Raw genomic sequence first — 72,089 nt, 5'->3', positions numbered from 1 at the left:
GTGTCTGCTATGGGATACAGCCTTGTACAAATACTGGGCTTGAAAAATGGGGATTTTCTTTTCCATCCTTGCACCCAGACCAGTTCCTCGCTCCCATAAATCTTGTTGCTTGGCTCAGTCACATTTTGGTGACTAGCTAGAAAACAACACTAAAAGCAAGAGAGATTAACTGTCATCTTCAGTTCCTTTTCTCCTCTGCCACAGAGTTGTGACACCTTACAGATAGCACTAACTGGGATGTATCTAAGCAGGGCCAGGGCAGGAAAAAGTTCAAGAGAATTTGTCCTTGTTATTCAAACAATTCAAATATGTAAGTCTAATATAGTTGAGGAGTAATAATTCATTTATATAATAATGAGGACCTTGTTCAGAAGAAAATGAAGCACTTCATAAAAAAAATCTGGGGATATGACATCTATTTTCCCCTATCTTTTGCTGAAATCAATTACTTTTGATACGTAAGTTGTTAACTCCCATAAAACTAGAGTTTTTAAATACTTTTTGTAAATACTATTTAATTTACTACAAATACAAATATTTGTTATATATGTATAGTCTTTATATTTATGCAAAATAATGAAGGAAAAAAAAGACTGTGGTGTGTGTTTTCCTATTTGACAGCATCAGAGGTGACACAAAACATTTTTGCAACCTTTAATTTTTAACTTGAAATGTCATTGGAATACATAATTAAGATTTTTTCTGACTCATCTTCTGATTTTGGGGATCTTTTGAAAGCAGTCTATACTTTGAATCAGTGAAAACAGATTTGAAACCAGGGAGTACCGTGATCTGATGCCTAGGAATCTTTCAGAAAAGTATTTTTATGCAGCAACCTGTAAATCTATTTATTTTGTAAACACAGATAGGTAATACCTTGCTCTAATACCTTGAAATTTAGTCTGCTTTTTCCCCTCATATTCGCTATTAGTCCTACGTAATGTTAATTGTCAAAGTCACTCTCTTAACTTTGTCAAAATCAGTAGGATTTTCTTTTACCCTTCCGCTTTGTTGTTTTGGGGTTTTTTAATAGTCAAAAACAGCAAAGCAGAAGTACAATACATCTTTAAGCTATTACTATCAGAAAAAAATGCACACTGCTCACAGCAGCTGATTGTTTAAAAAAATACATGCGTATGCTACTTGATTTTCTGTTCACTAGAATGACTTTCTTTTTCCCTTTTTAACAAAAATACTTTTCTTTTGATCTTATTCAGAATGGCAGCAAGAGTCTTTTTTAGGAACACTTGAAACCTTCAATAGATGCTGATTTTTCCATAACATCTGCCATGTTCCTATTTTTCCATGCTGAACAGACATTTTTTAAAAGTAAATGCAGAGTAAACTAGTTTTTGCTAAACCTTAATTAGCATTTTTATAAAATAGTTCACCCATAGAATTTAATATGAGAACTCCCTATGGCATGACTGGTTTAGCCCAACAGTAGAAGTTGTATTATCATCTCATTTGTCTACTGGGTAAAGATTGTAGAGCTGATTTAACCTTTTATATGCTTCGAAGCTATATTTTAAACCAAGGCAAAGCTCTCATTATTTATAATCGGCTCTTTGAATTGTATCAGTACTTTTTGTAATACCAAGACAGTGAAAACTGTCATACGCTTATTACAAGAGGTACTCAATAGTGAATGCAGTGGAGGCTTTTTTAAGTCAAGGGGAAGTTTTACTGTGAGGTACACTGAATATGAACTAACATTCGTATTGAAAAAAAACTTCTCATAAATTATTTAGACACAATAAAATTTTATTGTCCTTCAAAAAGCGACACATTTCAAAGAATAATGTCTGTGTTATCGACAAAAGCACCCTGAGTCTTCGCAAAGAAAGATAAACTTTTTTTTTTCCTCAACTGAAGCTGCCACAATAATTGGAAATGTATTTCTTGATATTCACACATTCCCACATCCCTCTAAAAGTTATGAATGACCAAGCCTCGCCTATCATGGTACAAGACGTATTAGATACTGCTTCTCATCACCACCAGGAAAAGCTCATGAGTGTATCTCTGGTCTGACAGTATAATGAACTACTTTCTAATGGGAAATATGAAGTACAAGTGAACTCAATGGCGCTCAAATAAGATTCCACTGAAAAAACTCTGAAAATGCGGAGTAGCAGAGAAATTCCAAGCCACTCATTCTGAGGTAATATAGTGACGTGTTGGTCTCTCCCACAAACTATGTAAGATTTACTGGATTACACTGAAGATCAGAAGAATATTTCAAGTCTATACAAAATAATAATTTCCTTAATTAATCACTCTGTGATGTATTTTAATTGTTCTAGTGAGTCGTGATTACATGCTGAATTAAATAAAGAAACCAGAATAACTTAAACCCCGTGAAAAAAACCCAAACAAACCCAAACCCACCAATTTATGATATGAAAGATTCACTTACTTTCAATATGGTTGTTTTATTTCCAGTTAATCTCTTGATTAATTGCTGAAGGGGGCGGGAGGGATTATTTCTACAATTATGATGTAACCAATGTTAACCATTTTAACTGCCACATTTTAAAATAAAACAAACATAAGGAAAAAAGAAATCCATGTATTGTTGATGAATTCTCATCAGATTGCATTGTTTCTGACAGTGAATGAATATTAAACATATTCTAGCAGCTCTATTACTTTTTAAATTTTATTTAGCATGTTTTATATACCAGAATGTATCTTTTATAATGATGAAAAGTTATATTTAGTATTTTATCAGTTTCCATAATTTATTATTTCATTGATATTTACTTGTATAAAGTGTCTTAGACCTAATCCTTTTTGGTTTTTCCTTGGGGTTTTTTTTTGCAGTTTTTTTATATTGGTATTATATTCTTAAAAGGAGTGTAGAGGGATTCAGATTCTGAATCTTTTCTAAGAGGTAATATTTTTAAGGTTTCTTCGTCTTTGCATCTCTAAAGGAAATTATCTCCAAGTGAATTTTATTTCTGTGCTACAGAATAATTGCATTAATTTTCTTCCATCAGTTCCACTTTAGCCAAAAGTTGGTTTTTATCTTTAAATTATTAATGTTTCTAACAGTTAATTTTTTTTTCTTCCGGATTTTTTCTCAGTATACACTGTATGACTGTTGGCTATATGATTTTCTATCCAGTTAAGTGCTCACAGATCCTTATCTCTTCAGAACTTCCTCCAGATGACCTCTGCATTATTACAGGTGTTAACATTTCCAAGACAGCTAGTAGATGTGCTTCTGTCAGTGGACCCGTAGCATCCAATAGAGCCAATGTTACAACTCTGGGTTGCCTGACAAGGAGAGTTTTTTCACAGTTCATTGTTGCTGACTTTTGGGTGTGTGGATGTGTGTGTGTGTTTCTTTTGTGGTTGGCTACGTGTTTTGTTTTGGTTTTCCCACAAATACTCTCATCAGATCTCACATGGAAGTTCTGGGAAAAGACTGTTTCTCTTCCTGTCTCCCTGGAATCACTGGAGAGTCACTGGAGCATGGATTAGAGTTCTAGATAGTCTCAGGGTTCCCTACATTGTGAAATGCCTTACTCAACTGAAGGATGTTCTGAAATATCTCTTAACTGAGCTTGCTCTCTTTGCAGATCAGTTAGCACACTGCACAGGCACTTGTCTGTAGCAGTAGGATAGTGGGGGGAAAAAAGAAAAATCCATAGTATAAATTGTCTTTCATATTCTACCATACCAATCTTTTTCTCAAGCTTGTTGTATAACTGATATTAAACTGATGTAAGTACGAGCTTAGAAGAGGATTGAGCCTGTGCTCATTTATTTCTGCCTCTGCTGTTTCTGAAATCATCTGGAACTCTTATAAGCCACAGATTCAAACTAAACAAAAAATTAGGAAGGAAACTAGGAGCTTTCTTGGTAAGATAAACATTATACTATCATGACATGCTGGATCCAACATGTGTTTTTTCTTAAATAATTATTTTCTCAGGAATAGTATGGAGAAATTATGAAACATCATATATGTGAAGTGAGCTTTACTATAAACGAAAAAGCCTAGAAATTTTACAACACAATAATTTTTTGAATCAGAAATACTATTCTTTTGATATTGCAATGTATGTTGCCGTATATATTTTGTTTCTTAGTTGGACATTCTGACTTTATGAGCTGAATCACTTCATTACCACACAATGGTAAGAAGTCAACAAACATATTTTAATAGAAGCAACTTATCTGGAAAGGGGAATGCAAATTGGAAGCATGCAGAGGGGAAGGGATCTTAGCAAAATAATCATAGATGAGCTCTTTGAAAGAAATTCTTATACACTCTTATGAATTTTTGTGACTTATTGGCAAGGCAACCATGAAACAAGGCATGTGTGTATGTCTATTCCCAGCTGGTGCAAAAATGGTCAAGAGATTAAAATGAAACTTACTCAGGAAATAGAAGAATAAAGAACAAAAATAGCTACCAGTAAAAAGGTGAAGTCTGACATTGTCATTGTAATATCACAAAGAGGTGTGACGTCACAGAATCACATAATTGTAGGGGTTGGAAGGGACCTCAAGAGATTCTCAAGTCCAACTTCCCAGACAAAGAAGGTTCCCTAGAACAGTTGCACAGGTAAGCATCCAGATAGGTCTTGAATTGAATTTACAGAGAAGGAGACTCCACAACTCGCCTGGGCAGCCTGTTGTGAAAAAGTTCTTCCGCATATTGGTGCGGAACTTCCTATGCTCCAACTTGAGGCCATTGCCCCTTGTCCTGTCTCCAAAGACAACTGAAAAGAGGCTGGCCATTTCCCTCTGTCTCCCACACTTCAGATACTTATAAACATCAATAAGATCTCCTCTTTGTCTTCTTTTCTCTAGGCTGAACAGCCCCAGTTCATTCAGCATCCTTGTAGGGGAGATGCTCCAGGGCCTTAATCATCTTTGTAGCCCTCCTCTGGACTCTCTCCAGGAGATCCCTGTCTTTTTTATACCAGGTAGCCCAGAACTGAGCACAATTCTCCAGGTGGGGCCTCACCAGGGCAGAGTAGAGGGGGAAGATCACCTCCTTTGACCTGCTGGCCACGCTTGGCCACCAGGGCACACTGCTGGCTCATGGCCAACCTGTCATCAACCAGGACCCCCAGGTCCTTCTTTGCAGAGCTCCTCTCCATCAGGTCATCCCCCAGCCTGTACTGATTCCAGCGGTTATTCCTTCCCAGGTCCAAGACTCTACACTTGCTTTTGTTAAACCTCACCTGGTTTCTTACATTAGGGTGCTATTTCTCAGTATGGCTGACAAAGCTCATGTAGTTTGAAGATGTTGAGGGAAATGCAATTATAAAATAAAATACATCTTTCTTTTAGTGACTATTGTTAAAAACTGTGTCAGGTGACCAGAGACCTCTAAGAGCATTCTCCGTATTTAAAAACAAGATGATCTGTGCTCTTATAGAGGCATAAATTCTGGCCTTACAAATGCATCTGAATATATGGCTCATCTTTGTCATCATAAGGGTGCTCTGCTGACAAACATTCACTGTGTTATTCATAATGACTCACTCGTTCTTTTCTGCAAAGCTGCTTTCTAGCCAATTAGCAGCTTCCAGCTTAAATTTTCACATGGGATAATCCTACAGCAAAAGCGAGACTTTCTATCTGACTTTGCTGAACTTCTCAGCAGACCATTTCTGTAGCCTGTTGAGAACCCCCTAAATGACAGCCCTGCCCTCTGGCATACTGACTACTTGCTGAGTTGAGCAGAGCTAATGTCAGGTCAGGTTGCCTAGGGCCTTCTGACAGAAACTGGAATATGTCACATAGAGTAGGGGAAGGATTTTTGTTTGTTTTGTTTTATCTTCTAATGAGCTTAATACTTGAAAATACAGCTTGCAGGTCAGATAAGCCTTTGGAGGGTTCATCTCAAATCTTGTCTTATTTCACACTTTTTCCAGATTCATTTTATCTGAATAATTCTACTGTTTTTATTATGTATTTGCTAACCGGGACCAAAACATATTTCAACAGATACCCTCTGGGGAAGAATGAGGGAAGTCTGAGAATGAAATACCTCCCTAGCTTCCAAAATCAAAGATTATTCATAAAAAAAATTCCATCTGTTAGAATATGTTACCCAACAAAAGCTCCTTATAAACAGGGTGTTATGTAATTCACTTTGTTGCGGGGGAATGGACTGAAGAAAGTAAAAACCTGGGAAATCAAGTATATTTTAGCCATCTTGCAACTGGGAATCCAACTTGTTCTGTTGTGCTAGAACCATCTAGAACTTCCAAGCAAAAAACATAAGTACTTTGAGGCTGCTGATTTGATTTCCCTTTGATTCAGGTCACATTTTTAAAGGAGTCTGAAGGCATTTTTCCCTCTCATTATTAATATTTCATACCCTTTAACTGTCTTGGTTGCATTTAGGTAAAAAATGTGAATCAAAGATGAAACAAAATTTGTTTTTTATGTATGAACCACATGTTAATAGTTGTAATTGATTTATTCACTGTATTAGACTTATTCCTTCCTTCTCTTTCTCTAGTTTCTTTATTTTGTCATTTGTTTCATATCAGTGTCTCTTTTCCTCCCATTTCAATGTATTTTATTTTTTTTCTGTCCCATTTCTATGTATTTTATTTTTTTCTGTATTTTTCTTGTCCCCAAATGTAATTCTACTTGTTACATGAATTTCTCTCATACATAATCATAATCATAGCTTGTTTTTTTCACACTCAGACCATTTGATGTTTGAAAGCATATATAGACCTTTTAGAAGTTAGTATCAATCATTCATTGTCAAGTTAACAGAAAAATGTAGTTACTCTGAATTTCCATGGGCTCACTCATCATAGAGTGGTGATCCTGACAGTGTTCTGATCTTACATTATAAATTCCAGGGATTCTGTTTCTTTACTGTCCTTTCAGATCTTCTGGCAGTTCTACATCACATGCAGTGCAAGTTTTTTAAGGTTATTTGTTGCCAGTATAATAGAAAGAATACAGGGAAATAGCAGAAGACATTTTGCAAATGAAAATATAGAAGTCCAATTGCAGTTCCGATAGAGGTGGATAACAGAGCTGTGTGTGTTTGCACAACCACTGCTCTTAGTAATTCCTGGGGTGCTCCAGGATGTCACCAGCCAGTTATCTGCAGATGTAAGACACTGTTGAACTCGCTGCTCACAAAGCAAGTAAACGTGTTTTGTAATACCTTGGTTAGTGATAGCCTTGGCTGCAGTGACCAAAATATTTTTGAGTTTGGGATCCTGATAAGCAAACTTAAAGTTAGAACTAAGAGAACAGTTTTAGGTTTTAGAAGAGCAAACCTCAGCTTGCTCAGAGCTCTGCTGGGAAGAATCCTGTGGAAAGCTTTCATGGAGGATAAAGGAGCTTGTGAGAGAGTGGAGCTTTTCAAGAACACTCCTCTGGAAGCACAAAACCAGTTCATTCCCTTTAAAGGGGGAAGGGAAGTAAGGGGAACAGGAGACCCCCTTAGTTTGATTGTCACCTGCTGAGTCTGCTCAAAACCTAAAGAGAAGCATGACAGGGATGGAGAAACAGATGAATAACCACTGAGAACTAAAAGGGCATTTTCAGGGCATACAGAGATGCAGTTAGAGAAAGCAAAAGCTCAGCTCAAATTGAAATGGGCCAGAGATATTCAAAACTTCAAGAACAGGTTCTTCAGGTGCATAAACAACAAGCAGAAGCAGGATAATAAATTAGTCCACTGTAAAGCAGGAGAGGTGACTTAGTCACCATGAATACTGAAAAGGCAGAGGTTCTCAAAACTTTGTTGACCTGTGTCTTTACCAGCAGTGTTGGATGCCAGGCCTTGGGAACAAAAATCCACATCAATGCAAACACAAACCCACTATCAGTGAAGGAAGTGCTTGTATATCAATTATTACAGGAGCTTGACCCTGTCCTGACAATACCCACTTGAAGGTATTGAGAAAGTTAGCTGATGTTGTCGCGAAGCTGCTGTCCATAATCTTTGTTAAGTCACGGAGATTGGGGGATGTCTCAGAAGACTGGCAGAAGTCTAATGTCATCTTCCTATCTACAAGAAAGGCTTAAAGAAGAGATCAAGGAAATGATAGGACCATCATTACTTCAGACCCTGGGAAAGTTATGGAATGAATCTTCCTGTAGGCCACCACAAGTCAAATGAAGTACATGATTGAGAAAAGCCAGCAAGGATTCAGCACAGGTAAACTGTTCATGACAAAACTGATCACCATTTACAGAAAAGTAAGCTACTCAAGTTGGGTAGAGCAGCAGAGAGTGTCTACTTGGATTTCTCCAAGGATTTTGATATGGTTCCCCACAGAACAGTTCTTGTAGAGAAACAAATATGTAACAATCTAGACAAGTGGTCTGTGTGGTGGATAGGGAACTGACTGGCAGGTCACACCCACAGGGTGGTGGTAAATAGCTCTTTTTCAATCTGGCAACAAGTGGGGTCGAGCAGGGATCAATATTGGGCCCAATGACGTTTAATATCTACATATGTGATCTAGATGATAAGTATTATGCGTATAATACCAAACTAGGCAGGGAAGAAGACACTTTGTAAATGAGAGCCACTCTGCAGGAAAATTTGTATAGGCTGGAAGAGTGGGCTAACAAGAACTTTATGAAATCCAACATGGACAAGTGTAAGGTCTTGCACCTGGGAAAACACAATCCAGGAGTGCATCATTGGCTGTGATACACCTTGCTGAAGAGCAGCTCAGTGGAAAGGGACCTGGAGGTCATAGTGGACAACAAGCTGAATATGAATTTAATATGAATGAAGAAGAGTGTGCTGCAGTGGCAAAGAAAACCAACATAGTGCTGAGTTGCATCAACATGTGCATCACCAGTAGTGATAAAGAGGTCATTATCCCACTCTGTGCTTCCCAGACCACACCTGGAACACAGTGTTCAGTTTTGTCCATGGTATACAAAAACGTTGTGGACAGTCTGGAGAGGATCCAGAGAAGGACCACTAAGATGATCAAAGAACTGGGAAGCCTGTCACACGAGGAAAGGTTGAGAAAAATGGGTGCATTTCAGCATTGAGAAAAGAAGGTTTAGGGGAGACCTCATCATCTTGTTCCAGTTCTTAAGGAGTGGCTACAAAGAGGAAGGAGCCTCCCTTTTTACAAGGAGTCACATGAAAAAGAAAAGGACTAATAGGTGTAAATTAATCCTGTTGAGATTATGATTGGACACAAGAGGAAAATTTTTCAGGAGATCAGTCAGACATTAGAATAATCTCCCCAAGGAAGTGATGGATTCAGAAACATTGGACACTTCTACGATCTATCAGAAAAGGGTGCTGCCTTGTCTTGATGGTGCTTTTGCCGAGAAAGGTTGGATTCTATGATTCTTAATATCCTATGAGTTAATGGACTGGCTTGAGACAATGGATGGACTTGGAACTAAATCATTCTCTCGACCTTCCTACTGAGTACTTCACTCATTGTTACAGCAGCGCTCCAGTGTATAATGTTGAGCAGCTATAGAATATCCCCCCATGATGTAGCTCCTGCTGTGTCCAGCCCAATTTGTATGCAAAAAATTATTAACATCCACAATTGTCACAAATTGTCATCATTTTATATTTTACTTTACATTTTATTTCAGTCAATATTTCAGCTGTCAAAGGTCTATCTTATTCCCATCTTGCCCAAAGGAATGAAACGTTTGTGAGAGTTCTGCTTCATATTCATCATTCCATGTTGATATCTTGGATATCCATAAAACATCTGAAATAGTGTCAATGTTTCATTATCACTATAAACCAAATTGTGCAGAGCTTCACAGAGCTTAAAATGCTTGGACTCAGAGTTCTGATGTTACTCCACTCATGATTTCTATCTTTATAAATAAATAATTTGGTCCATTATGCTGGAAAATACAGTGATATTACATTCCTGTGGTTTCAGGGGTTTTTAGCAACATTAAAAACATTTGGTCTTCATAGTTTAATTACCCCTAAATCAGAAAGCATTTTGTAATGACAGGGTGTTTATATGAAAGCTACAATATTACAGGTAAAATTACTTTTATTATATAAGCTATCTTTTAATATTTAATATTGTATGTGTATTCAATATTTAATCTGAATCACCATGAAATAATGGTATACGTGTAAGTATTTTGTGTATTCAAAAAGACCGAAGTGTGCTGAAGACAGGTGCTGTTTGCTACTTATTGCAGTGTAAGGAATGCATTGTGCTTAATTCACTTTTCACACACTTGTAGGGTCATCTGAGGCACACGGGAGCATCCAAGATACAAACCAGAATCTGACATTTGATATACAAAATATGACAAAACCAGCAGCACCTATTGTTAAAGTAGAATGTTTAAGGGCATCCCAGATAACAACAGAACACAATCATTGAATCATTGAACATCCTGTGTTGGAAGGGATCCATAAGGATAACCAAGGCAATTTCTTCTCTGTGGTCACATAAACTGTATTCAGTGGTACTTTTTTTGTCTGCCTTCATATTATTACATCAGCCTTGAAGGGATGCTGATATTGCAACTAACACGGTGGTGCTTTTCTCTAGGTGGAGTGTTTGCCAAGAAGGGTTGGACCAGATGATTCTTGAGGTCCTTTCCAACATGGTATTCTATTAGTCTATGAAAATAAGTTTAGTAACATTATTCTGATTGATATTTTGTGTCTTTTTCCCAGACCTAGAACTAGGAAAATATATATTTACTTTTGTTTACAGCTCCGAAATACCTATATAATTTGGCCTTTAAGATCAGTTTTCGACAGGTATTTGTAATTATTTAAAAAAACAAACATCAGAACAAGATTATATAAAAAGGAAAATTAATATAATCATAAAATCATAGAATCATGGAATGGCATGGGGTGGAAGGGACCCCAGGGATGATAGAGTTCCAACCCCCCTGCCACAGGCAGGGACACCAACCTCCAGGCCTGGATCTACACAAGGCTGCCCAGGGCCCCATCCAACCTGGCCTTAAACACCTCCAGGGATGGGGGCATCCACCACCTCTCTGGGCAGCCTGTTCCAGCACCTCACTCCTCTCTCTGTAAAACACTTCCCCTAATACCTAATCTAAACCTTCCTTCCTTTAGTTTTAATCCATTCCCCCTTGTCCTGCCAGTGTCTACCCTTTTAAAAAGTTGATTCTCCTCCTGTTTGTATGTTCCCTTCAGGTGCTGGAAGGCTCTTCTCTAGGCTGAACAAGAACAGCTCCCCCAGCCTCTCTTCGTAGAGGAGATGCTCCAGCCCTCTAATCATCTTTGTGGCCCTCCTCTGAACTCTCTCCAACAGTTCTATATCTTTCTTTTATTGCGGGCCCCAGACCTGGACACAGCACTCCAGATGGGGCCTCAGGAGGGCAGAGTAGAGAGGGACAATCACCTCCCTGTCCCTGCTGGCCACCCCTCTTCTGTATGGAGCCCAGGATACCATTGGCCCTACGAGCTGCAAGAGCACAGTGCTGGCTCATGACAAGCTTCTCATCCGCCACAATTCCCAAGTCCTTCTCAGCAGGGCTACTCTCAAGAAGCTCTTCTCCCAGTCTGTATCTGTGTCTGGGATTCTTCCGTCCCAAGTGCAACACCTTACACTTGGCAGTGTTGAACCTCATTAGGTTCCCCCTGGCCCATCTTTCCAGCCTGTCAAGATCCCTCTGGATGGCTTCCTTCCCTTCTGGGGTGTCGACCGCACCACTCAGCTTGGTGTCATCCGCAAACTTGCTGAGGGTGCACTCAATTCCATCATCGATGTCATCGATAAAGATGTGAAAGAGCACCGGTCCCAAGACAGACCTCTGGGGGACACCACTTGTCACCAGCCTCCACCTGGACATAGACCCATTCACCACCACCCTTTGACTATGTTCTGTCAACCAATTTCTTATCTACTGGATAGTCCACCCATCAAATCCACTTCTCTCCAATTTAGAGATAAGGATGTGGTGGGGGACTGTGTCAAAGGCCTTGCACAAGTCCAGGTAGATGACATGGGTTGCCTTCCCTAAATATATATGTTTAATTTCCCTAAATAATATGTTTCATTTACCTTGATTTTTATCATCAATTATGCATAATAAACACAAGTAAATAAGAATTTTTTACTTGTGTAACTAAGCTGATCAGAAAAGGAAAATTCCTTCATAGAAGTTGAAAAAAAACCAATTTTTTTTTCATAAAGTTTCAGTCAAATTTTGCATCTATTTGTTGTTGCAGATCTCCCATCATCTCTCCACACCATTGTTCCAGATACATTTTAATTCAGTATTTATTTTCTAGAAAAGGTGTTTAATAATATTTACGAACATAATGTATACATGTCTTTACTTCCCAGACTGTATTACTCTTACAATATCAAGGATGTACTCTTCCCACAAGGTGTAAATTACTTTTCTACCTCATCTTTCACAGCAGACATTCTCTATGTGAAGGCATCATGAAGTTTTAACCTAGGATTAACCTCCCTGACAAAAGTCATGCAGTTTTTTCAGTGACAGAACATTTTTAATGATATTTCATTGGTCCCATGAGGAAATCTTGAACAAAACCAACCAAGTCTCTGTATCTCAGTAGAAGGAACATTTAGTACAGAAGAGCCATGGTTGCTCATTCCATCTCTTTGTCCAGTTCATCAATAGATGGCAGCAAATAGCTCTTTTACCTCCTATCTCCAGCCCAGAGGGTTACACACACTTTATTTATTTAGTGTACCTTTCTGTATGCCTTTCCTTCTAAAAGATCCATGTACATGACTGTATGTGACAATGCAGACTACAGAACATATATCATTTAAGTAGGTAGCTTCTTCACCAGCTCCTTGCTAGGGTAAATCTATAGGGTTTCATTGTGAACTGTAAACAGTTCCTGCCAAATCCAAGTTAGCAAGGAAGTGTAGGCATATCCTGTACACAGAAATTTGCTGAATTAGTAGAGTCACAGATAGAAATATCCCACAAGTAAGTTCACATTAATTATTGAACCACAGAAATCTGTCCCTAAAATCAAGGTTACGATATATCCTTTTGATAATGTTTTTCTTTTGTTCCTCAGTTTCAGGTTTTGGAAAAATATTTCTGTCCTCTTAGACATTTCTGATATTCTTTGCACACCTTGTCCTAGAGAAGACCCTTGGGCCTAGTCAGTCTGGATAGAAAGGATGTGCAGTTATCTCTGAAGGAAGAAATGCTTTGTGTCTTAAAAATGTAAAAAAAAAAAAAATAAAATAGTGAAAGTAGACTTCAGAATGCAAAAGTCAAACACCTCCCTGCTCCCCAGTATGATACAGGGGAAATAAAGAAAATTATAGTAGGGAAAGTTTTTCTCAAGCTCCAGTGAAAGTTTCTGACTTTAGAACTCATAAATAAAACTTGTAGAAAAGCAAAACTTTAAGGCTAACCATGTTATTTCAAAAGTTCATATTTAAATATTATTGTGCAAATTAAAATATAAAAATATGTATCCTTAAATGAAAGCAGATATCAGACTCAAACAATACAGTAGTCCCCAAGAACATACAAGACAATTAAGACAAATCAGTAGAATATATTCAGAAAACTTTGCTTGAAAAGGAGATTCTCAGCAAACAACCTGAGCTAACAACACTGCAGTAGGAGCACTTTTCGTCATGATGTGTTGCCATGATCGTGCTTTTGGAATAATAATAACAAAAAAAAAGCTGGTAAAAAGAGATTAATAGATAGCTAAAAATATTTTGATGCAATGTTTATTAGAAATGGGAAAAAAAAAGAGAACATATTAAAATGTCAGCCTTTTTGTCACAAAAATAATTAATTGCTTTCTACTGAGAACCATGGGCCAAACTTATCCTTTATAAAAGAGGATAGCTGAAAGAAATACTGAGTGAAATGTGAGAACTCATCTGGTTTGAGAACTTCATTTAATATCTTAATACGTTCCAGTAAAGTGAAAAACCTATGAATCATACTTTTTCCCCCCAGACAATTTTTTTTTTTAAATATGTTTTTTCTATTAGGAGTCTTAATTCAGCTGGGATAGTTCTGGGAAAAAAGAAGGTATGATTTAATCCCAAAGAAAGGTAGGTGTAATATAAGAAAGGAAGAGAGAGAAAAAAGAGATCAAATATACTGTAGTGCACCATTTAAAATAGTCTGCAAATGATAGATGTTGAAAGTGCATTTAAACAATTAACAATGTGAAGTGAATTTAATGCAGGTTTTGTAATTTATTAAGTCTGGCAGTGCTCAGTTACCTACTTAAGCCTTAAAGTGATTGAGATTTGGAAAGGAAAATGAGAGTTTGTCTTCTTTTACTGGAGATGTCCTTCATGTGTTATTTAAGTTTTAATTTATACATACTGCAATTTTTATAAAATTAATTTTCTACCCTAGTCATGGTTTTCTCTTTTGAGATTTAATGTCATATGTGAAATGAATTATAAAAGGTCACATTATACTGCTGCATCTTGAGCCAATATTTTGATGGAATTGAAAAACACTGTGTTCAAGGTTCAAGCCACTAGAGTTTCTGTCCTTGGTACATTACCTGTGACAGAATAAGGATGTTGCTAGCGTAACAAGCACTCTTATATGAAATCAGTGAGGTTAAATTGCCAGCGACCAGTTCAACAATTCCTGGTAAGTTCAATTTTCTGCTTTCTTAAATTGGCATGTTTTAACTATTTTTGTAGAAAATATTATTTAAAAAACATAATTGGGGTATTATTAAGCAAGCAAGTGTATTTAATTTTTGCAAAGTCAACATAGATTTTATATAAAGTACAAACCAACTTTGTGTTAATATTTCTGTGTAGTGCTATGCATCATGAAAATAGAACTTCATGACTGATCACAGAAAACATACAGATATGGCTTTCCTTTTTTTAGTTTTTCCCCTTGAGAAAGAACATAATTTCATTTTGGAGCTCAATTGTATAATTAGCATTGTATTGTAAAAATATTATAATATGTGGAAAGTTAGATATGAAGATCTAGTGTAAGGTATGTAACTTAGATCATTCAGTAGTTGTTAATTTCAGTTCTTTTATATTTGTAGGCAGGGAGATTGCATGTGTTTTCAACTGAAGGAGTTGTGTTGTTATGTTTTTTTTAAAAAAACATATATAGACTCTGCTATGTTTAAATTCTTTATGTGTTTCACGAAGGGAAATGGAAAAATTACTTAATGATAACTTTGTGCTTACCCATGTCTGGGCTTCATGCCTCAGTATGAGACAAAACAATTTGAAACTAATTTGTATTATTTCATCACAACATCAGAAACTGAGGCATGGAGGACTACAAAGAACTAGTTGAGCTCTCTTTCTCTAGGTACACCTGTCTAGAAGATACTTCTGTTACTGCTCAGCTGTACATTGAGAAGAGAGGGCTCTTTCTGGTTAACTAAACTAGTTTAATTTTGTTTTGAATCTACTGGTAGAGGTTCTGCCCCGCAGCACTGTGACCCCTGAGATGTCAGAGCTATGGCAAGGGCAGAGATGCTCTCTTTCATAGGACAAGGCTTACCTTGGCTGGTTGGAGGTAGTTTGAAGTCATTTGGAGCATTCAGAGCCATCCATTCCTTCACAGCCACATGACTTGCCAGTGACTCTCTTGTCTTCTAGTAAATTATTTCCTTTTCTTGAGACTTCTGGAAGTACTTGTGATGTGACAGCCTGTATGTGATGGTCCTCCGTATTAAAGAGAAGCTGAGGATCATGAGCTTCACACAGCTTGCACTGCCCCCAACAGATCAACACAAACACAAGAATGATGGCTTAACACCACTAACATAAACATAAGAAATACAGATTGCAGATCCTGTTCTTACTTGACATTTTCAGTATAAAAGTAGGACAAGAGAAAAGATAAATAGCAAGTAACAAAGGAACAAAGCAGGGAACTGAATATGAGATAGGGTGTGGGGGAAAAAAGGGAAGCAAGGAAGGGTCACAACTCAACAGAACATAGGCAGAAGCAGAACTGAAGCAAAAGCATCACATGAGGTCTGAGAAGACATGTTATAGTAAAAAACAGAAAATCCTCTTAAACAAAGCATTCTCAGCTAGACAAACTGTTCAGTCATTGAGACTCTATATTTGGTCTTTCAAGCAGCTATTTTAAATATTGTGATTGTATGGTCATACTGTAGGAATGACTTGAAATTCTCTGATTTAATATTCTGAAATGCATCCTTTAGTGCATGTATTTCTATTTCTTTTCTGAAACCTATTTCCCTCTTTAAATAATTTATTCTGTTCACAAGTGGTTTCATGCTTGCTTTTTGTGTTACTATGTGTCAGGATTATCTCTTCATCACAGATCACTGCCTGGGAAGCTAATAATAGAAAAAAATATAATTGTGCAGCATGGTGCTAGTTGAAGGTGGCCCACTTCCAAGAGCACCATAAGCTTTAGCAGATTTTGGCCAGACTGCACTAAATATTTGTGTGCCACTTTAGGAATCTCAGAACTCCTCAGTCAATGACCATGGACTGCTGCTTTCAGAAGTCTGGGGTTTTTTTTAAGTTTTTTATTTTGTAATATTGCTTTAAGCAGGAAGTCAAACTGATTGTGAGCAATGGTACAAAGTGTCCAAAAGCAGAGATGGCCAGCTGTTCCCTAGTGGATGGGGAGTTGAGTGCAGGTAAGGATCAGAATCACGTATGGTAAAGGTAACCACAGCCAGACACATTCTATATCATATCATCTTGAGCTCCCATCTTTTGCTTTTTACGTTCTTATATTCTAAACCCAGAGTTACTGGACATCTTTATGTTACTAGCATGACTCTTGTCATAGTGTCAGTAACCTCTGCTTCACTGAAGTGCATATAAGGAATGCACTACAGATCTGTTAAGAAAATAGGTTTAAAAGCTCCTGCAGTAGAATGTGACAAACTTCTTAATAATGTGAACAATAGCTAGTAGATTAAAACTTACACTACTGTGATTCTAATCACAGAATCACAAAACATTATGGGTTGGAAGAGACCTTGAAAGATCATCTAGTCTAACCCCCCTGCCAGTGCAAAATCACCTAGATTAGGTGACACAAGAACATGTCCAGGTGAGTTTTGAATGTCTCCATAGAAGGAGACTGCACAACCTCTCTGGGCAGCCTGTGACAGTGCTCCATCCCCCTCACCATGACAAAGTTTCTTCTTATGTGCACATGGAACCTTTTATTCTTCAGCTTGCACCCATTGCTCCTTCTCCTATCAGTGGACATCACTGAGAAAACCCTGGCTCTATCCTCCTGAAACTCAGCCTTTACACATTTATAGTCATTGATGAGATCACCCTCATCATGAGTCTCCTCCAGACTAAAGAGATCCATCTCTCTCTGCCTGTCTGCATGAGGAACATGTTCCACTCCTTTAATGATCTTAGTGGCCCTGCATTGGACTCTTTAAAGTAGATCCCTGTCCGTTTTGAACTGAGGGGTCCAGAACTGGACACAATATTGCAGGTGTGGTCTCACCAAGACAGAGGGGGAAGGAAACCTCTTTCAACCTACTAAACACACCCCTTCCAATACTCCCCAGGATGCCATTGGCCTTCTTAGCCACAAAGGCACATTGCTAGCTCCTGGTTATGCTACTGTGCACCAGGACACCCAGGTCTATTTTCCCTATGGTGCTCTCCTGGTACTTGGAGTGGTTCTTCTGCAGATGCAAGACTCTAGACAGATACCCCTCCCCGTTTTGAGGCATCAGCAAACTTGCTGACTGTACTCACTATTCCCTCATCCAGATCATCAATTGTCATGATCCACAACCTCGACAAGACCTAGTTTGGCAGAGATTAAACTCCTTTGAGTTCCAACCAAACCTCAGATCGTTTTGGGTGGCTGGGGGCAGCTGGGCTTAACCCCTGAGTGACAACCAATTGCTAGGTGTTTTGTTATGATAAGTCCTTTGCAATTCTCAGAGAAAAGAATTAAGACTCGAAACGGAGTCAAGGTTAAATTTACTTTATTTGGCTCACAACAAATGTGCAGGGGAAGGGGGGAAGAAAGAGAAAAGGGTGGAAAAGAGAGAGAGTGGAAAAGAGGAAGCGAGAGATATTGGTGGGGGGGCTATTTCTACCACCATGAGGCTACAGTGTTCTGTCCAATGGCAGAGTATTCTTCAGTGTCTCTGGGTCCGATGGAGGAGGGGACATCCCTTGATGTCTCCATGTCTTCCTTGGCTGTCTTTTGATGTGTTTGTTCTCCTTCTTGTCCTTTTTGAAGACTGGAGTGGTCGTCAGACACCTCTCCTCTTTCCCATGACTTACAAAAGATGATGGGTAATGTCCTAGCAATGACTTCTGCCAGTTCCCTCAGCACCCACGGGTATATCCCATGTGGATCCATGAATTTATAGATGTCTAGATTGCTTTATGGATGTGTAGCTTGCTTAACTAATCCCCAACCCAGTCTTCATGAACCAAGGCAAACTACTATTTATCCTGACTTTCTTTGAGGCCTCAGCAGTCTGAGTGTCCCAAGGGCAGTCTCCAGTAGTACAGACAGAGAAAAAAGAAGGCATTCAATAACTCTGCCTTCTTAGTGTTCTTAGTCACCAGAGCACCCATCTCATTCAGCAGAGGGCCTACATTGCCTCTAGTGTTAGTTTTGTCTCCAACGTGTTTGAAGAAGCCCTTTCTGTTTTCCTTGACCTCTCTTGCAAGGTTTAATTTCAGAGAGGCTTTAGTTTTCCTAGTTTCCACCCTACATGCCCTGACAAGTCTTATATTCCTCTCAAGTGACCATCCCCTCCTTTCATGACCTATACTCTCTTAATTAACTTAGATTAATTTAAACAGTAATGTGTCTGCCTATTATATAGCTAGAACATAGGTCAATAAGAATCATTATTTTGAAAATATATTAATAAATGTAAATCCCTCTTATGATCACAAAAATGTTATATTTGCTTAAGCGAGAGGATGTAAATGAAAGGAAGAAGAGAGCATGAAGGGGTATAGGAAAATATGCAAAAAAATGCTGAAAAAACTAATACTAACCTAATTTTGAAATAAAATCTGGTAATATAAATGAAAAGTACATTGAACAGACTAATAAATTAATGTATTTATAACTATAGTTTATAGTAAGAATATGGCTTATTGGACACATAGTCAATTTATTTCACAGTTTCCTTAAAGATTATATTTTCTCAAGCTGTGTTCTAAAGTTTTTATGTTAGAAGGACAGCATTTAAAATAAAAAAACCAAAACCCAAACTTTAACCAAAATTTTATTTTATTATTCTCTCATTTTAATTAGTGAATTTGTTACATAAAAGTGATTGAATCCCCAGTTTACCTCACAGTGCAGGGTAATGAATCATATTCAGTGTTAGTGGCAATGTCACAGAATTTGCATTTCTGAGAAAGTGCAATATGTGAACTGCATGGTCACTAGATATTTTTATTATTCTGTGTGATCTTAGATTTAGCAATGAATATAAACACATTTTCAGACAGTTTGAAATGGATTTATAAGAGAAGTCAAGACCATTGGCCTCCAGCAAAACATTGATATGGTCACCTATTCTGTCCTCTGTGCAACCCATTAAGAAAATTAAACACAAACCACAAAAAAATAGCTGCCAAAAAACCAAACCTGCAGAAAACACATCAACCTTCAACAAACCCCACAAAAATAAACCAGAACAAAAAATCCCACCAAAAATAAATCTCAATTTACTTTATATATTTATTTTTTAATACTATAAGGAATGTAAGAACTTATGTTATAATTCTTAGGTGGAGACTTTGATAAGGATGCAAACTTCTAAAGTGCTGCTATATGAATGAGGGGGAAAATACTCAGACCGGTAATTTTAAAAGTCATTGAAAGATTTCTCTTATCTACCACCCAAACCAGCTACTCAGGATCAATCACAACAAATAATTTTTCTGATTTCTGTCTCTTCATATGAGGTTTTTTTCTAAATAATGCAAAATTCATTCTTGCAATGTATTAGAATTTGGAAAGTTTTCACAATTTTATTAAGTATTATTTAAACTAATGCTTTTAGTAGTAAGGAATTATGACTACATGAAAAATAGATCAAAGAAGACATTAGAAGGACTCCAGCATCTAAATAGCAAGAAACAATGGAATAAACCCTTATATTTTTAAACCTTTTTTAAAAAAAAAGAAATCTAATTAATTGTCTCCTGTGTATAATATGTAGCACTGGATTCTAGATTATCTGTACATAATTTAAATTAAAAAAAAACCCAACACAATAAACTAAAATGGTCATCAAATGTTTTAATTATTCACTAAGTGTTAGCTAAGCATAGGACCATATATTGACATTATAACTTGAATGGAAATGTGCAAAACTATGTAATTACTTGAAATTTCATATTTTTCCCAGTGAACTTAGTTCTGGAGTGTCTTTAATGAGAGCCAGTGGTACTTTAGGTTACTTTATCTTAGGTAGCTAAAAGTGAGCTGTCTAAAGCTGAGGTAGCCATAAGCTTAGGTAGTCATAAGCTTGCTTTTAGTTAAGGTAGAGAAATAGACACCTGCAGCAGAAGATTCTCCTTGCTGTAATCCAACACACAGGAATAACACTCTAGATGCGCACATTTCTCTCCTGACTGCAAAGGGAGACTGTGTGGATAGCTTAGATTCAGACACATATTTTTCCATTTCTGAAGCTAAGGGGACTGACTAAAAAGTACCCTAATTCAAATACAATAAACAAAAAAACCCACCAAAACAGCTGTGTAGGAGTGGATTTGTGTGAGTTTATCAAAGAGATATCTTTGCTTATAAGAGGAATTTTTTTCAGAGGAAAGCGAGGCACTTGATGGAAGAATATGTATGAAGATCATGTTAATCTAGGAGCAACAAGAATTCATCAGAAATTCAAAGAAATCTTTTACATCTGAAAACACTGAAAAATAATTTCCGATAAATTTAACTGAGAGCTTGTTAAGAAGATGCATCTTTCTAGAAGAGATAAAGACATGTCATTGTTCATAATAACAGGGGGCTGAAACCATTGCTTCAGAGATTTTTCCAGGCCTATTTCCTACAACTCCAGTGAGCTGCATTTGAGGATGTGTTTCCAATGATATCAAGACTATCCTCAGTCTTTAACTGCTAAGCAGGTAGGCAGTTCAATCCTGCATAACTTTCCTCATTTGTATATTACTTATTCTCTCTCTTCCCACCAATAGTCTACAGTTGGCTACATTTAAGAAAAGAATTATTAGATTGTTTTCCATAGTTAAACTTCTTTAGGGAGAGGTATTCTTTCATCTCTGGATTAGTAACCTCATGCAAATTGCAAGTGACCTGATTAAAGTTTTTGCATCTCTATGAAGAGAGTTTCCAGGCTTCTAACTTGCTATGAAATAAGTTGATGCACAAAAATTCTCTAAGATACCAATGGGTAGCACTTGCAAAAAAGTGTATTTAAGCTACTGCAAAGAGAACTATCTCCATGAGATATGCTTGATCAACTTAGTTAATGTATTTCTATTTAAAGAACAGAACAAGAACAATGAAAGCCAGACATCCAAATCTGTTTCTTTTTTTTTTCTGCTATGGTGGTGTTTGTGACTCCTTATAATACACAACAACTTCAATAAATTGTGAGCTTTGCTCACAAACAATATGAGGCTGTTTCTGCTGCAAATTATTTAATCAGGTCTTTTAAAATGTTGATAGAAACCTTGGTCAAGGAATTTGGAATTAAATGCTACTAAGCATCGAGCAAAACACTAAACATGCTGGGGTTTTTTTTGGGGGTTTTTTGTTTGGTTGTTTTTTTTTTTAATTCCTTGTTTCAGAAAACAGAAACTCATTTATTTTACCTGAAATCAAATTGAAGGTCAAAATTAAACAGTTTTCAGAGGGAGTTTTAATTAGATAAGGTTAAAGCCCCACAGAGCTTCTCTGTCTTCTATCTTTAATTCCCACTCTGTAGGAACCTTCTGAACTTGCCCTGCTGCTTTATTCAGATGCAATCAGCACCCTTCAATGAAACTCTAATTTAAAGAGAATTCATTATAGTAGGTGACTTATTTAAATAGGTGAAAATGGATGCCTCTGAGCATTGAACTACATGTTCTAAAATAACGGTAAGTTCTTACAGGTAAGCAATAACATCACTTCTCACAACTGAATACAATTTATATCTGCATTTAGGTATATCTGTATATCAAGAAATATATATATGTCTGTACAAATAAAATTTATGACAAAGTTTTTCAAAGTGTATCACAAATATGTCCCTTGAATATTAGATGTAAGTGAATGTTGCTTTATTTTATTACCCTTTGCTTTCCAGATGAGTATTAAACAAAAGAAGCCAAAGAAAGTGTAAATTGCTTATAGTCATGCAGCGAGTTAAACACAGATATGAAAAAAAAGAAACTGTTTTTTTTTTTAAATTCATACTCTCTAGCTTTAATTAACAGGATACAACAAAGTTGATTTTCAATTACTTTACACTTGATGTAGTCATGTATTCATTCACTGTAGCTGTTAACCCTCTGACATAATTTTTGATTTGATGGCATTCTAAAATGTGTTTTCACTCATCCAGGTCAATATACCACTAACTAAAGATATTGAACATCTTGGATAAAGAGACTAAAGAGTATTATCAAAACTTAGTAGTGAAATACATTTGCATTTAACAATAAAAGCCAGTGGAAAATCAGTCCTTCTGCCTTCATGAGAATGTTCGTATTGAAATGTGTAAAATAGGATGTGGAAGTTTGACCCTGGTTGGAGGCCAGATGCCCACCAAAGCCACTCTATCACTCCCCTTTTCAGCAGGATAGGGAAGAAAATATATATTGGGAGGCTTAGGAGTCAAGATAAGGACAGGGAGAGATCATTCTGCAATCAGTGTCATGGGCAAAACAGATTCAACACAGAATAAAGGGAAGAAAACTCTCTAATTTATTACACTACACTATTCACCCAGTGAAACCAGAGTCAGTTAATGAACTGTTTTCCTTCTTAGCCGGGGCGGGGGGTGGGGGTGGTATTCCTCACACCCTTCCCCTGCTCCAGCGTGGGATCCCTCTCACCCATGGGATACAGTCCTCCACAAACTTCTGCAGCGTGAGTCCTTTCCCACAGGAATTCAGCTCTTCACCAGCTGCCCCAGCGTGGGTCACTTCTATGGGGTGCAGTCATACAATCACAGAATGCCTCTCAGTCTCTCAAGCCCAGAACACTCCAGCCTGTTCCTCCATGGAGTTACAACCCCCTACTCCCAGCAAACCTGCGCTAGCGTGGATCTCTCTCTCACTCATCTCTGTGTCTCTGTCTCTCTCCACGGGCTGCAAGTGCTAGTAGAGGCTTGTTCCAATGCAGGTCACAGTGTCTCCTGTATGTCTCCACCTACTCCAGCATGAGGCATTTCCACAGGCAGCAGGTGAGGTCTCGTCCTTGCCATGCAAAACTATAACATAAGGCAATGTCTGTAGGATAATATACACTCCTTCCTTAGACTGGTGTATTCAGAAAAACTGCGAAACCTTCAGGCATGCAAATACTTCTTTAGGGTTAAAGTAAAGGATACAAACATGAAATAATGTGCAAGCTAAGAACAATTCATTCTGAGTTTAACTTAGAAGGATGTTAATCATTGAGATAGTTTGACAGAAGAGTTCATCCATAGCCATGCAAGAGAAAGCGTGTGTTTCTAATAGAAAAGTTGAGAATATCATTATCTCTCCTAAGAGTAGAAGAAATAGACACTCTGAGTAAGAGTAGTTGGTTGTAGCGAGCACTGAGCTAGACCAGCCAGAGAGTAAGGACACCCTGGGCTAGCATCTGGGCTGGAGTGCCAAGCAGAGGGGCTGTTCTAGTTCTCAAGGATCTGTAAATGTGTACATGCTTGTGAACTCAGAGAGCTGACTACTGATTGAACCTGCAAATAGGAAAGTGTCAGCTGTGTCCCTCAGACTGGGCACAGACTCCAGGTCCCTGGCCTCCAGCAGCGAGGCAGGAGGGACGCCTGCTTCTCATAACATCCCCAAAGAGGAAGTATGACTTCATATATGAAAACCAATAAAGAATTTAGCCAAATTGATTGCTTCAATGATCTTAAGATTTAGATTTATTGAAGAACATTTTGTTTCATGAGGTACTATTTTTTTCAGAATACATCTTCATTCTGAATGAAAATAAAATTTTAGGACTGAATCTTTTAAAATATACTTCAGTAGAGAAAAAAAAATACAACTGGCCCTACCTACAATCCGATCTGAGTCATGTGTGAGGTTCAAAGCACAGTTACTGGATGGCAGCCATGCTAGATGTATTTGGCTGATGCTATTTTGTTTTTAATATAGCGGGGAAGATTCTCTAATCATCCTTGTAAAATGACAAAAAAGCTTGTGGCTTGGATATATTCCTTTTATTCCACTAACCTTAAGTCCCTTGAGGCTAATATGTAGCCTAGCTCTGGATGAGGCTATGCATTACTGGCTGCACATATGCAGTAGCTAGCATCTGGTTGGCTATTCCGTTTATATATTATGGAATGAATTTTCTGAATTTATTTATATTTTTTGGGTTCCAGTTGACGCTGTTTGGATGTCAGGTGCCCACCAAAGCTGCTCCATGACTCACCTCCTCAGTTGGACAGTGGAGAGAAAATATAACAAAAGGGTCATGGGTTGAGATAAGGACAGGGACCTCTCACCAGTTACTGTCACTAGCAAACCAGAATCAACTAAAAAAAAAAATCTATTACCAGAGTAGAATAATGGAAAATAAACCCAAATCTTAAAACAACTCCTCCACCCTTCTTTCTTTCCAGGTCTCCTGGTTTTGTCATTGATAGTTATGTTTCTCTTTAGTATCTGGTGTAATGATGTGTATTTGATTTAGGATGAGAATCACTTTGGTAAGGCATGCTTAGTTGTCAATTAATCAAAGAATTTTCAGTTTCTCATAGTGCCCTGCTGTCACGATCCGCAACCAGATAGACTAATTTGGCAGAGGTTAAACCCCCTTGCATTCCAACCAACCTCAGATTGCTCTGGGTTTCTGGGGGCAGCTGAGCTTAACCCCTGAGTGATGTCCAATTAGATGCTTTATCGTGACCAGGTCTTTACAAATCTCAGGGACAGAATTAAGACTCAAAACGGAATCAAGGTTTAAGACACTTTATTTAGCCTGCAACAAGTGTGCAGGAGAAGTGGGGGAAGAAAGAGAGAAGAGTGAGAAAGAGAGTGAGTGTGAGAGACAGAAAGAAAGAGAGAGAGAGAGAGATTGCAATGATACTGCAATCTACCACCACGGAGCTGAGGCGTCCCATCAGTCCGAATCAACTTCACGTCAGGTGGGGGATTCCATTAGTTGCTGGTTGTCATGGTTCAGCGCTGGGTACACGGGGCATTGCTCCACTGCAGACGTGCACACTAACGTGGCAGTTCTTCTTGGTTATATACAGTTCAATGATACTAATTCATTAGGTTACCTCATACACCTGCACATATTCATAACCTGTCCCGCTTCGTATTAAAATGAGTTTCAAGAAGTGATTTCCATAAACTCCTCCCAATTGCGCCTGCGCACTGCTGTTTGGTGGTGGTCATTGAGGGTCGTGGGGATGAAGTCAGATGGCTCCTCTTCGTCACCGCAAGTAACCTTCTGTTTTGCGCAGACTCAGTTACCCCTTGACTCTGATCCAAACTAGAAGTTTGGTTTCATCATGACTGGCACAGAGATATGAGGAACAGGGGTTACATTCAGTTAATCACACTTTATCTCTTCTATTCCTGCCTCCTCAGAGGGAGGACTCCTCACACTCTTCCCCTGGTCCAGTTTGGGGTCCCTCCCATGGAAGATAGTCCATCAACAACTCCTCCGACATGAGTCCTTCTCAAAGGCCACAGTTCTTCAGAAACTGCTCCAGTATGGGTTGTTCTCTTCATGGGATCACACGTCCTAAAAGGAGCCTGCTCCATTGTAGGATCCTCCAGGCTGCAGGTGGAATGTATGCTCCTCATAATCTTCCATGGTCTGCAGGAGGACAGCCTGCTTCACCATTGTCTTTTCCATGGGCTGCAGGGGGATCTCTATGCCTGGAGTACCTCCTTCCCCTTCCCTTCTACACTGACCTTGGTGCCTGCAAAGTTTCTAAACACTTCTCACTCCTCCCTCTGGCTGCAAAAGCTTACACTAGTTTGTGGGGTTTGTGGGATTTTGGGTTTGTTTTTTGTTTTTTGTTTTGTTTTTTCTGGGTGGGTTTTTTTCCCCATCTTTAATATGTTATACAAGAGGTGCTACCACAGTTTCTGATTGCTTTGGCCTTGGTCAGTGTCTGGTCCATCTTGGAGCTGTCTGGTATTGGTGTTTTTGGACATTGGGGAAGTTTCTAGCAGCTTCTTACAGAAGCCACTGAAGTAGCCCTCCTGCTACCTAAATCTTTTCATGCAAACTATAACCAAGTAGAATCATAGAATGCATTAGGTTGGAAGGTCATCTAATCTAATCACCCTGCAGTAACCAGGAACATCTTCACTAAATCAGCCTGACCTTGAATATTTCACTAAATCAGCCTGACCTTGAATATTTCCAGGGATGGGACCTACAGTACCTCTTTGGGACATCTACCACTCTCATATTGAATATTTTTTTTCTTAATATCCAACCTAAATCTATCCTTTTTGAATTTAAAACCATTACCTCTCATCCTATTGCTACACACCCTCATGAAGAGCTCTTCCCCAGCATTCCTACAGGCACCTTTCAGGTATTGGAAGGCTGCTATAAGGTGTGTTGTCCCCACCGCCAGAGCTTTCTCTTCTCCAAGCTTAAAAAGCCCAACTGTCTCAGCCTATATTCATAGGAGAGGTGCTCCGGCCCTTTGATCATTATTGTGACCCTCCTCTGGACGTGCTCCAACAGGTCCATGTCCTTCTTGTGTTGAGGGCTTCAAAGCTGGATGCAGTATTATTCCTGATGAGGTCTCACCAGAGCAGAGTAGAGGGGTAGAATCACCTCTCTTACTCAATTGGTCACACTTCTTTTGATGCAGCCCAGGATGTGGTTGGCCTTCTGGGCTGCAGATGCACATTGGTAGCGCATATCCAGCTTTTCATTCAGAAGTCCTGTTTCTCAGGGCTGCTTTCAGGAACATCATCTCTTAACCTGTGTGGATAACGGGGGTTGTCCTGACCCAAGTGCAGGATCCTGCACTTGGCTTTGTTGAACCTCATGACGTTCACCTGGGCCCACTTCTCCAGTCTGTCCATGTCCTTCTGGATGACATCCCATCCCTCCAACGCATTAACTTCACCACTCAGCTTGGTGTCATCAGCAAATTTACTGAGGGTGCACTCAATAACACTGTCAATATCATTAATAAAGATATTAATCAACACTGGTCCCAGCACAGACCCCCAAGGAACTCCGTTTATCACCATCTTCCTTCTAGACTTGGATCCATTGACCACCACCTTCTGGATGTGACCATCCAGCCAATTCCTTATCCACTAAACAATCCACCCATCAAATCTGTATCTCTCCAACTTAGAGAGAAGGATGTTGTGGGGGACTGTGTCAAAGGCCTTGCAGAAATCCAAATGGATGACATCCATAGCTCTTCTCTTGTCCACTGATGCAGTTACTCCACTGTAGAAAGCCACTAGATTGCTCAGTACTCAGGGAGCAGTGCAGTTTATGTATTTATAGATATTTCAAATTGGATATTAATTTACCAAGGGCAGCAAGTCTGCTTAAGGAATCCAGAATATGTGGCTTGCACTAAAAAAAAGAATCCATTTTCTCTATTTGAAATACACAGCTATAATTTATCCACCAACAGAAATAAGTCATTTGTCTTAGAATTAATTTGTTTAGAAAGCATGGGGTTTTTTTTGTGAACTTTCAGTGTATTCTACATACTTACTTACAGAGAAGACAGTAAACATCAAGCCAGTCAACTGGAAAATCAGAATAACTACAGTACTTAGAGTATAATATTACTGCCCTGTGGGATTTTTATTAGCCACTGGCTGTTATAAAAAGCACTGCAATATGACTTATAGCATACATAATTTTAAGCATTCGATAGTATTCTATGACCATCAAGAAAAGGGTCATAATTTTTACATAGCTGAACATTGGTACTAAAAATTTCTTTCTATAAAAACAAATCAACAGACTGGAAATTAGTTTTCATAGATGGAAAATGGCTCATTCAGTCTGAAGAAATTGATTCATAAAAGGCACATAAAAATTCAAGGGAGTTTAATCAAATGTTTAATCAATAATAAACAAAGCTGAATTTAAATCTGACACCAGGTGATTCAAATGAATATTACTACAGGAGGTAACAAGGTATGAATGATCTTCCATTTGAGACACAAACTACAAATCATTCTGAGACAAAGTCAGACAAGGACTTTTAGCTATTGCTTCTCTTGATGGCTGGGTAACTTCCTTCAGTCACTGTATACTTACTGATATTAAAGGTTAATTTAAACTAAATTTTTATTTCCCTGAGTTCTATTTTCCCATAGTACTTATAGGAGAATATGGACTGACTGATCATAACCGATTTCATGAAAAAGATCACCACACTGAAGCGTATTCAGATATATAAATATCTCAGGTCTGAATTCCTATGTCACTTGTAAAGCTCCCATTCTGCCCTTCTTTTTGTATTTTGCTGTTAAAATAAACTTCAAAACATTGACAGGTTCTTGGAATTAAAGCTTTTAAATACCAATTAACTTTTGACCATGCAGGGTTTACACACTACACTGCGTTGTTTCGTAATCTCATAGATTCTGAAATACTGAAATAAGCTTAGAGTAGAATATCAAGAGAAAAGAATGGTAAAAGTAGGATTAGCCTTTTCAGACTAGTGTCATATATTTAATGTAATTGAAATCTTGGTTCTTAAGTGGAGAATGTGTTGCAAACCATGCCTTTAAGCAAAGACAACTACAACTACAAAAAAAAAAAAACAAATCCACAGAAAATTCTTATGCAAAAAGCATTGACATTGGTGTAGCATCAATTAATCTTCAAGATATCTTTCACTATAGATATATACCATTTCATTACCAGAGCCCCGTACCTGTACTCCACACAGTGTGTGGTTGTGAGGGGGAAAAAACAAAAAAAAACCCCAACCAAAACAACAACAACAAAAATACTTCAAAAGATTTTTTTTTCCCAACCTGAAAATTACAAGAGTCCACTCTTTTGACAAATGAAAATTACAAGAGACTACACACTAAGGACCTGGGAACCAAGAAACAGTGGCTGCCAAGAGAGACACTTGTCTGCCAAGCAGGAATGCTCTCAGAAGATTTGTGCTCAATTTCTTACTGGAAACTGATACTGAGGAATGCCAGCAAGCCAAAAATACTATAAATAGGTTATGCAAAAGAGAGCCAGAGCTAGGTAGTCCATACAACAGTTGGTGTAAATGGGGTAACATCAAAGGTCCACGTATGTTCCTTGAGATTGCCAGTCAGCTCAGCACAGTGATTCAAAAGCAGTTTAACTCAAGTGACATGTAAATAGAGACATTGACCCAAGGGGGATGTAGTCACTGAGCCTTGGGCTGCAGGGTGAACCTGCTGCTCTTCTGTTAGGTGGGAGCTGGGAGTGATGGTAACTTCAACTGCAGGAAGCGTGTTTGGTCAAGCTGCTAAACCACAAATGGAAGAAGACGAAGGAGAAGATGAGAAGATTACATAGCATCAGGGAAGATGTATGCAGAAGTAAAATGATCTTTGCAGAGACCTTTCAGAGACCAGAGTCTAAGCCCCATGTCATACAGAAGGAAGAATCTTCAAAAGCTATGCATGACCAGAAGTAGGACAGATTCCCAGGTGCATGGGAGCTGTATATTTGGGTCTCAAGGCTAGATAAAAGGCACAAAGCTCAGGTGATGAAGTCCTCAAGAGAAAGGAAACAGAAACACATGCATCCTGAAGGTCAGCTTCTGGCTCCACAGTTTTTGTTCAGGGCTTTGACTCCTATAGACGTGAACCCACTTCAAGGAATAAGAGCTGCTAAAGAGAAACAGGGTTCACCTGATAAAGTGGGGTGACACAGTTGCCTCTTGCTAACACAATGACGAGATCTATAAGCAAAGTTCATCAGAGAAAGGAGATCAAAGCCTGAAGATAAATAGGATAATGCAGATGGGAAAGGACAATGTGGGAGATGCTCACATTCCCCTCTAAAGACTGAAGTGAGCGGACATCTGAAGTGCTTTTGCTTTTATGTGCACAGAATGGGAAAGAAATCAGGAACTATTTGGCTTTCTCAATTAACATGCTGCCTGAATGTCAAAAGTAAGTTGGTTTGTTTTATACTCACAGTTTTATCTTTTATGGAACTCCAGATTAGTAATCTTGATTTACCAGCATGAATTCAAAGAATCAGGGTAGATTGTTAAAAGACCTAACTTTGCACGACAAATCAAGTGTTAAACTAGAGATTCCACCTCACCTTCAAAGCTATGTAGGCACCTATCTGCCAGTCTACTTATCATTGTTATCCTTTAAAATAAATCATTAGCTATTTCTTTATCTTAAGTACTTTAAGTTCCAACACTCTATAAGCATATGTAGTTAATTAATCTTCCTCTATGAATTAGTTGGAACATAAGTTCAGGTAGAAGCCTTATTAATAGAACATGACTGAGATAATGTAAGTGGCAACAGTGTGTGAAAAACGCCTAACATTTACAAAATTGAGGTTAAGTTACAATTTCAAATCTTTAGCCTAAAGTCTCAGGATGGGTGCTCACGTTGCCTTCTAGTTTTGCTGGTTTTAAATATAAGTTCTGCTGGACAAGCAGAGTGATTTACAGTACTGGGACTCCTGTATGGACAATTCAAAATTGCAAATGCTTTTGAAGAACAATTTAGAAACTTACTGACTATAACAGACATAAGCACCTTGGTAGACAATTGAATGCACTTTAACAATAGTTTGGAACTACATAGAATCAGCCATTAGAAATATAAGCTATACAGATGTGTTAAAGATCACTCATCTCAGAGGTGAGTCATCTTCACATTTCTTCACCTGGGGTTCAGAATGCAAAATAATTTTCTGTGACTGGGTTTCTTAGAAAGTAGAATGAAGAAGTTACATTATAAGCCGTTTCAACAGTAATAACTCAACACAAATCTTTTAAACACTTCTTAGGCAGGTACTGACAGAAGAATGACTTCTGGGGAAGATTTTTAGCCTACTGATGAGACTGTGTCTTCAGGAGACTGCTACCCGCCCTCTGGAGATCCTTTAGACCAACCTCCCTGCTTGAAGCAGGGACATCTAGAGTTGATTACCCAGGACTATGTCCAGTCAGATTCTGATAATCTCCATAGCTAAATACTCTGGAAAAACTTGTTCTACGGTTTGGCTATGTTCATGGTCTCCTGGCATACTTATGTTTACCACTTTTCTTTACTTTTCCACATCAGATACTTAGACACATAGATCTCCCCTAAACCTTCTCTAGATTAAACCATTCCAGTTCTCTCAGTGTCTCCCTGTGTAATGGATGCTCTGATATCTAAATTATATCTATGGTCCTTTGGTGTGTCTGCTCACGTATGCCCATGTTTGTTTGGGGTTTTTTTTGTAGGTTTTTTTTTTTTTTTTTGTTACAGAATCACAGTATCACAAGGTTGGAAAAGACCTTTAAGATCATCAAGTCCAACCGTTCCAGTCCTATGCTAAACCATATCCCTAAATACCTGATCTACCTATTTTTTAAACACATCCAAGGATGGTGACTCAACCACCTCCCTGGGCAGCCTGTTCCAGGACCTGATAACCCTTTCAGGAATATTTTTCCTAACATCTAATCTGAACATGCCCTGGTGCAGCTTTGTGCCATTTCCCCATGTCCTATCTCCTATCATCTGGCTGAAGACACCATCGCCCACCTCACTACAACCTCCCTTCAAGTAATTGTAGGCTGTGATAAGGTCTCCCCTCAGCCTCCTCTTCTCCAGGCTAAACAGCCACAGCTCACTCAGCCGCTCCTCATAGGATTTCCCCTCCAGCCCCTTCACCAGCCTGGTTGCCCTTCTCTGCACTTGCTCGAGGACCTCAACGTCCTTCTTATGGTGAAGAGCCCTGAACTGGACACAGTACTTGAGCTGTGGCCTCACCGATGACCCGAGTACAGGGGCACAATTACTACCCTGGACCTACTGGCCACACTTTTTTTGATACAAGCCAAGATGCCATTGGCCTTCTTGGCCACCCGGGCACACTGCTGACTCATATTCAGCCTGCAATCAACCAACACCCTCAGGTCCTTCTCTTCCTGACAGCTCTCCAGACAGTCTCCCCCAAGCCTGTAGCGCTGCATGGGGTTGTTATGTCCCATGTGCAGCACTTTACACTTGGCACTGTTAAACTTCATCCCATTGGTCTCAGCGCATAGGTCCAGTCTGTTCAGATCCCTCTGAAGAACCTCCCTCCCCACCCTCAGGCAGTTCAACATTTTATCCCAGCTTAGTGTCATCTGCAAACTTACTGAGGGAGCATTCAATCCCTTCATCGAGTTCATTGATAAAGATGTTGAACAGACTGGACCCGGGACTGGGCCCTGGGGGACGCCACTCGTGACCGGCCTCCAGCTGGATTTTGTTCCATTCACCACCACCCTTTGAGCCCGTCCATCCAGCCAGTTTTTAACCCACCTGAGGGTCCAAGCCAGTGGCAGCCAGTTTCTCAATCAGCATGCTGTGAAAAATGGTGTCAAAGGCTTTACTGAAGTCCAAGTAGACCACATCCACAGCCTTCCACTTGTCCATTAAGCAGGTCATCTTGTCATAGAAGGTGATCAGGTTAGTTTGACAGGATCTACCTTTTGTAAACCTATGCTGACTAGGCCTGATCTCCTGGCCATCACGCATGTGCTGCATGGTAGCTCCCAAGATGGTTTTGGGGCTTTTTTTTGTACTGGGCTGCTCAAACCTGGATCCAGCACTCCATATGTGTCCCACCAATGCTGACCAGTGGGAAAGGATCACCTCCCTTCACCTATTCACAATGCTTTTTCTAACTCAGAAAATAATTATATTAGCCTTCTTTGGTAAAGGGTCACATTGCCTACCAGGACCTTCTGTAAAGAGACACTTTCCATCTCATCAACCCTTGGCCTGTAGTGGTGCATAGGATAATTCTCTTGTCAAGGTTAGGACTTTGCAGTTCCCTTGGATGAACTTTATTGGGAGTCCCACCTGCCTATATCCTAAGCCTGGCAAGGTCCTTCTGAATGGCAACAAAAGCATTTGATGTATCAACCCATTCTCGTAGTTCTGTATCACCTGAGAACTGTCTGAGAATGCATTCAGTCCCATCATCTAGGTCCTTAATGAAAATATGAAAGGTATTGTTCCCATTATGGACCTTGAGGCATTCCACTAGTGACTGGACAGAGATGGACTTCATAGTGTTGATTACAACCCTTTGAGCCCAGCAGTTTAGCAAGTTTCCAGTCCACATCACACTCTGCTTGCCTACCAGGTAGGTCTTAATTTTTTTTAACGAAGATTTTGTTTCAAAAGCCTTACTTAGAAATTAAAAACAGTCATTACTCTCCCACACTGAGTAGTCATTTAATGGTAAAAGGCTATCAGGTTAATCAGGTATGATTTACCCTTTGTAAATATGTGTCGACTAATCCCATTCATCTTCTTGTCTCTTATTTCCTTCAAAATGGCTTTTAGGATTATTTGCTTCATGCTTTCAAGGATCAGGTTTCCTGGACTATTCTTTATGCCCTTCTTGAAGAGGGACAGGACCCTGGACTATTCTTTTTGCCCTTCTTGAAGAGGGACAGGAGAGACACTTGTTCTTGAAGAGGGATAGGAGACACACTTGTTTCTTCCAGTACGGAGGAACCTCCCCCAGCTGTCATGACCTTTCAGAGATTATCAGAGTGACCTTGCAGTGTGGATGCCAGCTCCTTCAGTGCTTGTGGGTGTATCTGTGAATAGTCTTGTTTTTGTTCAGTTTCTTCAAATATTTCCTAGCTGACTCTTTTGAGGGTAAGTCTTACTTGCTCCAGACTCTTCCACTGTTCTCAAGAGACCTGGGATTTCTGTAGTTTATAGATTGATTTTCCTATAGTAAAGAATTAGTAATGAGTATGATAGGTGCTTGTATATTCTCTTACCAAGTCCCTTGCCCACTCAGCACCCAGCCCATAAACACCACCTGGAGTAAAACGTACAATCCATGATTATCTATATGCACCAGTAATTTGGTTCTCTCTGTGGGTCACAGAAGTAGGAATCTTCTGCATAGAATTGACTTTCATTCTTTGCTTCAATATGAAGGGTGGAAAAATAAATACTTCCAAATACGTTCTATAATTTGGGTAAGATACCTCTTCACAAATGAAATAATAATGAATTTATATATCTGTGTATGGAAGGGGAACTGTAACTATTCTGTTTCATATGGGAATACTTAAACTCTGACAGTTTCATGCACTGAATTTAATACCATCATTTATTTAAGGCATGGTTTAAGCATATCTAATGGATTAGTTTTTCCAGGAGTTAAGGCAGAAATTTGTCTTCTCTGGCCTATCTTTGAATCAAAGTTGCTCTTAGTCATCCATTGATTTAAAAAAGAGTGTTTATGAGCATGTCTAGGAAATCGTGATTAGGTGCCTAGAGAACTTTGTATAGCAAGACTGAGAAATACACCAAAGATTAGGAATCCACAGAAAATAGAAAACCTAAGACAACACATTTTGCCTAAAATGAAGTAAGGTAAAAAATAAAAAATAGGCTGAAATCTTCCCATAATATCAATCTCTTTCTAGTTTAATTCACAGTATATTGTTTATATCAAATGGAAGAAATTTCTCTTCTCCTACAACACCTGAAGGAAAGCAACCTTTGGATGATAAGTAAAATGTGGTCTATGATAGTCTCTTTTAATATGAATTGCTTTTTTATCCTGACTTAAACAAAGAAGAGCTTTGAAATTGTCCCACTGAAATAATTCTCTATCAGTCATTAATTGCCCTTGCTTCTTTTCTCTTGTCTTGCCTTTCTGTTTCACATCTTTCTTCTCCTGTTTCATGTCCTTTCTTCTCTCCTCCATTTTACACAGATTTCTAAACAAATTTTGGAGCACATCACAAGTCACAAGTGGGCTTTACATAATCAATGGGAGGCATTGTTATTCAAAGCTATTACAAGCTCTAAAATGACCTAGCGAAGAGCTGTCAGGCAAGGAACTGAGAAAAGACTGACCTTGTAACACAGAAATCAACACTTGAGAAGCAACACAAGACCCTGGATTCCCCACTGGTGACACCTCTAATTGGATCAAATCTCACATCTTTGCTTATTTCCAGTAAATGTTATGTTAGCATATTCTGTGACAGGACACTTGGTGATAATCAAGTCACACCAGAAGTATTCTCTCGAGCACTTGGCATTGAACCTCCCCTGGTGTAGAACAATTTGAATGCACAGAAAGGAAAATAATCTGTTCTTTTTGTGAATATGCTTTATTTATGTAAAGATTTAATACATGGATTTCAACAGAAATGATTTCTAAATGTGCAAAGAGCCAAATGTCTTACATGTTTTTCTAATATGTTTAATGCTTCCGGAATTTATCATAGATTTTGTTGCCAGCTGTGAAAATGATATAATGTTTGTATGTTATTTGATAACAATGAGAGAGTAGTGTAGAAAATAATACTAAGTAGATTCAAAATCAGTCCAAATAAATTGGGTTGCTCGCAGAGAGCAAATTATGTGATAAACTATCATGTATTACAAAAGAAAAAGAAAAAACCAAACCAAAAGCAAAACCAAAACCACCACACCTAATGTAAGAAACACGGATCAACACGTATCACCTTGAAATAAAGATGATAGAAAAATCCTTATTTCATTCTCATGTCAAATTAGTTACTAATTGTGCTTCCTCACAGAGCAGGATGGGCAGCTAATGCTTTAATGATTTAAACCACTGCAGAGGTGAACAGCAGGATGTAAATGACTCAAAAGCCATAGGAACATTTAGAATGTGTTCTTTTTCTAGAAAATGCGGGATGCTTCTCTAAGTACCTGCTGCATCACAGTGACTTTCTTGACCTGTTTAGGTGCAGAGGGAACTGGGAAGTGGTGTTAAGCTTCATATCAGTATTGGATACTGAGCAGTAGAAACTATACCTGAAATTCTAGACAAACGTAGTTGAAAAGATTACTCCTGAAACAATGAAATTTAGCATTTATTTCAATTTAATAATGTCATGATTATAGGAACAGTTCAGTTGCATAAACATAGACATCTAATTCCACTTGCTATATATCCTGAGATATCAAAACTTTAAAGGAACATTGACAAGGATTTCACAAGAATTTAAGACAGCCTCTACCATCCTGGTTTGCAAACAGATTCAGTGGAAACATCTAGAATAACTCAGTTTCTACCAGTCATCTGTTCTTGGTGAGATAAAATGAACCCCCAAGGATAAGAAGGTTTCTTTATAGATAATGAACAGAACTAATGACTGTGATACAAATATTCTAATCTATTTTCTATATCTAGAAATATCTATAAATTGACATCTTCAGCAATCCCAAGCACAACTAGAAGCTGGGGAGAGAATGGATTGAGAGCAGCCATGAGGAGAAGGATTTGGGGATGCTGGTTGATGAGAAACTCAATATAAACTGACAATGCATGCTTGCAGCCCTGAAAGCCCACAATATCCTGTGCTGAATCAAAAGAAGAGTGACCAGGAGGTCATGGGAGGTGATTCTGCCCCTCTACTGTGCTCTCACAATACCCCACCTGGAGTACTGCATCCAGCACTTGCATTTCCAACATAAGAAGGACCTGGAATTGTTGGAGAGAGTCCAGTACAGGGACACAAAGATGATCAGAGGTCTGGCACACTTCTCTTGTGCATTTCTCTTACAGTTTGTCCTTCTGTGTTCTTTACTGACATAGTAAAACACCTTTGCACATAATCTTGCTAAGACAGACAACAAGTTCAATTTCATTCTATTTGTTTTGAAATTGTTTGTATTAATTTTACTAATTACTTTGAAACTTTTGGTGACAACTCAAGAGACCTTTTACAAAAGTGCTTGTGGAAAATTGTTGTGACAGACTCAAGTAAACAGAGAAATAATTTAAAATGCCTGTAAGAAGAGAGAGGGCAAGGCTGTCATTTCTGTTCTGTGGAGCTTCAATGCTTCACACTCTAAGGCCGAAGTAAAATGTCTTTAAATAACCCCTGGGCAAACTACTTGCTAACAGATTATACAACAATTAGTTTGGAGGCATAAAATGCAAGATTTTGTGATACAAAAGAATATCTTCAGCCATAGCTCCAAACCATTTCTTACTGCATCAAACATTTCACTATTGATTAGATAGCACTTATTGATGCAGTTCAGATGTCATTGCTTCATAATAAAAGATTAAGAAAGCCATATCCATTTGAAACCAATAATAATATTAACACCAAAATGTGATATATTTTCTCTCAAGAAAATATAAAGGGGAGAAGAAACTACACCATAATAATATAGTATGCACTGTTAGAAGATAAATAAAAGCAGTTTCTAAATAACCATGATGAACATTATCACTATACTGTGCCAGTATATATATATGTATATATGCATACATATACACAAAGAAGGCTATGTGTCCCTTTTTGTATACAGATATTAAAAAATAAAATAAAAAAAAATGTGATATACCTCAGTGTTGTGAGTTTGTGTAGCCAGGTTTTTGTGGTAGGGGGGGCTGCGGGGGTGGCTTCTGCACCTACCACTGACCATAGCCAAGCCAATCAGCAATGGTCACAGAACCTCTGTGATAACGGATTTAAGAAGAAAGAAAAAGAAGAAACCCACAAGCTGACAATTATGCCATCAGTGAAGGGAGTGAGAAGATGTAAGAAACTCTGAAGATGCCCAGGTCAGTGAAGAAAGGATGGATAAGGCATACTAGGTGCTAGACAGCAAGTCTCATTCCCCTACAGCCTGGGGAAGACCATGGTGAAGCATGCTGTCTCCCTGCAGCTCATGAAGGATGCTGGGGAGTAGAGATTCTATCTGCAGCCCAGGGAGGACCACACCTTTCAATGTGTTGATCTCAGTACCATTAATACACTTGATCTGGTAACTGGTAAGTCAAAAATCATTAAGCAGCTATGTGAACAAAGTAAAATCCAGAGCTATTTGGGGAGTTGTCTTCATAATAAGCTTCTCGTTCTAGGAATCTTGAATACCTCCTTGAAGAGTACAAAAGCATCCATAGTGGTGATATAGGGAATTTCTACTCCATTTCTTACTGATGTAGGATTGATAGAATTAGCATAATCAGAGTGACATGGAACAAGGCACCAGCTGAAGCAACTGCTCTGGCACATTAAAATACATATCTGAATTGTAAGGGAAGGAGAATACAGTTCCTTGTGTCTGAGGCTATTTGTCTCTGAGGCTGGTTTGTAGGCCTTGCAGGAAGGAAGAACTCTGGCTGAAGTACCAGGCAAAGGACCTTCCACAGATGGTAAGAAAGTGTCATGGTATCTACCTGAAGAATGACCAGGAAATTAACAGATTCTTCAGAGAGATCCTGCAGAGACAAGATGCATACTGCCCAGGGACAGCTACGGTGTGTCCAGTAAGCAGCATGATGCTTTATTATCTATGTGATTAATTTTGCTTCTAAAAGCAAAAGCTGAAAAATCTAATTTGGATTGATTTCAATTACTATTGGTGCTCATTTTTAATTTTTTTTTTTCATTACTAAGTGAAATTTTATTTCAAACTAAATGTAATAATTTCCAAGTATAAACAGAACCCAAAGGGGGAAGCAGTAAGGAGCTCAAAAAATATGTAAAGAAATTGCAAACTGAAATTTGAAATTTAGCAGCTTTTACTGTTTACATGTTGGTATAAAAGCTCCTCCAAAGTATTGCAAAGTCCCTAGATGTCTCTCACATCAGATAATAAAAGTTGATTTTTATTTTTTTTAAACTTCAATGACAAAGAAGGGGGTAAATATAGAATTAAAATCTCTTGGTTAGGTTTTCAGTTTGCAGATCCACCTATTCCAACTGAGTTGAATGAAATTACTCTATTGCCTGTTGATTAGTCTTTATCTGAGCTTGATGAAAAATTACTTCAATTCTTGTTCAAACAGAATAATTTGAATTTTTTTTTTACATTTAGACAAATTTCCACAAATTATTTTTGCCCATCCAGTGGAATTAGTCCCAGAATAAAGAGAGAGACCACACAGAAAGGATTTTGAGCAATTTAAGAAGCTAGTCACCTTCTTCCTCTCTTGGATACTGTTTCTCATTTGAGAAAGAATAAACCTGTGATAGCAAGAAGAATGCAGAAAGGCTTGTTATACCCAAAAATGAAAAATAAGCCCCCATATTTGCCATGTTAGTATTCAGTAACAGAGTTTGGTTAACTACCGGCTAAGTAGGTATAACTTTAAGCTCAGTTCCCAAGCTCTAAATTGAAGCCAATAGTACTTTCCTGCTTGACAGGATTTAGGTAAGGATAATTACATTAAATATTCAGAGGTATTCAAAATGTATGTTATCTGAGATCATAAAGATATTTTAGCATCATTATTAGAATAATCAAGTAATTTATACCTGCCTTAGTAATAGATTATACCTATTTTTCACTCAATTGTATTGAGTCAACCCACTCAATATTGAAAAAGAGAAAATAATAATTACACTTTATAATATCTTCTGAAAGCATATGAACCTAGCTATGAATCTTTTGATGTTGGTTAATTTTGGAAATAAATTAATTTTGAATGTAGATTTTTGAAAACTGCTTTAATTCTTAGAGTGGTTCTGAAATAAAAACTGCAATTTTTTTCTTTTTTTTCCCACTTAGGCTTGTTATTGCAAGTTCTTCTCTTAAGAATATAGTTTTTGTGTTCTTACTCTGCTTTAAGTTCATTCTTCAAAATCAGATTTAAATTCTAAAAAAAAAGTGTTTGTGTGAAGAATTTGTTAAAAGTCAGGGAAGTATTTCTTTTTTCAGGCTCATGAATTTTAAGGACTGAACTCTATGAAAATGACAGCTTGAAAAATACTCTCTAAAAACAAGAATTAGTTTGTGGTTTATTACTTGGCTCTTGGTTTGTAAATAATGAAGAGTTATGAGTACAGGTTTGCTTTGCTTGCATCACTAATGTTTTATGTACATTTTGCAGCATCTGAAGTAATTTTAACATAGATGGTCGCCTCATTTGCTAAGGACCAGATGTATGAATCCAGGCAGAGATTTTTTTCTAACACATGGTACACAATCTAATATTAATCTTGTTCTCAGAAATCCAATTTAAGGGAAACTGCAATAACTGCACTGCTGACATCAACACGTTACGGTCTGCAAGAAGAGAGAAGTAGTCTTAAGGTTAAACATACTTTTAAGTGAATTTTACCTACTACACTTTATTCACTACTGGTATTTGTATTTTATTTATCATATTTTTCAGTTTCTTTCTCCTGTAATAGTAATATCAGAAATGTATGTAAAATGTTAATAAAGTATATATTTGAAACTGGTACATGTCCTTTGATTTGGAGATGGACCCAAGGCAAAACTGGGGAAAAAAATACAACTACTTCAGATTTTTTTTACAATGCCTTTATCTGTGAACTGTAATTTCCAATGTGTGAGCCAAGTTACAGTAGCAAGAATTGAAAATTAATCATCTCCTTCTTTCTCATCATTTCTTGTCCTCCAGATTTATTTTCGGGCCAGCAACCTTCAATAGGTGCCAATAAATTCTTCACAGCATCTATGATATTCCAGGAACACAAACAAACAAACAAACAAACCCCAACAAATTTCATTTTGAATCCTTACAGCATGCTTGTTCACTTTTTTTTTTTTTTTTTTGCATTCTTTCCATTTTGTACCTGCATCTTTTGCACGTTACCTATCCTACTCTTCACTTGAAAATACAGGGTAGGTATTTTCCTCTAAGTAATCACAGCCAGCAAAACATCTTTGTGCTCCTAAACAGTTCCACACAATTGAATGCAAAACAGTCAGGACAAGGCACAGATTCCCTGTCTATTATGCAGTCATAGAGTTTCAACTAGAAAAATAACTATGCGGTCCCTTATAATCACGTTACCTTCCTCTATTTGTTGCCTGCATGGGTGGCTTAGGTTTTTTTCTATCAGCTTTATTTATACTCTTGTCTTTTGTGATGTGAAGATAGCTATTACAAGAAGCATTTTTAAGGAATAAATTCTGTTAAGAATTTTTAAGTGAAAATATGATATTTTTCTCTTGATCTTGACTGAACACAGAATTTAATTGCTGTTTTGTAGTTAAGGGGACATAGTCTCTGGATTCAGTGTGGGACAGTTTGCCTATCAGGAAGGAGACCAGTTGCCAATTTTATATCACCCAGTTATACACTGTGAACCTGTAGCTGCCATGAATTACCATGTAACTAGAAGTATTTTGTTGAGTCCTAGGTAAAAACATTTAAATTTGTCATTCACATCAAAATTAACAAGTAATTGAAGATGCCAAATCAAACCACCACCACCCCCTTCCCCGCCATGGCAGGGAGGTTGGAACTACATTATCTTTATCATGAAGATGTATGATTCTATTTAAAGTAGATTGAAATTTTTGCAAACTGTCTCTTACACAGTACTGACAACCATCCAAAGCACAACACAACCTGAGTTTGAATGGAGAATAAATTTAAGTGTTTTCCAGACTATGCAAAAGGTGAACAGTTTCACAGTATCATATCTTAACCAGTAGCAAAGCATAACAGTTCTTCCCTATGTTTCCTGAGGTTCTCAGCTTGAAAATCATTGCACTTTCTGCATATTTCTAATTTCAAAATACATCACGTCATTAAAGCAACACAAAACCTACATTTTTTCATCCTTTGTAAATATAAGCTATTAATACATAAAAGTATGTCATTACCAACCGATAAAAATAACAGTCATTATTTTATACTTGCCCTGTATAAATCATGTCACTCATTTATTTCATCTTTTTCTGAAGGTCTAACAGACTTTTGTTTCCAAGGAAGAAATTCTTTCCATGTAATAGTTTTCAAAACTTATGTTTACATTCTCTAAAATACATATGTGAAATGCATAAGAAATATTTTGTCTTTGCTCCATTTCAAATATAGTCAACTGAAAAAATATAACCGCTCTTTCGTAATTATATACTCTTCCATACTACAGTATTTTTCTCCATGGCTGCATGATTTTGCAGTGTAAGCAGAGAACTTTATTGTTTGTACAGTATGCTTATACAAAGCCAACAGTCATAAGCTTCGCTCCTTTCCATTACAAGAAAATAGCAGCACTGATTAAATGGTACATTTTGAAAGTGGAAGGTTAATCCAGTGGAAATCTACTTTAATGAAAAAAGGTTCAATCTCCACATTACAGCTGCAGATGTAACCCTTGAAGTATGAAATTTAGATAGAGACTCAAAATGTAGAAATTTGATGCAATATGCATGAATCACTATTAAATAAGTAACATTTACGAATTATATATAATTAAGGTCAGCTCTGAAAGTATTTCTGCTCATTTCTGTGAGAAGAAATCTACTATTAAATTATACCCGGCACAGGAAAAATACAAATCCGTTATACCGGACATTTTTTTTGGTCAACTAAACTACATTAGATACAAAATCCTGCATTCTGGGATGCTTGTAATTTGTTCATTAAGCTTCTTAAACAAAATATATACATTTATAGGACGATTTTGTCTAAGGAAGAGGTCTGAGTAGTATAATAATGAATTTAAACCTAAAAAAGATTTTAAATTTACTTTGATGACGTACGTGTTAGTTTGAAACATAATCAAAATATAACTTAAGTTTTTAAAGTGTGACTAGCCTTCCATTTTTCCCGTGTTTAAGAAAAAGCCCCATTACCACAGTGCTTTCCTTGTAGAACATGCTTAGTTCCACTTCTTACAAGTGGGATGCTGATTAACTTTTTAGCTCAATTTTAGCTATTTCTTTTCCTAAGTGTTACTCTTGACACATTCTGGAAAACAGTTTATTGATTTAAGAAAGATTGTATTACATTCTGGACGCAAAAAAAAAAAAAAATATTATTTTTTTTTAATCTGCAGGTATTTTATATTATTAATTCTTATTCCCATTGGTCTTAAACAGCTGGAATAGAGATACCTCTGTTGGAAACAGAATATTCCAACCATGGAAGGAATTATTTTGTTCCTGCCTCTGAAAAGATGTTATTTTGTTGGTTAATCTAATTGGAAAATTTAATCCATCTACCTTATTGCCTGAAGGTGAGTTTCTATAGCCGAATCTTTGGCCAACATAGGTCATCATAGATCTATTACGCCTATGTTCCTTTCTGTTGCTTAAGAATTTAGTTCTTTTTTGTTCAAATTTAAGTAGGCATGAATTTTCAGGAACAAAATTGTTCCTCTTTTTCTAATAACTATTTTTTCTCACAGTTTCTACACATAGAAATACTGACCCTCTGGCTTTATTACGTATTCCATATGTCAGAATATTTTTTTTATCTTGTATATATTCTGCTTGATATAATAATAACATAGTGTAAGGAATGGTGACTTGACTTCTTTATAGGCCCTTTGTGATGATGGGAGAGTTTACTCATCTGTTTGGTGACCTATAAATTGTGAAATGTTCAAGACTGATGTAATTTATCAACAGCTGCACAACTTACAGTAGCAGATAATAACCAAGATGCCACAAGACAATAGCTTTGGACGTAGTACTAGTAAAAGATGTACAGAAGAGTGCAAAATACTGGCAGAACTGCACTGGCCTTTCATTACAGAGGTAAGGTCACACAGTAAGACTTCTTGTTGCAGATTTAAAATTCTTTATGAACTTCTGCAAGTGAAAAGATAGTTACAGAAAATGCAAAGCATATGGAGTGTCAGAGGTAACATAGGATTGTCACCTACTATTTTTAGCAGCTTTGCCAGGCCTAGTATAGGCCTGAGCTATAGAAACATATCGAATCAACTCATGATTTGAAAAACTCAATCTATGAAGCATTTTAAAGTACAGTTTTGAATATAAAAATCACTTGGAAGTGGTGACACTGGTTTAAAAGGTAGTAATTTTCCTTCACGTGTTAAGCTGGATGCAAAAACCTGTACTGAAAGTCACATAAAGACAAAACAGAGGCATAATTTTCTGCTGTAGCATAATGTGGGAGAAAAAAAAGAAAAAAACCCACCCAAAACCTATTAATACTGAACTAGAATCATAGAATCTCCTGAACTGGAAAGCTCTTACTTTTGAAGTTTTCATTATTTTTATGGGCCATTATAGCAAATATGACTCATGCTACAGACCTTGTATGGACAAAGCTTTCTTATTTTTTAATTGCATTTTTATCTATGAGAAGGCTACAAGGTAAAGACTTTTTTATTTTTCAAATTTATTTATCATTATATTAAATATAAATTATTCTGCATTTCTTTGTGACCATATGGAAGAACAGAACATATGTAAACATCATCCTTAGCCTGATCTTCCTTCCTGATTCATTCAGTCAAGTCATAAATAACTGTTCTTATTCCATGACTCACCTTTATGAAAAGCACTTCTAATATCACAAACAAGAGAATATGTTACTGCTGTATGAATCATTGGTAGAGTGTTTGCAAGTTATCACATATTTATTTCTACAGTGTTCTTCAGCATTGCTACCTATACTGTGATATCTCACAGCAGAATAAGGACACACAAGAAATGGCAAATATGGTAGGGCTAGTTGAAGTAAAGCATGTCTGTATCAAGTACTATACTATAGTATCTATGCCAGCATGATACTGCACCACTGTGTGGAGAGCAAGACTTATTAGCTATGACTATGATAGCAGAGGTATTCTATTTTAAGGATGCAGGGTTTGTGTTGTGCTGTATTCTGCAGACAAATCATCCAGTCTGGAGCTAGCACAGGACTCTCAGAGTGTTCTGTTTTGTGCTGTAGTCTAAGATGAAAAGTTTACATCCAAAACATACACAGAACGTCAAGTGACTTTTTGAATGGTCTGAGTACATAATTCCTCTAGGAGACCATGAAAATGTTCATGTATCTACATAGATATATAAATTACCTATCTACACATTTATGTATATAACTATCCTAAATGTGGTTCCAAGAAACAAAAATGCTTGACTGGGTCTAAGTAGTTGAACCTAGATTAACAGCATCATCCTTTAATATTAATTGATTAAAAAAAAATTTGAACCTGGAAAATGAGCACTTATACTGTAGTTTAAATTTAGGATTAGGGCATGTGTGGATTTATTTGTTGGCATCTATTATTATTAATTAAATATTTTTTAAGAAGCACCAAGTGCAACGTGCTTTTCAGAGTATTATTTAAATAAATCATCAATATTATCACATTCAGGTCATGTCCAATTACTCTGCAAATTCATACTAAATTCTGCTCTAAACATATTATGTGAAAAGGAAGGGCAAAGTTAAAATGCTTGCTATTTCTTAACTATAAAAAATGTTAAATCTGAAAAAATCCATGGTTAAATTCAGTTCTAAATTCACCTTTACCTCTGATCATTTCACTTGAGATAATAGGCCAGCAGGGACAGGGAGGTGATTGTCCCTCTCTACTCTGCCCTCGTGAGGCCCCATCTGGAGTACTGTGTCTAGATCTGGGGCCCCCAACACAAGAAGGATGTGAGACTGTTGGAGAGGGTTCAGAGGAGGGCCACAAGGATGATTAGAGGGCTGGAGCACCTGCCCTACAAAGAGAGGCTGAGGGAGCTGGGCTTGTTCAGCCTGGAGAAGAGAAGGCTGCCAGGGGGACCTCGTTGCAGCCTTCCAGTACCTGAAGGGAGCTTATAGGCAGGAGGGGATTCGACTTTTTAAAAGAGCAGATAATGGCAGGACAAGGGGGAATGGACTAAAGCTAAAGGAGGGAAGGTTTAGATTAGATATTAAGGGGAAGTTTTTTAGAGAAAGAGTGGTGAGGTGCTGGAACAGACTGCCCAGAGAGGTAGCGGATTCCCCGTCCCTGGAGGTGTTCAAGGCCAGGTTGGATGGGGCCCTGGGCAGTCTTATGTAGATCCAGGCCTGGAGGTTGGTGTCCCTGCCTGTGGCAGGGGGGTTGGAGCTCTATGATCCTTGGGGTCCCTTCCAACCCAGACCATTCTATGATTCTATGATTCTATGATTCTATGATTCCAAATTCTGGAATCTGAAAATTCCAAATCAGCATAGCTTCACTGATGTTTTTGTGAAATATTAAGTGCAGAAGAAAGTTACATGGAGCAGCTGACATTTAAAGAATAGATTATGACCCATATGCTAGTAGCTGACCTTAATGCCAGTGGTAGCTGTTGCGTCATAGTGTATGATAAATTTGATAAGCATTACATACATTTGTTGAGGGTTGACCCTGGCTGGAGGCCAGGTCCCCATCAAAGCCACTCCATCTCAGCTGGACAGGGAAGAGGAAATAGAAAAAAAGGGTCATGGGTCAAGATAAGGACGGGGAGTGATCACTCACTAATTACTATCACAGACTCAACTCAGGAAAATTAATTTATTACCAATGGAACCAGAGTTGGATAATGAGAAATAAAGCCAAATATTAAACCACCTTCCCTCCACCACTCCCTTCTTCACCAATTCAACCTAGCTTCCAATTTTCTCTTTCTTTTCCCCTTGACTAGCACAGAGGGATGGCTGATGGGGGTTGTGGACATTTCATCACGTATTGTCTCGGCCACTCTTTCCTCCTTAAGGGATGGAGGACTCATGCTCTTCCCCTGCTCTACAGTGCAGTGTCTCCAATGGGAGACAGACCTCTATGAACCTCTCCAGCATGAGTCCTTCCTGCAGACTGCAGTCTCCACAATGGAACAGACTGCTCTATTGTGGGTTCCCCTCTTTTCGGCTGAAGAGAGGAGTGGTGGGCAATTGGCCTCTAGCCAGGGCCAAACCACCACAAGTATATATTCTGAAACCATTGGTGTCCCAGTGTTTCAGACAGTGTCATCCTTCCCCTCTGTGCCTCTCCAGTCCAGCTTACATTCAACCAATCCTACCAAGAAAATGAGAGCTCTGGGATGGTTGTTTAATAAGACCAAATAGAAGTAGGCTACTCTGATCTTCATTAGATAAAGTTTCCATATTTCTTCAGTTGATTTTGTCAGGTATTGAGAATTAAAATATTTATGATTGGAAATCTCATTAATTTAGCTACATTAAATTAGATATTTCAGCACATTTAAAGGAAAAATAAAGTATCTGTGTGAGGGCAAAACCATTTCAGACATAGTGGTTTATGAAAAGAGCAGTCATAGTTTTATAACCTTTTTTCAACTACGGGCTTTGTAGTATGTTCTGTCACAAATGAATAGTTACTAAAATAAAAGTCAATACTCAGCACATTCCATACATTTTTTAGCGCTAGAGAATGCATGGTTGCAGGGTATTTCAGACGACACTTCTTAGATCAGAAGTGACAGCTTTTAGTTTTTATTAAGATATCATATTTAATTGTTAAACTATTTGACAATCTGAATATTAACATGTACTGGAAAGAATGTAAAGCATGTGATGCCTGTCCACTTACAGGATACTTGATTCAGGCCACAAACAGCATCAGGTGCATCAGAAAATAGGAAAGGATTTGTTTTATTTTGTTTCCTGGTGTGTTTGTGGTTTGGTTTTGGTTTTGTTGTTTTTAGGGGTTTTTTACAAAACCAATTTTTTATTTTGTTTAAATTTATTAGCTGGTCTAACTGAATTCTTGGACAGATGCCAGATCATTTCATTAGTCAGTTACTGGTACTAGTATTCCTTAATCCTTTATGTCAGCTCTACACAGCAGAAACCTTTTGGAGAAGCTGCAATGAAAGTACAAACTGTAATGGAACTTAAAACATTTTGTTTAAACATTTCAAGTAGAGCTACTGAAAGTATGTCTCTGCAAATTTGGAAAATCATTTGCATTTCAAAGGAAAGACAAACTGTAACAATACATAAGGAAATAAATTTCAGGAAAACGCAGTATTTCAGGGGCATTAATTAATTTTAGTTTTTCTGTTTCAAAACCTGTCTTTTCATCACTTTTCCTTCATGTTACCAGTTTCTGCTACCCTCCTTCATAACTGGCACAACTTTTCTCCCCTCAGTTTACTGTCCCAAAAGTTATGTTCTAAAATTCCTTGAACAACATTCTTTTAATCAACTTCCTGGAAGTCCTCTTGATTATCTAGATTGTTTTTACTTTGATGCCTGCCTCGTACATAACAGTTCAACTCAATAATCAGTTCAGCATTTTCGTCCTGTGACTCCTAGTGATGTGTTCTACGTGATTTGGTGTCAAGCCCAGTTGTTGGGTCAAAAGGGCTGGCAGCAGGGAGGCACTTCATTTGCAAAGCATGTGCCAGGTGCAGTGAGCTTCCAGCAGCCAAGAGGCTAAGAAAGTTGGATGCACTCCAGGCAAAAACTTTGTCCTACTTTGTTTTTCAGTTGCTGTACACAATTGGGCCTATCTGAGTCTACAAATGAGAGACAAAAAAAGTTAAATGTCACCTATTGCCCCTGGGGAATGTAGTCTTTCCCCAGAGCAGTCAAACGTGAGCTGAAGCACAGAAGATTGTTCTTTTATGTATTGTATTTGCTACTTGTGGTGGAAGGTAGAATGATAAATTTAAATAAATTGGAGAAATAATAATTCTAGTCTGCTTTTTCTATTTGGTGGAGTGAGACTCCATAGGACAATTTATCTATACAATTAGGTAGGGTAACTGACATCATAGATCAGACTAAATTCCAAGTAAGGAAGCTTATTTTTCTCTATTGAATATAAACCAAGCTAAGGACCGTTGTTTCAAATGTAGATCATAGAATCATAGAATCATTGCATTGTAGGGGTTGGAAGGGACCTCAAAAGATCATCGGGTCCAACCACCCTGCCAAAGCAGCTCCCTAGGACATATCACTCAGATAGGCACCCAGACGGATCTTGAATATCTCCAGAGATGGAGACTCCACCACCTCCCTGGGCAGCCTGTCCCAGGGCTCTGTCACCCTCACTGTGAAAAAGTTCTTCCGCATGTTGGTGCGGAACTGCCTGTGCTCCAACTTGCAGCCACTGCCCCTTGTCCTGTCCCTATAGACCACTGAAAAGGGGCTGGCTGATTCCCCCTGCATCCCCTGCTTCAGATAATTACAAATTTTAATTAGGTCCCCCCTTAGTCTTCTCTTCTCAAGGCTGAACAGTCCCAACTTACTCAGCCTTTCCTCATAGGGAAGATGCTCCAGGCCCTTAATCATCTTTGTAGCCCTCCTCTGGACTCTCTCCAGGAGATCCCTGTCCTTTTTATACCAAGGAACCCAGAACTGGACACAATACTCCAGGTGGGGCCTGACAAGGGCAGAGTAGAGGGGGAGGATCACCTCCTTTGACCTGCTGGCCACACTCCTCCGGATGCACCCCAGGATTCCATTGTCCCTCTTGGCCACCAGGGCACACTGCTGGCTCATGGCCAACCTGTCATCAACCAGGACCCCCAGGTCCTTCTCCACAGAGCTCTTCTCCAGCAGGTCATCCCCCAGCCTGTACTGATACAAACGGTTGTTCCTTCCCAAGTGTAAGACTTTACACTTGCTTTTGTTGAACTTCATCCAGTTTATGTCTTATGCATCAAGACACATTGCAGCTGAATATGGATATATATCATTTAAGCAATTAAAGTTCACTATGATGGGAATATCTAAATTGGCTGATAATACAGTCCGGTTTCCAACTTTGAACACTACAGGAGTGACATTGACAATAGATATCACACATTATTATTTGTTATTGCTATCTATGTGAAGCTTTCATTCTTTGATGATCATATCCTACACTGGCTGAGAGTATACAGTATCATGGGTTAGATGCTCTGTAGTTACTGCTAATGATTACTGGTCTTGAAATGTTTTAATCACTAAATGAGTACTGGCAAGATGTGAAAGCTCTTTGAGAAAACACAGAACTGAAATGACCAAACACTTCCCTACCATTCTTATCACTGCTGGTTTTATGCTCTTGGCTCCTTCCCCAAAAGAATATAATTCAGATTGTTTTGGGAACTAAGAATGGTTCAGAATTTGTCAGGTATATTTAATACGTCTTCTGCACCCTTTGTTTTTCTCCTGGAGATTTGACTGCTTGCACATGTTTTCTAGTTCTCTTGAGCAATTATACCATAAGTTTGTTTTGGTTCTTTGGCACTATGTGTTAATTAAGTACTTAGCTCTAACTGCTGCTGGACATGCTATTTTGGTGTGTGTGTCTTTCTGGGTTCAGGGCAGTTAAACACTACTTATTCTTTGCTTAGTTTGCAGCCTGTTCTGCTTCCTGAGTGCAACAGGCCTCTGGTTTGGCTACTAAGCTGACTCAAATCTACTTCCTTCTCCAAATATTGCAGTGAACCATAAAATGTGGGATCAGTCTTTCACTGTTATCATTTTAAAGATAAGTACATCTAGATCTGCAAACATACCCTGTAAAAAAAAAATAAAAAAAGGCAAACAAATAAACCCCAAACCTGCAAACAGCAGCAAAACACCCAAAAATAAACTCCCCTATGAGTACATATTCTGTTTCTACTCTTTTATATAGCTTGATTTGATTTGGAACCCATGATACTCAGACAAGTAAATAAAGACTTCATACAACACGTACTTTTAAGTTAAACCATGACCATTTGTTTCCTTCCTTTACATAAATCATCTGCTTTAGCAATCAATAAGTTTCTCCAGCAAAGGTATTCTTTAACCATCTGAGATAGATAGTTTAAATGCTGTGTCAGCTTGCCATTAATTTGTCTGTTGTCACTGAGGTGTGGCAGGTCACACTATTCATAGTTTAAACATTACTATAGGGTCTCTTAGACACGGCACTATACCATATAACCTATCCTGTCTCCTGCAAGAGAATACCTGACAGAACTCGTATGGACTGATCAAACTATAGAAAATCCCATTGTTTTGATATTGCTCTGGCCCCTGTCGTTCAGGAATTTTAGCTGATAGCAGGAAACCATCTCCTTTCACAGCTCCTGTGGAGTTCTGCTCAATGGTCTGGCAAGAGAGTAGCATTTTCAATAGATTTCCCTGGAAGTATTTGTTGCTGACAACTTGTCTTTAGCTGTCAAACCGCCTCCACCTAAGTGACTGACCAGCCAAATACATTTAGAATTCTATTTATAAAAGGACAGACTTTAAAATTAAAAAAAAATATGTAGTTTTTCTCTGTCTAGACATAGCCACAGGAAGCATGAGATATGACAAAAAATTATTCAATGTGCGTCACCACTCTAACAGATGTACAGGTGGGTGCACTTGGCAAGAACCTTTTAGCAAAAGCTGTAGTGAAACCACACACAATTTCATTTTCACCTGCTCTTTTGGTAAACACCTGTGAACAGCTGGCACATATTTGACGGAAGTGGTGAGGAACTTGGATAATCATTCCTAGCTCTGTGAATAGTGCTGTCATTTTAGACTTTTAGCAATTTTACACCAAACAGATTTGACATGTTCTGTGCTTTTAGAGTTCTGTATTTCAGACTTTATTTGCACTTACATGTGATAAATTGAGTAGTAAGTCTAAAAGCATGCGATGAGTAAGGCAAACCACAGTTTAGGAGGAAGACCAGTAAACATTTCTGCAGATCTTTGATTCACTTACTGTTTCAAAATATTAGAAATATGCAGGGAGATGAGCCTTCTGATTCTGGTGAGGATTGAAGCCTTGGTCTCCTGCTAACTTCATGTTTAAAACTCTTCGGTATTAGTCAAATATTTACCTAATACATAATTCTCCCTGAAGGGAAATAGGGAAATAACATTTTGAAACAGAACTGTTTCAAAGAATTTTAAAAAAGGAAGCAAAATATCTGAATTCTTCAGTGAACAAAGACAAGGCAAAAACAGTGAAAACTTGAAGCAGAGTGAGCTGAGTGAGCTGGGACTGTTCAGTCTAGAGAAAAGAAGACTAAGGGGGGACCTTAAGTTTATAAATATCTTAAATATGGGATACAAGGGGAAATGGCCAGCCCCTTTTCAGTGGTCTGTGGAGACAGGACAAGGGGCAATGGGCTGCAAGTTAGGGAATAGGAAATTCCACACCAACATGCAGAAGAACTATTAGACAGTGAGGGTGACAGAGCCCTGGAATAGGCTGCCCAGGGAGTTTGTGGAGTCTCCTTCTCTGGAGACATTCAAGACCTGTCTGGACACATATCTGAGTGATATGTCCTAGGGAACCTGCTCTGGCAGGGGGATTGGACCCGATGATCTCTTGAGGCCCCTTCCAACCCCTACAATTCTAGGATTCTGTGATTCTATAACTTAAGTGAAAGCCTTTGGAAGTTAAGTGTCTGGTTTATACAGTACAGGTTGTCTCTGGATGTAATTAACTGTCTTTATGAAGCATACCCTTTAAGAAGGAAGAAAAAGAAATTATCTTCCTTAGAGGTAGCACTTTTAAATGCTTAAAGCTGGGTATTATTAATTACACCCTAGAGGTTTATTCCAAGTATTTTTAATGTAATATATATATATTTTTTTAGAGCAGCTGAAGATGGCAGAATTGTGTCAAACAAGGTAGACTACATAATTCTATTTGATGTCAGCATTTCCTGAACATCTATCCATAAAGAAATCCATCTGCAGTCCCTTGAACGAGATAGCTCTAACTAATTTCAAAATACAGTAAGACAAGTACTTTCATTTAATTAATAAGAACAATAACCCTTGAATGTAAGTAAGAATTACAGAATCACAGAATTGTAGGGGTTGGAAGGGACCTCCAGAGGTCATCAAGTCCAAACCCCCTGCCAAACAGGTTCCCTAGGACAGGTCACACAAGTAGACTTCCAGATGGGTCTTGAATATCTCCAGAGAAAGAGACCCCACAACCCCCCTGGGCAGCCTGTCCTGGTGCTCTGTCACTCCTACTGTGAAAAAGTTCTGAATATTGGTGAGAAACTTCCTATGCTGCAACTTGAGGCCATTGCCCCTTGTCCTGTCAACTATTTCTGACAGTTCAGTTTGTCATCGAAATAATTCATATATTGACATTAAGAAATGGACACTCTCTCATAATTTCTTTATTCCCTATATCCTAATCTTGTTCTTTTCTGCATATTTTTCTCCTCTGTCCTCCATTCCTATTTCTATTTCCTCTCTTGCTTTTCCCCAGTTTTGTCTATTTTCTCTTTGTAAATTTGCTTCTCTAGCATCTTTCAATATTCCTATTTTATCTTTAATCTTTTATTTAAATTTATTTCCATTTCTCTAGTGAGTTCATTTTTCAAAGATGCCGTAAAATCTTTGCTATTTTGTATTTAGTTCCTGAACAAGGAAAGCTCCATCTTTGTGATAAATATTGCTCCTTTGACTAGCTACAGGGGCTGGAGTGAAAGTGGAGGTGTTTTTTTCTGTTTTGCTGTTAATTATAAGAAAGGCAACTTCTCAGAAAGAAAGTAAGCAGTATAGATAAGTTCTCAAAGTGCTCATTCAATAAATATAGTTCTGAATATAGGAGGTAAAAGCAGAAGTGAAGTAGCGACTGTCCTAAACAATGATTTTCACCTGTTCTTGAATGTAACATATGCTGTATTTTTAAGGTTAACAGCATAAACAGGAAACTTCAGAGTCATTGGTTGTGGATGGTTTTTATATGGGTTTTTCTGTTGTTGCTTGGGTGGGTTTTTTTGTTAAATAGAAGTCAATCATGTAATATGAAGCTATGCCCTTTGTTATAGTATACAAGCAGAAGACTAGGGCCTGATGTAAATTTTAGCTAACAGAACAGACCATAGTAACTACTGGATGCAACATTAGAAATGGCTGGGCACTGCAGGTAATAAAGGAATAAGTTGAAAAATAGCACGGTGAGACATGGCCAGATAACACAGATAGCTCTAGGGGAGATATGCAAAAGATGACCCAGCTTTCAGAGGAGCACTAGGGACCTGTTGGGGAAAAGAATCTCACAAATGTTTTATGGATGGGTGATGTTAGATACTACTAAATGTTTCTGCTTACATGCATTTTCTGACTAATATTTTCATTATCAATCAGATATGAGTTAGGATAAGGAGTCTGTACTGAATTTAGCCTTCATGCAAAAAAAGCTAAACTGACTTGCATAAGATCTGGAAAATAAGGGGTGGGGGTGTGGGGGGTTTAAAAAAAACCCTTTCTGTGAGCTAGGGGCTGCAACAGTATTTCATCAGAATGGATGTAGATAACAAAAGTGACCTTAGGATTCCTACTGATGAATGTAGCTAAGAAGAGGAATAACAAGCTTGCTCTCCTAGAGGGGAAATGATTCCTCATTGCTTTGTTAGTTGGCACCATCTCAATTGATGAAAAGGCACTTTTGGCAGCCTATATGGAGATTATGTTTTCATCCTTCAGGCTGAAATGAAAGTAATGATGAGAAAAGAAATCAGAATCAGCAGTGACAGAGCTCAAGAAATGTTGAAAGGAAAGAAGCAGCAGCAATTACTTATCCACCAGGACAAGATTCAGCCTAAAAACAGGAGAAGACTAAATATGAAATGACTGAAAAAGGACATTCACCAAACAGAAATTAGTAAATACAAAAAACCAACATGTTCTTTCAGTGCCTCCTTGATTATTCTTCAATCTTTTAAAAATTTTAAAATATCTATTCTCACAACATTAATGCCTATTGAATTTATAGAGATTTCTTCACAATGAAAGAAGCCAAATAATAGTATCATAGCATCATAGAATCATAGATTGGTTTCGGTTGGAAGGAACCTTTAAACATAATCTCGTGCTAATCCCCTACAATGGGCAGGGACACCCTCCACTGTATTAGGTTGCCCAAAGCCTCATCCAGCCTGGCCTTGAGCACTACCACGGAGAGGGCAGCCACAGCTTCTCTGGGCAAACTGCTCCAGTGCTTCAACACCCTTATCATAACAATTTTCTTCCCCATGACCAATGTAAATCTACTCTCTTCTGAAGTAAAACAATTACCCCTTGTTCCAACACTGCAGCTCTGTTTTTCTTAAGAACTATCTTTAAGAGTTAAAATGCCTCAGTAAGGTCTCTCCAGGGCCTTTGATTCTCTCTTAGCCTTTCCTCATAGGTGTTCCACCCCCTCATCATCTTCATAGGCCTCCTCTGGACTTGATCCATTAGCTCCATGTCTTTCCTGTACTGAAGATCCCAGAGCTGGGCACAGTTGTCCAGGTCTCATGGTCAGGTTTCTTTTGATGGACCTTAAGATATGGTTGACGTTCTAGACTGCAAGCATCCATTGCAGGCTGAGGTCCAGTTTTTCATCCAGGAGCATCCCCTGGTACTTCTCTGCAGGGCTGCTTTCAATAAATTGGGGTTTACTGGAAATGAAAGTTGATTATTTTACTTTTTTTAATTATTTTTATAAATTTCTAGTAATAAAGTAGTTCAGAGTTGGTTGTTATTCTTAAATAGCTTTGATTATTCAGTCCATAAGGAGGGGGGGGAATAAACAAAAGACGTACATATTTCCAAAGAACTTTTATATTCTTTGTGCTAAAATCTCTGTTGACTTAATGAAGATACACATTCTTTTCCTTTTATATGATTTCTTTGTGTTACTCAGTTGTTGCAGTGGTAACTGGACTCTAACTGGACAGATGAGAGATTTCCACATCCAGTTTTCCGTATTTCCAAGTCTGTTTTGTCTTATACCAAGGTATTCCTTCTCTTTGCTTTGCTTTGCTTTGACTCACCTTGCTTCACCTCATCTCACAACATCTTTTCTTATATTACCCCAAAACCCTCAAAACCTTTAGTTATTGAATAGCATTTTCTTTTTTGTGTTCTGTTATCAAACTCTTTCAAATGACAGTTGATACAACCTGACACATATATATAGGTCAGTGTTCCATCTTCCTCTTATTTTCCTAAAAGGAAATTTTTCATATGCTGTCTTTAAAGGTTTTTGTGCTTTCCGTCAAGAGAGGAAAAAAACCAGAGACACTTAATTATAATGCTCGTTTGATGAGGTTTTGCTTTGTTTGGGTGTTTTTTCCCTAAATGGATCATAGCCTCTGGCATGTTTGCAGTCAGTGCATCATAAATATCTTCTATGTGTGCTCACAGATGGAATTATGTGTGATTTAGTTTCCTAGATCAGATATATAAAACCTATTTCACAACCCACAAACTGTGTAGTCTTCATGGGTGCTCCAGTGACTTAGGAACACTTCAGAATATGACAGATTTTTTTGTCTGTTTGCAGAGTGGACTTCTGTGATTTATTTATTTTTTTTTTAAATTCCTCCCCCCAGGATATGATAATGGCACCAATCACCTTTGTTCGAGGACTTCTTTCCTCAAATTTTTCTTATTTTTTTATGCTTTTATCAAGTGCAGCTTGTTTCAATGCATACAATGAGATTTGTGGTTCCTTTAATTCCTTGCCTATTGTTAAGACGGCCCTCATGTTTCTTGGGAGCATCAAATTCCTTTCAAAAAAGGTTGTTATTTTTCCAGTCTTGCAGCAGCAGGAGGTCTTAGTAAGAAATATTGCTTTCTGGAGAAAGGACCTTCTTTTCATCCCAAAACTTTAACAGAAATATTACTCACATTTGACTAATAGCAGACCCTTGCCACACACTTGTAACTGGTTTGCCAGTGTGAGAATGGGCAACAATGCATAGAATTATGCCTACACCTTCATCTGAATCAAAATTAACTTGACCCACTCTGCTATATTCATAGTTTACACAGTTCTGTGGAATTAACAGCACTGAAATAATTTAAGCATTTAACTTTTAAATATAGTTTATCAAGATACACAATTTTATGAACTCTGTCAGACTTGCAAAGTAACCATAAAGGGGAAAGCAGAAAAGTATATCAGCATATTAGGGAGAGGAAGCATTTCAACAGGAATAATTTATAGAGATAATTTAGTCCAATCACCACAAAAAAAGATCAGTAAGTCAAAACTATATATATATATATTTAACCAAAAACACTGCTAAAGAAATTTTGAGAAGTAAACAAAATACCATGCTCTATCTGTGAATGAAACAATTACTCCAGGATGCTATCTTAATATATAAGCTTTGATAGCAAAAGGCACATGCACATTGATATCTGTGACCCTAGTATGTCAGCTGTGGAAAGAATAAGAAACAAAAAGGCTATGGAAAAGCCAAATTTTATTAGAAAAAAAACCACAAATATACCAAGAAGATAATGTCAGAATATTCTGTTTGTTTGTTGTTAAGAAAATTACTTTTTTATTCAGATAACATGGCATGAAGAATTTAAATCTCAAGTATGAACACAAAACAAAACCTTATGTGTGAATGTTTGTGACGCTTTGAAAATTTTGTTAAGCTGCAGTGTTAATTGAACAGTGTTGGATAAGACTTTCAAGGCATCATAGGACTGAAAAAATGAGCAGTAGACTGTTTAGTATTTTTAGAGGAGACTCCCATTTCCTCCAGAGTCACTCTGCCTGCAAGATATTCACAAGATTCTGTACAATGTTAACCAATTTTTGCTCATAGGCTTTGATAGCATCATATACATGCTCTGCCTTAGCAGATGGTGTTTAATTCTGATCTTCTATTTTGTGGAAATAATACCACACAAGTGAAGATTTGCCTTGAGGTTGTCTCTACAATATTTCATTGGCTGACCTCTCAGCCATTCACTGTATTTTAACAAGTGACAGAAAATAGCTTCAGGCAATCTCTCTCCTGATACACGTACCAGATGCCTGGACAAGAATAGACAAGCCTACAGGATCATTGCTTTGATGCTCAGTATTTGACAACACTCTAAAATGTTAGTGTTTGGAAGCTTATCCTGCCATTTTATAACAGCAAGTGCATGAAGAAAACATAAATTGACTAAGACGATTGATTTGTTGGCTGAAGACTGCTCAAATTCTGTAGCTGTATAGAAGAAAAATTATTATAATTGGACCATGACAGAATTAAGATGAAATAAAGATTATAGCAGAACTTGGTGTGTAAGTGATAACACACTTACTTTTACACCCTGAACTGCGAAAAAAAATGTTGTTAAGATAGCTACTCAATAGGGAGCATTTCAGTACATATTCCCTGTGAGGTAGGACATTTTGGATAGAAGAAAGAGGTCAGAATGGCATCTTGGTTCTTGTAATTTCTCCTTGTCTTTGAAACACGAGTGAGGAGTATGGCAGTATTTTTCTGTGCTATACCTTTTCCAGTGTCAACCCCATATAAGCAATTTATTTCCAAAAAAATACATTTTCAAAGTAAGAAAATCTATTTTATATGAAAATCTGTTTTTCTTTGGTTTTGTTTGTTCATCTTGAGCCTAAGCTAATAAGCCAGATATGACTTCCACCCCTCTGTTTAGAAAGTAGTATTGTCTTTCTGAACAGACTATTGACACAAATGTCTTTGTGTGAAATTGAAAGCCTGAAGGCAAAATGTTGTTTGTCTTGAGGAGAGTGATGAGACACCTTAAAAGTCAATCACATATACACAGACTAGGTCTTCTCCTTTGAGTGTAGGAAATAATTTCTTAAGGCTTTATTGGACTGAATATAATATTCACTGTTAGTACACTTTCTGTTCCCCTCATACACTTCATACTTGTGTTTGTTTTTTATGTCCATGATTTCTCAAGAATGTAGTAACAGGGGCTTATATCCATCTGATTCATTCTAAGATTTGAGATACTTGTTTTAAGTGCAAATACCCTTAAAAAAAAACCAAACAACTCACCATGAAACACCATGTTTAGGTATAACCCAAAGGATGTAATGTTCAGTGCTTTAATTTAAGGCTTTGATTTTTTAAAAAGATATTTTTAGATGTTTGTTTTATCCTAACTATTTGATGGGAGATTTAAATTGAAAGATACAGATACGCTAAATATGAACAAAACAAGACTAGAATATTTATGGTCAATGAAGTGAAGAAAGTATCTTTTAAGGTCAAGATTTTTCTTCCCGTTTCCTCCAATCAAGGAAGAAGACTATAGGATCCAATAAAAACTTAAATCACCCACTGACATCTTTACCAGTTTGCAGGTCCTGAACATGAGATGCAAATAAGTGCAATGAATTCAACATTGCATTGAAGACTGGACTCACAATAAATGAGTCATGGGGTCTGAGACATAAGCATTATTGGATTTATTTCACTTTCAGTTTTGTAGGGAAAATGGAAAAAAGATCACAAATATCTGTAATTCCTGTTAATAAAAAGCAATTGAAGATGATTGTATTCAAGAGATCTTCAGTGCAAGTAAGCCATTAATGGGGGAAAAAAGGTTCATAGATTATATATATATATTTATATATTTATTTATATATATAAATTCTATATATAATAAAGATAATAATTTATCTATATAATAATTTACATATAGAACTATATATAAATTATTATATATATGAAATTATCTTTATTATATATATCACTTAATAGATCTTATATATATATAATATATAGATTTTATAAAATCTATGAAGTGATTTACATGAACACATTTCTTAAATACTTACGGTATTGAGTATTGCTTGGAATGTATGTTGGAAAATCTCATACAACTTAATACATATATTCACTTAAAACCTTCTGATTACCTTTAAAGTTGGATTAAATAAAACCCAGAAGAGAAGAATAATTAGAAAAAAAGCAGCATATGAAGTAAGACTCTGGAGTCCTAATGTATATGTTTATATATTCTTGTTTATTTATAAGATTATTTTCTAAGATCTTTTTTTAGTCAAAGGACTCAATTCACTTCTCTAAATATCTTTGGTTATTTTGATGCTTTATGGTTTCTGTTGCAGAAACACAAGACTGGCAGACATTACGAAGGATTTGTGGGAGAATTGCATTCTTCTGGAATGGAAGGTCAGGAGAATACTTAGACTCATAAAATGGCACCAGATATCTTTGTCCGGACAATTTATTTTTTCAGTAATCAAGAGGGTCAGGAGACCTTAGAGAATTAGTCAACTGAACAAATGTAGTTGTCTATAGACACAGTTTTTCTGAAAAGATAAATACTTCCTGCTACTTCATCAGTGGTTGAAGGAAAACAAGGTCTTGTCAGCTGTATGAGTAATATATCCTAATTATTCAATCTGAATTTCTGAAGAGACAAGAGTTTCTTGCTGCATATGTAGTAGCTCCGTACAAGTAAGCACATAGCTGAGAAAAATAACAATTCAAAATTTCCATCATAGAAAATAATTTTAAATCACTGCATATTTCCTTGATGGTTAGTTACTATCACTCTTAGAATTTCTGTTTGTTTTTCTAGTCATTATATTTTCCATTATTATTCCTTGCTTTTCTGCTATACTGCACAGCCACCAAATTTCAAATTCTTGTTCCTCATGTAGATCACAGGCTTAGAGTCTGTGATTTATCCAGACATTTAATCTTGCTCAGAATAAACTAGCTTCGTGCAGACCTTGAATTACTCAAAATAAGGCACACTTTCTGATCTTGTAATGATTTTCTTGTGTCTTGTCAGGTTTTTTTGGTATCACAGTATTCTTGAAATGGTTCTCCTTAAATATGCATGAGTTCTTTTGAAGCATTTAAATCAGAACTGGATAGACCATTCAAAATAGTCACTCCAATACTGGTTGATGAGGTAATACAACATTTTTAATATCTCTGTGATATTATCATATGTCCTAGCTGTTTCTAGATGTACTTGGGCTGGTGACAAGTTTTTCTCTAGCTATTTCACTTCTGTGGAAATTCTACAGATATAATCAAACCCTGCACTTACATAAAAAACTCACGTTGCGCCATTCACAACTGGTATCACATGTAAATAAGGAGCTCTGACATTTCATGCTTCAAGGAATGGTTTGCATTATGATCTGTTGTCCTGGTTTCATGTGGGCTAGAGTTCCATTTTCTTCCTAGTAGCTGGTAGAGTGCTGTGTTTTGGATTTAGTATGAGAATAATGTTGATAAAACTGTGATATTTTGGTTGTTGCTAGGCAATGTTTCCATTAAGTGAAGGACATTTCAGCGTCTCTTACTGCCCTGCTAGCAAAGAGGTTGGAGCTGCACAAGGATGTAGGAAAGGACACAGCCAGGACATCTGACCCCAACTGGCAAAACAAATATTCCATAACATATGATATCATTCTCATTTTATAATATGGGGAAGCTGGCTAGGGGTCTGGGACTGTAGCTCAGGAACCAGATGCACATCAGTAGCCTGCATGTGGTTAGCAATTGGCTGTGTATCTCTTGTTGTTGTTGTTGTTGTTGTTGTTATTATTATTATTATTATTATTATTATTGTTGCTGCTGCTGTTTAATTTAATCTTCATTTTCATTCCTATTAAACTGTATTTACCTCAACCCACCAGTTTCACCTTCTTTTTCTCATTTTTTGCCCCATCACACTGGTGGGGCACCGTGAGCAAATGCCTGTTTGGTTGTGTTAGCTGCTTGCTATTGCTAGGTTAAATCACAACATCTGTCAATTACATTTACTTTTATAAAATGTGCTCCACTGTTCCATAGATTCGTTGAATAAAATAGTGATTAAATATGTGATTTAAATCCACAGAACAAATGTCATCACACCACCAGCTAAAATAAACTTGAACAATGATGTAGAATTATTTCCTTATTAAGGTAGACAAACAATTTGTATGTTTTCCACAATATATTGATTGCTTTTCAGTGGGATGCTATATCATTTCATACTGATCAGCTCTGACCTACTTGTCATGAAGAAATCACCTTCATAGATGGTTACCATAGTAAAATAACAGAATTTAACTTGGAAGATCGATTTTGAACTTCAATCTGACATCTTAGGAGAACATAGCAAGGAATATTGAAGCCAAGAGGATGCCCCAGGAAATAAATTATCCAGAGGTACAGAGAATTCACTGAAACTAGAAAGAATATTTCAAATAGTGAATTTTTATACGTACTACAGAACCCACCAGTTAGAATTTTCTTGATTACATACTTAGGTATGTAGGTGTGCTTGTTTTTTTAACCCTTATATAATGGTTTCTTATTCTGCTTTTGAATTAATACTTTAAAAGACTCACACATTAATTCTGAATTTCAAACACAGGCCTGACCCACAATATATCCATACATCATGAATAGAAGTCTGTGACTAAGCATAGGCTTTAAGCAATCTTTGGGCTTGAATTTTTATAGCTCTTAAGAAAATATTACTGCAAGGGACTTGGTATTCTTTGGGAATGAATCAATGTAGAAAATTGATACTCCTATACCACAGCAGAAAGTGTAAATAAGTTAGATAGCTACATTGCTAATTGCACTATGTGATATTGCTCACTGATTTTTATTCTACATGTACAAAAACACACAAGTCTCAAAATAAAAATGGCAAAAAGAGGCTTATTTTGACAAATATATCTAAACAAATGTCCCTATGAATAAGAAAAGCAAGATTTTATTAAAAAACAGTTTGAAATGGTAGGGGTTTTACAATGGAATGTATCATAATAAAGTGAGTGAAAAATATATGTACTCAGCTTAATTTTAAATTGCATTTTGGAATTCTGGCAACAATGCCAAATATTCTGCCAACAATGAAGATATCGAATCACAGAATCATAGAATTGTTAAAGTTGGAAAAGACTTCTAAGATCATCAAGTCCAACTGTGTGTCCAGTACCACTGTATCAACTAAACTGGTCCTAGAGTGCCACGTCTACATGTGTTTTGAACACCTCCACAGATGATGACTGTGCAGCCTCTCTGAGCAGCTTGACCACTCACTCAGTGAAGAAAGCTTTCCTAATATCCAATAAAAACCTCCCTGATGCACCCTGAGACGATTTTCTACTACTAGTTACTTGGGTTACTTAGGAGAAGAAACCAGCATCCCCATCACTACAACCTCCTTCAGGTAGTTGTAGAGAGCGATAAGGTCTCCCCTCAGCCTCCTCTTCTCCAAATTAAATAATCCCAATTCATTTAGCTGCTACTCATAAGACTTTTGCTCTAGACCCTTTACCAGCTTCATTGCCCTTCTCTGGATATGCTCCAGCACCTCAGTGTCCTACTTGTAGTGAGTGGCCCAAAACAGAGCACAGGGTGCAGCCTCACCAGTGCTGACTGTAATGGAACATTCATTTCTCTACTCCTGCTAGTCACACTACTCCTGATACAAGTCATGATGCTGTTGGCTTTCTTGGCCACCTGACCACACTGCTGGCTCATATTCAACAACCTACTAACCAATACTCCCAGGTCCTTTTCTGCCGGACAGCTTTCATACCACTCTTGCCCAAGTTCATGGAACTCAAGTGCAAGACCTGGCACTTGGCTTTGTTAATCATCATATAATTGGCCTCAGCCCATCAATCCAGCCTATCCAGTACCCTCTGCAGAGCCTTCTTAGCTGTGAGCAGATGGACACTCACCCAATTTCATGTCATCTGCAAACCTAGTGAGGGCACATTCAATCCCCTCATTCAGATCATTGATAAAGATCTTAAACAAGATTGGTCCCAAGACTGATTCCTGGGGGACACCTCTTGTGACTGGCTGCCAACTGGATTTAACTCTGTTCACCACAACTCTCTGGGATCAGCCATCCAGTCAGTTTTCTACACAGTGAGGAGTATGCGGGTCCAAGCCATGAGCTTCTCCAGGTGAATGCTGCAGGAGAGAGTATCAAAGGCTTTGCTGAAGCCTATATTGATTCCCTCATCCACTAAACAGGTCACCTGGTCATATAAGGAGATCAGGTTGGTTAAGCTGGACCTGCCTTTCATGAACCTATGCTAGCTGAGCTTGATTCCCTGGTGATCCTGTATACACCTAGTGAGTGCACTGAAGATGAACCACTCCACAATCTCATGATCTTCCCTGGTCCTGAGATCAGGCTGACAGGACTGTAATTCCTGGATCTTCCTTTCAGCCCTTCCTGTAGACAGGCATTACATTAGCAAGCCTCCAGTCATCTGGGATTTCCCCAGCTAGCCAGGACTGTCGATAAATGATGGAGTGTCTTGGGAAGATCCTCTGCCAGCTCCTGCAGTACTCTCAGGTGGATCCTATCTGGCGCTATGACTAGTGAGTGTCCAGGTGGCATAGTAGGTTGTACACTGCCTCCTCCTGGATTATGGGAGTGTTCATTCTGCTCTTCATACTTTTCTTCCAGCTCAAGGGGCTGAATGCCCTGGGGACAACTGGTCCAGCTGTTAGACTGAGGTAAAGAAGGCATTAAGTACATCAGTTTTTCCTCAACATGGTGGCCATTTTCCCCTCCACATCCAATAAGGGATATTGTTAATGTATTTATAAAAATGCCTTTTGTCACCCCTTACAGCAGTAGCCAGACTGAGTTCTAGCTGGGCTTTTGCCATTCTAATTTTATCTCTGCATGACCTAACTAGATCCCTGTATTCTTGTTTTGCCTGCCCCATAAAATATATAAATGAAGAATAAATATATAAATACATCAATATATGAATTTATAAATATTAATATATTGTAATTATGAAATATAAATAATAAAACCATAAATATTAAAAATTACATTTTATGGATCACATTTCATTATATAGTGGAAAGCCATTGTTATTTTCTATCAATTAGATTCTCTTTTATGTATTGTGAATATTATCCAATCAATTTTTATATTTTTAAAATCCTGCTAATGCATAACATGGATAAAGAAACTAGTGATAGAGTTCTGCAAAGATCACACTTAATTTCAAGCTAGAATATGACTTATTTAAATAGGAACAAGGTCAATAAACATTTAGAGCTGGATGCAGTATAGAAGACAAACTTGTAGCTTAAGTACAGTGATTTTAGGTAGAAGGCTTTCATGGTTCATTAGAAACTGAGGCATTTAAAGTCTGCACAATATACAGAGGGCTGGGTACCTCAGGGGGATGGTGGGTTGACAAGAGCTGTGTACCATCTTCTTCCCTGCTTCTTATTCACATTTTTGGAAAATCTATTTGGATTTCAGATACTGATCCCACTCTTCTTTGTATGAACCTCTATGACTGATCATGTTTATTGGATTGTCAGTTTTTTATGAAATAAACTAATGGCTAATCACCAAGAAATATTAGATAGAAGGGGTTCAAATCTGTTCTGGAATCCAGGAATTCAGATATGTATTTCTAGCATCAAGAACAATCAAACTATAGACAAAGTAAAATTAGGCAGGGTTTGATTAGCAACCTATAGAGAAGCTTTGATCATGATCTCTTTTTAAGTGGTCTTAGTACAAAAAAGCTACAGAAAACACCATTAGCTTTAACAGTGCAGTCAACTTGTGCAGCCAGAGTTTCATATTTACTAACAGAGCCTTACTTGTGTTTTCTCATTAGTTAACATTTGTCTTTATGGAGATGTGTACTCAAGAATTACTGTCCTATTGACAAGAAGAAAGAGAAATTTGGGTGTCGTTGTTGGAGTGAAAACTAGGTCAACAAAAAGCTGCAAATCAAAAGAAATTAATAACTAAAGAAATAGAGACAGATAAAGGCAAGAAAAAATAACATCATGAAGTAAAAAATTAAGGTTAAGAGAGAAGACTAATGTTAAAAGGGGTTTTATTAGAGGAAAGAGGGGTTCAGATGTGGTAAGAGTCAAAAAACGAAGCAATAGCATAAGAAACTAATTCAAAGGAACATGCTTCATATCACTGTGGTGACAGGGCAACCTTACCACATTCGAGCACTTTTTTTTTTTTTTATTTTACAAAATAGAAGACAGAGACAACAGATATTCTGAGAATCCATATTCCAGATAGCCAAAGTTTGGAAAGAGACCTTAACAGAGAAATAATTTATTAAATATGAATGCCAGTACTGATACTGAAATTTACTTCTATGTTGAATCCAGTCCACTACTTTGCACTTCTAAGAGGTCGAGAAAATAAATGACTTTTAGAAAAAACAACCAGATAAAAAAAGATTGCTAAGGAAGAACATGAAGGAAGTAATGTGTTAATACCAAACTAAAATAATAGCACCATAATTTACAAAACAAGAGAGGAAGGAAGGAAGGAAGGAAGGAAGGAAGGAAGGAAGGAAGGAAGGAAGGAAGGAAGGAAGGAAGGAAGGAAGGAAGGAAGGAAGGAAGGAAGGAAGGAAGGAAGGAAGGAAGGAAGGAAGGAAGGAAGGAAGGAAGGAAGGAAGGAAGGAAGGAAGGAAGGAAGGAAGGAAGGAAGGAAGGAAGGAAGGAAGGAAGGAAGGAAGGAAGGAAGGAAGGAAGGAAGGAAGGAAGGAAGGAAGGAAGGAAGGAAGGAAGGAAGGAAGGAAGGAAGGAAGCCAAAAATCCCAACCCACAACAAACAAACAAACAAACAAAGAAAAAACCCAAACAAAACACGTGGAATGTTCCCAGTATGAAAGAGAATCTAAGCTGACTCTAATGCTATATTATAGATGTCTTAGTACTACATACCAAGCAAAACCTCCCTATTTTTAAAATGTTTCCAGAAAAACAAAAAAATCAAAACAAAACAAAACAAAATAAAACAAAGAAACTCTGGAATTTTTAGGAATTTAAACTATGCATCTTAGAAGCCAATATTTGGCTTCTGAGAGTTAGGAGTGCTGATTAAATGTCTCAAAAATAAATTGATGTTGTTAAATCTGCCTTTGAGTTCTTCAAAAGGATTGCTATAAAAATGTTTTCTATAAAAGCTTGATCTTTTTTTTTTTTGTTTTAATAGACTTCAATACTGAAAAAAAATGCACTTCACTGCCATCTTCAGAATATGTTCAAAATAATACAAAGCAACCCTTATAAGTTGACACTGAAGTTTATTAGAAAGTGATTAGTCTAGATCACTTGGCTCGTAAAGAAGAATGAAAACAGCTACTATAAAAGTTATAACTGCAGTTTGAGATCAGACTGTCATTTTGAATAATTTTTACTTTTCATGAAAAAATACACTCATTTTCTCAGGGTATGTAAGATGCTTAATAGGTCTGAGCAAAATTCTATGAGTATATTTTTTTTATTTCAGGTTCCAATATAGAACTATGAGCTATTTAATTTTTTATAGACATATATGCATTGGGTTAGCATTTGGAATGTTTTTTCCCTTTTATATTTCTGTTTTCGTGACTAAAGTGTATCACTAGGTGATACACTTCAGATAATCTTCCCATTTATTTTAAAATGTAGAGGCTTTTTCCTGAGCATTTTCTCTAATTCTGAGTAAGAATAGGAATATGGCATAGGGAAAAATATTCAGAAGACTTTAGTTAATGATAATGTTTCATTAATTTCAAATGAAATTTCAGTGTATACATAGTTCGTCTTAATGTAAACATCTGAAGGGTAGTTATTATTTTTTCCAAACTTGTGTGCAACCACTGTGACGTAAAATTTTATTATTAGCAAATAGCCAACACACCTTATGTGGACCCAAGAGTTGATTCTTAGTCAAACATCGCTAAGGCTCTGATAAAGTGACTCACATAAACCAGTATCCAAAAATTACATAAAAGGCTGACAAATAAATAAGTCATTTCAATAATTGTGGTAAAACATCCTAAATCTCTTACTCTTACCTGAAGGAGTTTCAGATCTTTCTGGTTGGCCATGGGTTCCTGAGGTTTTTGATTCTTATGCCATAGGTGACTGGGATGTGGTTGTCCTATCAATATGCTGGGTGCTGAGCTCTTGAGAAAAGGTAAGCATCACTGGCTTTGTCATTTTTCTTTTCTGCTGTTTTTCAGATTTTTACCTCTTTTCTGTTGATCATCAATGTTACATTATGCGAATTATTTTCTTACTCTTGACTGTTTGCTGGACTTTTGCCCCAGATTGTATGGCTTATGTGTTATGAATGATCACAAATTTCAGTGGAACAAATCCAACCAAGTTCAAATAAATTCAAGGAGTAAACATTCAGAATAGATCTGATTCTAAATCTATCACCCTTCTACCACCTGACTGAATTTAAAATATGTTTTGGAGCTAAAGCAAACAGAACTCAAGACAAGTTTTTGGGCTAAGACAAGGTCTAGTGACAAGTGGTCTTTAAAAGCAGTGACAACACCATGTTTGATGGGACACTGTGCTACAGACAGGCTGTACAGACAAGCTAAAGTGCTGTAGAAAGAAACATCTTCAGATGAACATTTGGAGGATCAGAATGTAGTTATGTGTGAGGGTGGAGATATTATCAAAATCAATAGAATAAAAGTTCTCACTAAGATCCCATCCCCATTTCTAATAATTTTTATTTTCAATTAAAAATTAAAATGACGTTGCCTTCAAGTAATATTTTTAGCTCAGTATCATGAGCAATGTTCTTTAGGTACAAGTTAGGACACAGTCTCCTGTCAAGGTAAAGCACAGGTAATTACAAATTTTGCTCCGTCAAAAGGAAAAACAACAAATAACAAGAAACAATGCAGTTCTTCCAGGTTTTTACTGTTTTTAAAAATACAGACTTACTGCTGAGATTCCAAGCATGTTTTCATGAAGGTTTATGAATCTATCACTAGATATGAGAGAAAAATACTGAAAGATGAAAACAGTAAGTTTGCAAGAACTACTTTGTTTCAACAATGTAGTGTAGTTTTCATAGTTCTTAAAATTTGATTTCGAATAGGCAATGTTGACGGAAATTTGCATTAAGGCCTGGCACATATTAACTATTTTCTTCAACATATTTAAGAAAGTGATGTTTTTCCCTAGAACACCGACCTAGATAACATCTCCAGTTGTTGTAATTAATAGATTTATTGCATTTACAGTGAACGGATCATGTCCATAAAGAAAGAACAAAGCTATAATACAACATTATTTTTTGTTTTTAAATATGTGGAAATTATTATAGTAGTTCACATGACTTTATAGGACTTTTTAGTATGCACTGAATTTAATGAAAGCATGATTATTAACTGAAAGACATAAACATGTATATTAGTTTGGGTACTTACCTTGTAAGTAAGTAATTTTTCAATTACAACTGATAAATGAAGCAGAAAATATACCTAATGACAATGAAGATGATGATACTAATAAAAATAAATACAAATACTTCACAATAAGCAAAGAGGGTCTTAATTGTTTTCCTAGAGAACTACTGTCCAAATAAATGCAGTGAGAAGAAATAATATGTACATTTTCATGAAGAAAAACTGGAAACTTCCCTTTTGCATATATAAAATATGTTAGAGCTTTTTTATTGATATGCTATCAATATTTGAAAAATAAAATGTTGTAGTTTTTGTATGGCTGAGTTCTGGTGGAGAAGGGGGGGGCTGCAGGGGTGGCTTCTGCAAGAAGCAGCTAGAAGCTTTCCCTAGACGAAACAGAGTAAACACCAGCTGACTCAAGGCCAGAGTTGCTGTTGACCAAGGCCGACCCAATCAGCGATAGACAAAGTGCCTTGTGAATCATATTTAAGAGGAAAAAAAGCACAAACAGCAGTTCATGGGAGGTTATTCTACCCCTTTACTCCATCCTTATGACTCTTATTGGAGTTTTGTATTTAGCTCTTGAGTCCTCAGAACAGGAAAGAAATGGACCTGGTTGGAGTGAGTCCACAACACTGGTCAAAGGGCTGGAGCATCTCTCATGTGAAGAGAAGCTGAGGGAGTTGGTCTTGTTCAGCCTGGAGAAAAGAAGATTCTGCAGAGACCTTGTTGCAGACTTTCAATACTTAGAAGGGACCTATAAGAAAGATGGGGACCAACTTAAGTAAGGCCCCTGTGATACGACCAGGTTTAATGGTTTTAAACTGAAAGAGGGTAGATTCAGAGTAGATAAAGGAATAAAATTTTATGATGAAAGTGGTGAAACACTGGAACAAGTTGCCCAGAGAGGTGGTAGGTGCTCCATCCCTGGTAACGTTCAAGATCAGGTTGGATAGAGATCTGAGCAACCTGACCTAGTTGAAGATGTCTCTGTGCATAGCATGGGGATTTGACTAGATGACCTTTGAAGGTCCCTCACAACAAAATAAAAGAACATTCTGTGATTCTATAAGGGTATACAAAAGTGTATTTCAAATTACATTAAACACCTACATTGAGACAACTCAATTCTCCTGGCATGGTTTGCCTCTTGTTTGATTTGCTTTATACTACATACATGGTAAACACAGTGACCTAAAGGGGTGAGCTAGATCAACATCAGGCTTATATAATTATTGAGATAAAGATTTGATGCAACATCATAAGGGCAACAATTTAAAACATCCATGATCATATTCTTGAAAAAAAAAGAAAAAATATTACTACATTTGGGTTTTGACTGTAGGGGCTAATATTTATTGGATGATAGATTTAATATTCAAGGAAAATGCAATACATTTCTCCCTTAGAAAAATTAAAAATGTAACATCGTGTATTATTTCTGACAATCTCCAGTTGGTGGAATGTCACTGTCATGTACAATGCTACATGAACAGAAATTTGCAGCATTTCTTCCTCTCTTTTTTACAATTAATAGTTTACAAACCTAATATTTTTTTCTTTCCAAAATTGTCATAAGCTTTGATTGTATTACGAGAAAAATATTGCTGTATTTTGTAAGACAGGTAAGGAGACTACAATCCAAGCTTTTTCCAAGATGGTTTGCCACAATTTGCATCAAATTCAACCATACAATCCCTACTTTAAAGTGTTCTCCAAAACAAATTTTAAATTTTAGTAAAATCAATGGAAGTTAGTAAGTCTTTTGAAGAGATGCAGCTCTTCAGAACCTGTCAATTACTTTGGAATAATAATATCATGTTATTTAAATACATGAATAATTGCATATTGATTATTTTAAAAGAATCTGCATACTTTGATAGGGTCCATGATTTTACAGAGAAAATGGCAGTGACATAAAGGAAATTAGGAAAACAAACCCACTAAATTTGCATTGCTTTCTTAGACTGATCTTTAATGGTATATAATCTGTACAACTTAAAATGTGGTGATAATTATGAATACTTGCTCTAGTTGTTTAAGCATAGACATAAAATCTACCAAAATATTTTTTTACACTACTTCTAAAAATATTGAAGAACATTTGTGCTATAAAATAACTATTGATGGATAAAAGGTTACTTTATTTTGTATGTCTTATATTTCCTTCCACAATTTAATTTGATACAGTTTTTGATAGTTTATTCCTTGTAAATAACAAAATCAGTAGCTTTTATTATTTGATTTTATCTTTTGTTAGAAAAAACAGGTTTGTATATAGCTTTTAACTTAGCGTAGAAAAGTATTATGGTAAAAAGTGACTCATTTAAAGTATAGTAATACCTAGCTGATATATCCCCATAAGTCATCTGGTGATTAGGTGTTGAATGAGGGCATTTATGTTTGATTTCAGAAGTGTACAATAATGGGTCTTGCAATATTTTTATCAGTCCATAGAAGTAAATATAAAATAATTGCTGAAAAAATATGTAGATAAAAAAAGACTGACAGGGTGGAAAACAATGAACTACACAGGGCGGTCATGCAAAATGCTCCGTGTCACTGGTTAAGCAGAGTTCACAAAAACAAAACATTATTTCAAGCTGCCAAAGACAAGACTGTCTAGAATCCAGGAGCACAAGTCACACTTACTGTACAGGGAACTGTATCCTAGTTGGCTAAGGCTAAGAAAAAAAAAATTTGGAGTCACGGTATACAAATAATTGAATGAGATAGTAGTATATGGATAAAACATGTTGATTTTGTTTCTTTGGTCCATGTGCCTTAGATAAATATTTCAATACCTTATACTGCTGGTTACTAGAAGGTTTGTCTATAAGATTCAAAACAATTCACAAAAGATCCCATAAAGTTGTGACTACTGTGAAGGAAGAAGTGTTCCAGGGAGGAACCAAATGTATAAGAATGTTCTGTTTATTTCTGAGAAATTTAGAAGATGTCTTCTCTATTAATCTCTTGGGAGAAAATACTGAATTCTTACAGACTAATATTCCAAAGCATGACAAGAATTGATTTCTTAAATCTGAAATTGAATGAAGTACAAATTGGACAGCTGATTCCTGTCATAGATATCAGCAGAGATGATTTACCGATAATCAGTTATTGGGGTTCAGGAAAGGGTAACACTATGAGTGAA

The sequence above is a fragment of the Gallinula chloropus genome (assembly GCF_964237585.1).
Source record: "Gallinula chloropus genome assembly, chromosome: 1".
NCBI lineage: Eukaryota > Metazoa > Chordata > Aves > Gruiformes > Rallidae > Gallinula > Gallinula chloropus.
The sequence above is the reverse complement of the archived record's forward strand: the minus strand, read 5'-3'. Positions refer to the sequence as shown.